The 72,089-nt window shown below is 37.9% G+C and overlaps 5 protein-coding genes across 6 annotated transcripts in view; 2 read left to right on the top strand and 3 right to left on the bottom strand.

Moving 5' to 3' along the window:
• LOC104239502 (putative pentatricopeptide repeat-containing protein At3g15130) overlaps positions 1 to 1,684 on the bottom strand; it is a 3,163-nt gene extending 1,479 nt beyond the window's left edge. The window contains exon 1 of the mRNA XM_009794150.2: positions 1 to 1,684. This exon is cut by the window's left edge and continues 1,479 nt beyond it. Coding sequence (XP_009792452.1) covers positions 1 to 1,343 — 1,343 coding nt within the window. The 5' untranslated portion in view covers positions 1,344 to 1,684.
• Positions 1,685 to 4,082: 2,398 nt separating this feature from the next.
• Positions 4,083 to 9,058, top strand: LOC104239509 (probable LRR receptor-like serine/threonine-protein kinase At1g56140). Of its 2 annotated transcripts, none has more exons than XM_070162857.1 (7): positions 4,083 to 4,364; positions 5,198 to 5,239; positions 5,319 to 5,449; positions 5,708 to 5,921; positions 6,409 to 6,640; positions 8,102 to 8,252; positions 8,340 to 9,058. In XM_070162857.1, the coding sequence occupies exons 1-7, from the start codon at positions 4,340 to 4,342 to the stop codon at positions 8,646 to 8,648; spliced, it is 1,104 nt and encodes a 367-aa protein (XP_070018958.1). In that variant the 5' UTR covers positions 4,083 to 4,339; the 3' UTR covers positions 8,649 to 9,058. The 2 variants fall into 2 exon arrangements, with proteins under 2 accessions (XP_070018958.1, XP_009792456.1); XM_009794154.2 differs by having other exon boundaries at positions 5,051 to 5,239.
• A 14,442-nt stretch (positions 9,059 to 23,500) lies between these two features.
• Positions 23,501 to 24,340, bottom strand: LOC138882206 (uncharacterized). The gene has a single exon (XM_070162683.1). The coding sequence runs from the start codon at positions 24,338 to 24,340 to the stop codon at positions 23,501 to 23,503; it is 840 nt and encodes a 279-aa protein (XP_070018784.1).
• Positions 24,341 to 39,161: 14,821 nt separating this feature from the next.
• Positions 39,162 to 41,157, top strand: LOC104240912 (uncharacterized). The gene is made up of 2 exons (XM_009795818.2): positions 39,162 to 39,669; positions 40,794 to 41,157. Exons 1-2 carry the CDS (start codon positions 39,480 to 39,482, stop codon positions 40,913 to 40,915), a joined length of 312 nt encoding a protein of 103 aa, XP_009794120.1. The 5' UTR covers positions 39,162 to 39,479; the 3' UTR covers positions 40,916 to 41,157.
• Positions 41,158 to 43,930: 2,773 nt separating this feature from the next.
• LOC104240913 (uncharacterized) lies at positions 43,931 to 49,400 on the bottom strand. The gene is made up of 4 exons (XM_009795819.2): positions 48,848 to 49,400; positions 48,435 to 48,532; positions 44,319 to 44,386; positions 43,931 to 44,236 (listed from the first exon to the last, which is right to left on the bottom strand). Exons 1-3 carry the CDS (start codon positions 49,140 to 49,142, stop codon positions 44,333 to 44,335), a joined length of 447 nt encoding a protein of 148 aa, XP_009794121.1. The 5' UTR covers positions 49,143 to 49,400; the 3' UTR covers positions 43,931 to 44,236; positions 44,319 to 44,332.
• Positions 49,401 to 72,089: the final 22,689 nt, after the last annotated feature.

The following is a 72,089-nucleotide window of genomic DNA, read 5'->3' as shown; positions in this document are numbered from 1 at the left end:
TTAGAATTGCATAGTTTTGAAAAGTATTCTTCACTTTCTTGAACTAGCCCTGAATGACTACAAGCTGTGAGCAGAGCTAAGTAGGAAACTTCATCAGGCTCAACATTATCCATATGCATTTTCTTGAATAATCCAACTGCTTCTAAGCCAAGACCATACTTCCCATACCCTGTAATCATAACTGTCCAGGAAATCACATTTTTATGTGGCATACCATCAAAAAGTGCTTCAGCTTCCTCTATTAAGCCACATTTGAGATACATATCAATGACTGAGTTCAATACTGATATGTCTAAACCTGCTGGTACTTTTACTGCACAGCAATGCAATTGTTTCCCAAGCTCAACAAGAGCAAAATCAGCAAAGATACCCATCATGCTTGACAGCACAAACCCATCGAATTCGATGCTACTTTCCCTGAGCTGCTTGAACAGGTCCATTGCTTCTGGTAGTTTGCCTTCTTGAGCATTTCCTACCATCAGCGTCGTCCATGATATTACACTTTTCTGTTCAAGTTGACTAAACACCTTCTGCGCTTCAAACAAGTTGCCTGATTTGACATACAAATCAATAAGCGCGCCGGCAATAACTTTCTGGCTAGAAACAAGGAATCCCCTTGTTATCAAAAAGCCATGAATTTGGCTTCCTTCACGGACTGCCTTAAAACCACTGCACGCCTTCAATGTGCTTGCAAACGTAAACTCATCTGGTATTTCTCCTTGTTCTTGCATTTGTTTGAACAGAAACAAAGACTTATCACCAAATCCTCCAGTCGCATACCCTGCTATCATTACATTCCAAGTTATAAGACTCCTTTCTGGCATTTCATGAAACATATTTTCAGCCTCACCAATTTTCCCACATCTTGAGTACATATCAATAATTGAATTGCCCACAACTGGATACTTTTCAAACCCACTTTTACCGCACAACCCATGAATCTGTCGTCCATTTTCCAGAGCACCAATAGAACCACACGCCTTTAAATTAGTCGATAAAGTAAATTCATTGGGTCTTACATTGGCACAAACCATACGAGAGAGAAGTAACAAGGATTCTTGAGCATTACCCCGTTGTAAATACCCACACATCAAAGCTGTCCAAGAAACCACATTTCTTTCAAGCATTTTGTCAAACACTGAGCGTGCCAATTTAATTCTGCTGCATTTCCCATACATGCCAATGAGATCATTGTTTATCATCAAATCAAATGCATAACCCATCCTCAATACAGCTCCATGAACTTGCTTTCCCACATCCAAAATCAAATTCTTAGAACAATTTCTTAGAAGTTCAGCCAACTTTTGCCTTTCCTTCATTACTACAATCGTACCTTGCTGCATATTCTTATCAGAGAGCTATAGCATTTTATTACTCAAATGACCAACATAAACCTTCAAATCTCCTTCGGGACGGCCCAGTCGGTTTGTAGCCTATTATATAGTGGCGGTTTACCCGGTGCACACTAAAAAAAAAGTCCAAATATTTGTCATCTCATTGGAAACTCAGGAAATTGTCATTCCAAGTTTAGCTATTCAATGAAATAGGAATCAAATACAGACTGTTCTAATTTCTTCGGCGACTTATAAATTTCGAACTTTTATTCTACTTTTCATTTAGTTGACAAATACAGACTGTTCAAATTTCTTCGGAGCATAAATCGCGTAGGAATGCGATAGGCAGAATGTTTATACTGTCGCAAATTTATATTTGTCAATTGCACGGATTTGTCGTACATTTGTAGCATTCACATATTGCGGTTTATAATTTAAATTCACGTAATAATGTTTTACATGTTGCATTCGTAGTCGCATTCATGATTGCGAGTTGTAAGTCACATGATTGAGATTTATAAGTCGTACTCGTTAAGTGCGATGTATAAGTCGCATTAATTGATTGAGTATAAATCGCATTCGTTGATTGCGATGTATAGGTCGTATTAACTGATTGTGATGTATAAGTCTGACTGCAATGTATAAGGCGCATTCATGCATAGCGTTCGCGTCATGCGATTTATAAATCACATTCTCCTATTGCTATTTATAATTCACATTCATCTATTGCGATAGGTTGGATTCATGTATTGTGATTTATAAATCGGATTTCATTTATAAGTCACGTATGGATTCCAATTTAGAATTCGCATTCATATATAGTGATTTATAAGGTGTATTTACGAAGTCTCATTTAATACGATTTATAAGTCGTATTTGGTAATTGCAATTTTATAAGTAGCATTTCGGTCCCGATTCACATTTCTAACTCCCGTAATAGTTACATACCGTAAATTTTCACTTCCAAATCCTAACTCTTCCGGATAAAGAAGTGTAACTTAACTACTTTGATGCATATGTGTACTCAGTAATGCTTTATCACCTGAATTTTTTTGGACTATAATAAATATATATCATGCTACATTAAAGAATAATTCATTGCTCTAAATAGAAAAAAAACCTTTATTTTTGGATAAATAAAAAAGAAAATTTATAAGTAACTAATAAGGAAATACAAAATGAAAATAAAAAATGGGGTAAAAACTGAGGAATGTTTTAAGAGAACATAAACCGCACTCAACAAATGCGGCTTATAAAATGCATTTTGCATATGCGACTTATTGCTTGTATTATTAATGACTTCTGTCTGATTTTTTCCATTATACTTTATCCTATAAAAGTATAAATGTGTTTTGTTCTAATTTTATTAGGAGCTCGTAGTCTTCCAACTTACATGACGCAAAAAGAAACTATAGTAGAACCTCTCTAAATTAATACTCGGTAAATTAATAAACTCTCTAAGACAATATTTTTTCTCATGTCCCAACTTGGGCCAGTGGAAAAAATTATCGATTTCAATAAAATAATAAGATAATATATTTGCCGAAGACCCCTGTATAAATATATAGTCCCATTAATATTATAAATTAATAATTCTTTAAATTACAAAAATATCTACGACAATTTAGTGAAACATGATTCTAGTATTTTGTTTTTTCTTAAAATTTAAATCTAGTTGAAGCTCATCTCTAACTTTTCTCATTGCATCCAAAAGTTTCGGTGTTGTCTTCTCGAACTGCACCAAAAAATTATGAAGAGTTCTAGACGCGATAAATGCTTCCCTACGCGTAACTGGTTCCAAAGGTATTTATTGTCTTCAACTTCATCATCAACATTGTTTTCTCCGATGGAATGAGTACTCACATAGTACTTTACGTATTTGATATGTTATTGTTGATTTTGTGACACCTTTTAGATGAGAAGCCATTGTTGGGTACGGTTTGAAGAAATTTTCTATGTTGCTTATATAGAAATTTTCTATGTTCCCCAGACCCCACTTGTGGGATCATACTGGGCCGTTGTTGTTGTTGCTTATATAGTTTATTCTCTCATCATCATACATTGAATGTTTTTAGTAAAAATACAATGAATAATATTTGATTATTATGAAACAATGAACATTACAATGAATCATTTAGTAAATAAAAAATATTACAATGAATCATAAATCATACATTGTACTTTATGTATAATTAATTTGTTTTGTATATTAATTCAATAAATCTGGTACATAAATTAGTAAGATGCCATGATTTTGATCTAATCAAAATTAACCTTCATTGAATATCGAAAATACGCTTTAAATTAATAAATATTAATTTATCGATTAAATAATACCTCTATGAAATAATAATATTTTATGGTCCGATAATATTAATTTAGAGAGGTTCTACAGTATTTTAAAATTTTAGTAGTATGATTTAATATTTCTCCACTAGTAATTAGATTAAATTATTACACAATGTTAATCCACTAATATGATCTTCCGACTCACATGATTTTAATTTTGATACACAATGTTATATGACAAAATAGTATTACATGGCACTTCATATTTTCTCCCGTTTTCAAATAATAGATAATTTCTCTGATAATAATATTTTACTAGTAAATGATTTGAACAAGTAAAATTTCAATCGTTTTAAACATAAAATAAAAATTTTAGTAGTAAGATATTTTATTAGAAAAACTGTCCATAGAACATTGGGCTAACTGCAGAAACAGCATTGGTGTAAGCGAATCACACTATCATTTTCTAATTCTGCCGTCCTCTGTAACCAAGACTCAAACAACAAGACAACTAATACTAGTAATTCTTTTTTGTCTTGATGTTGTGCTGGCAACTCTGGATTTTCCGACAGCACCAAGCTCTTCGATTCTTCCTATGTATCTTTCTTCTCTGTCAATATCTCCCTTCCTTAATCTTGGAAAAAGAAGAAACATTCTCAGAAACAGAAGAACAGCCCCAAAAGCTTTAACTGTTTCACAGATATATTGGTGGAGCTATGCCCCGTTTATCATATGTTGAAGGTTTGGGTTTCTGGCTTCTCTTTATTGAATGAAAAGTTGTCATGCTCACTTTTTTTTCTGCATTTGTTTTCATTTGGGTGCTAGATTTAGTGATACATATTTCCTGAGCCGAGGGTCTATCGGAAACAGCCTCTCTGACCCCATCTGCCCCATCGGGGTAGGGGTAAGGTCTGAGTACGTACTATACTCCTCAGACCCACTTTGTGGTATTTTACTGGATCGTTGTTGTTGTTGTTTTTTATGACGACGGTGGTATCCGAGCCAGCTTACGCTCAATTAATCTACCCGCCGAGGCTTAGGCAGTCAGATAGGAAAGGGATTTGAACCTGAAACCTTATAGTTCTCCTTCTACTTTGGTGGGAAGAAATCAATGTTATACTAATGTTTATTAATAAGAAGCACATCATAAAAATAGAATGCACATATTTTTAACTAAGAACCTAAGAATTACAATGTCAGGTGTTATATAACGAATATTTGTGTTTTCCAAATTTATATATTGCTTTCTACTTAAAAGGATTTTAGGAGTGCAGTTCAATTTAATAGACAGCATTCTTACAAGTGTCAGGTGTTAGAATCCTTATGTTTAGCTTGGCATAATATATGCAATTGCATTGTCTAGCTTTCTTAAGCTTTGACATATAATTCTATGCCGCTTAAGATTGAATTGTCCTTTGCGGATACAGTGATATCTCCATTACCATCAAGACGTCTGTTGCAGAACTCTGCATCGAAGCAGCCTTACTCGGGCTTGTTCTTTTTTCTTGGAAGCCTCGTTATTCTTATAATCCTGGTTGTTCTCATTCTCATCCTATGCAAGTTTTTCAAACCAGGAAAACTGCGAGCTTTGATTGGTCGCACAGCTAAGCCTCAAGGTTTCACTGATGCTCCTTTAATTTTATTATAGTTGTTCGGAATGAAATAGTACTAAATCCTTTTCTTCAAATGTTACAGGGACGAGTGATGCCCTTAGTGTACATCTTCGTACAATAAGCTACTTTAACTTCCATACATTGAAGAAGGCCACGAAGAATTTTCATTCAAATAACCTACTTGGAAGTGGTGGATTTGGTCCGGTTTTCTTGGTATTAGTTTTCTGCAGCCTTTTTTTGTGTTAAAGCTGATTACACTGTTTCTTACATGGATAAAGTTATAATTATGCATGAAAGACCCTTTAGGGCCTTGGCTCTGTTATGAGATCTTGAGATATGAGACAGCATCTAAGGTTAATGTGTCTAAACACTTTAAAAAATGAGTCTAAAATCCTAAAATGATAAGCTTACTGGGTGTTCAATACTATACCTATATACATGATAATCTAAATAAGGTACTGTTTTGCGTAGGGGAAGCTAGGAGATGGGCAGTTGATTGCTGTCAAGAAGCTGTCTGTTGACAAATCACAGCAAGGGGAACGGGAGTTCCTTGCAGAGGTGCGGCTAATAACAAGCATACAGCACAAGAATCTGGTCCGCCTTCTAGGCTGTTGCTCAGATGGGGCTCAGAGGCTGCTCGTCTATGAATACATGAAGAATAGGAGCTTGGACCAAATATTATATGGTACTCCATTGTGTTTCTCTTTCCTATTGAGCTTGTTATAAGTTATTGTTTTTTGAGTTGTGAACTCAGATAGCTTTCAGAAACAAAGGAGCCAAACGGATTGAGAAGTAGTGAATATAAGAAATCAGAATGTCATTGTTTTTTCACCTTTATGCATCTGTATCACTCTTGAAAACCATATGTTTGTAACCTTGAATGATATTGTCATATTATATTCATTGTTGTGTTGCTTCTCATGGAGTATTATTACATCTTATTTGGGTTCAAGATTGAATGATAGATTGTAGACCCTTGCTTTCATTTATGAAAAAAGTGAGTTCTGTGTGCTTTGACCTGAAAAGTTTTCACTACTTTTGTTTCTAGAGCCGAATCTTTTTTGCTAGTTGTCTCCTACACTTTTGAGGATTAATACTTCAACTTTGAGATACAAATTGTATATCTCTCGATATTGGGTACCATAACTTGTACTAGTTCTTGCTTTTCACAGGAAAGAGTGATATATTCCTTTACTGGAAAGCTCGGCACCAGATAATTTTAGGGATCGCACGAGGATTACAGTATCTTCATGAGGATTCACACATTAGAATTGTCCACAGGGACATCAAAGCCAGCAATATTCTGTTGGATGACAAATTCCAACCAAGAATTGGAGATTTTGGCTTAGCCAGGTTTTTCCCTGAAGATCAAGCATATCTCAGCACTGCATTTGCTGGAACCTTGTACGTGTTTCTTACTTCAATAGTCTATTATGCTATCTCAAAATAACACCTTTAACATAGAAGCTGTTTGGAAAGGGTGTGTTTGGCATGACTAAGGAACTTTCCTAATTTATCATTTCCTACTGCGTGGTCTTAGATGGTTAGATATTGTTCTCCTAGGAAAATATTGCATAGGGAAAAAGAATTATCGCTTATAATTATAGGCCTGGAAGTGATTGTCTTTTACCAGGATCTCAATTCTTACCATATACCACTTTTTTCCTACCAATATGTAAGCAATATTATCAGTTCCCCATCACCACCTTCTTGTCTTCTCTGCTACCATATGCTGCCTACAATGCCCATCTGAATACTGTGAAAATGAATTAAAGAATAGTTTTCCCAAGAAAAACATATTCTTTCGTGTAAATTTATCAACTACAATTTTTGTAAGACGGAAATGAGGTTGTTCTTCGCAATAGTATCGGTCAGGTGTTTAAGTCACAGCTCACGGGTTGACAGATTTACAATTGCAAGTTACATAGGCATTCTCTCTCTCTCTCTCTCTCTCTCTCTCTCTCTCTCTCTATCTATCTATCTATCTATCTATCTATCTATCTATCTATCTCTCCGCCCCAAAATAGGAGGAGAGGGCTTAATATACTGTATCTGATATGAGAAGTAATTGCATTGTCATATTTACACTTGGAATGCAATAATGATATATGTTAATAGTTGCTGGAATCGTTTAGAATTGAAGGCTGCTTGAAGTGAAATGATATATATGGAATCAACAAGACATTTTTATAACACACCTTCCATAAAAACTACTAAACTACTTCTTAGAACAGGGACAGAGACTAATGCAACTGTAGCATATTAAGATAGTGAGCGAATACAGGGAGGAGGGTGCAGCAAAAGGAGATAGCTTGATGACTTACGGATTTTATTTACAGAAAGCTGTATCCCTATGACGAAGTACTCTAATGAACCAACTTCATCTTATCAAAGTAGGTTCATGGGCTATTATCATGCTTTCTTCCACAAAATAAAGAAATCTGAAAACTTAATAAGTGTTTTGCACTCAAGGGTGTGGTCTAGTGGCCAGATATAAATCTCGTAGATTACTCCTCTAAATTCAACTCCTAGTTGCTCCATATCACAAATGATTATACTGTGCTGTTAATCAAGCGTCGCTTTTACATTTTGATCCTCTTCGATATGTTTTCTTTCAAGTCTTCGGAGAATTGAATTTAGCAGTTCCAGCTATAAGTATGATATTATTATACATGAAGAATGGAGAATTTATTTTGAGAAATCTTCTGATAAGGTTATGAATGTTGCTATATTACTATATTGTCCAGAGAATGGTACTTTTCATTTCATGAACTCTGTAAGCATAAATTTATAGACATGCATCAACAAATTTCGTTTAAGGATTGGGTGATTTTATGTCATCTTGGTATGTTTTTGCCTGTGCAGAGGCTATACAGCTCCTGAATATGCCATTAGAGGAGAACTGACTGAAAAGGCTGATATATACAGTTTTGGTGTTCTTGTCCTAGAAATTATCAGTTGCCGGAAGAATACAGATCTTTCTTTGCCTTCAGAAATGCAATATCTCCCCGAATATGTAGGCTGTCAAAATTTAACTTATGTTTCGTTATCTTTTGATGAAACAGAAAAGGTTGTGTGTTTGACATTGATTGTTCAAGTGCAGGCATGGAAGCTATACGAAAGGTCAAGATTAATTGATCTAGTTGATCCCAAGATGCGGGAAGATGGCATTGTGGAAAAGGATGTCATGCAAACAATATATGTGGCTTTCTTATGTCTTCAGCCGCATGCAAATTCAAGACCACCGATGTCTGAGATTGTTGCAATGTTGATACGCAATGTTGCAATAGTTGAAACACCAACTAGACCAGCTTTCTTAAATCGAAAGAGAAGGAACGACAAGAAGCTTTCTTGGGATACCATAACAGATGGTTTCCCTTCTCCTCTGCAGAGTGATTCATCTTCAAAGTAGGGTGTTGTACGTCTTCCACGGGAAGCTAAATCATTGAATATGGTTGATCCTGATTCTTTTTATCTTCTGTGTGTTGTCAATAGTATTTGTACATATATATGTAGAAAAGAATACAACCAAGGTTGCTTTTTCTAATTTTCTGCAGGGATGAGGAATTATAGTTTGAGTGTATTAGTTAACATGATTGCAAAGTGCTTTTGGTGATTGAAACTGCATCGTGAACGTAATTTCTTGATGAGGAAGTTGCACTTTGTTTCAGAAGAATAAGAGCAAGGAAAGGAATAACATCTAGTAAAATAAGGAGAGAAAGGGAAAAGGAATATCATTTTCCTATTTTTGGTTCAATCAAAATAGTAGAAGGAAACGAATAAGATGTCGTTTTACATAAATGACTATTGTTTGAAGGCTTATTGCTGGGCATAGCTATAATTTAGCTAACTACATTTCGTAGCTACTAATTGTTTGTCATGGGATGTATGTCGTTATATTCAATTCAGTTATATACACTGTATTCAATTCATATGTATTCGTTCTTATATATTTTACATTGTATTCAATTTCACTATATTGAATTCAGTTGTATTCAAACAAAAATCAAAAAATAAGGTGTATGCCGCTGTATTCAATTCGGTTGTATACACTGTATTCAATTCGATTATATTCATTCTTAATAATTTTACATTTTATTCAATTTTATTCTATTCAATTTGACTGTATTCAAACAACAAAAAATCAAAATTACAGTGATATTCGGCTATATTCTATTCACTGTATTCATTCATAGCTACTTTTACACTGTATTCAATTCAGTGTATTTCTCAAATTTGAGTTTATTTATATAAAATACAATGTATTTGTATTATTGTATGTGACTCAATAGCAAAGAAGAGAAGAAAGTTGGTCGTAGATGGAGTCTTGTGGCCAAGCCAAATATTATATACATTATATTGTATTAAAACTAAAAATGGAGACAGAACAAAAATTCAGCCAAATTGAGAATACACTGTCACATTGTATCTACCAAAATCTGGTCAGACGAATACACTCAAATGTGAGATACAAAGAAAGAAGAAGAACCCATGAATCCCGGCATCTCCGTTAGATCCAGATCTGGTGATGCCTCCGATCTTCCCATTCATTGTTTTCGCCTCTGATAATGAACCCATTGCGACTTCGTGATTTTCATATCCGGATCTGACAGTGGAGATGCGAGGAGAAAGAGAGAGAGAGAGAGAGAGGCGGATGTTTGGTTGGGCTCCGACATGCGACTTCGTGATTTTCATATCCGGATATGACGATGGAGATGAGAGGAGAGAGAGAGAGAGAGAGAGAGGCGGATGTTTGGTTGGGCTCCGACAGAGCTCCATCGGAGAAGGTGACCGACGACGACGGAGTTGGACGGCGGTCTTGCCAAGGACGAAGAGAGAGCAAAAAAGGACAGAAAGAGTTGAGGGAGAAGAGAGAGAGGGTTGAGGAAAAATATTGATATATGTTATAAATATATTATATTATGGATGTTCATTTAGTACTCCGTTGTAAATAATCTTCCTGAAGAAGTTTATCCATATGGGACTCCACCGTAAATATATTTATCTATTTAGTACTCTATTGGAAATAAGCTTCCTGAAGAAGCTTATCACTTCGGTACCCGGTTATGGATAAACATTACCCTAAGTAGAAGATTATCCATACCGGGTATAATGAGCTTATCCATTCAGTACTCCGTTATGGATAAACATTGCTCTCAGTAGAAGATTATCCCTATCTGGTATAGTAGCAGCTTACATAGCAGCTTGCAGTAGCAGCTTGCGTAGCAGCTCACACAACAGCTTGCAGTAGCAGCTTACACAGCAGCTTGCAGTAGCAGCTTACACATCATCTTCCTTTCTTCTATAAATAGAAGAGATTTTAGTTCATTATGTACATGAATTTGAAGTTGAATAATATATCAGTTTCTCTCTATACTTGTCTTTACTTTACAATCTTTATTTTATAACACGTTATCAGCACGAGACTCTGCCATCTTGAGCAAATACTTTGAAAGTATCAAAGGTACGAACTTTCTTTTTGTAAATAATGCCAAATCTTTCTAAACGTGAATTTGTAGTATTGGATATATCGGGAAAAAGCTACGTGTCTTGGGTGCTTGATGCTGGAATTCATCTTGATATGATGGGTCTAGCAGACACCATCAAAGATAAGTTATGCGTTTTACTTGCTATGTGTGCTACTGCCATTAAAATAAAATAAAAAAGGTACTTAGGAACCTAGTAAGTGAGCCATAATCATTGGACGAGATTCTGGAGCATTTTATGAATTTTAAAACACTATAATTTGTATATCTTTATGTTTCGTTTTTCACTTACTCGTTTTCGAATTAAGATTTTAATTTTACTCCAGAAGAGTAATATTGCATAGGAAACTATAAAGTGGATGACATTGTTAGATCCACTTATACTCCAGCAGAGTTTGCAAGAAATATACAACCACCAGAAGTGATTATATTTCGTATATCTCATTGTAATTATATTTTGTTAACTACCAGAAGTGGTATATGCCTATGATCACCAGAAGTGATAATTTAAGCTTTCTATGGTTACAATTGAAGATAAACTAGAGAAATATTCTCTATAGTACACACATGCCTCGATTTGCTCCTGAAGTAGCATTATCGCAAAAGAGCTTCTAAGACATCACACGATTTGGTGTGATTAATGCACGTTCAAATAATTATGTTCCGTTCCCTGAAGGATGAGAACTTTTGGTAAATATTAGCCCATTCCTGAAGTAAATGTGACAATATTAATAAAGGGCGTAAATAGGAACACGTTTTTGATGTGAATATATTACAATTCACCTCCAGAAGAAGTAATATGATTGAAGGAATATATACTCAATATTTCGTATTTTAAATTTGCTCCTGAAGAAGTAACACAATTGAAATTTTCTCCTGAAGCAGAAAATATTATGAAACTGTGTCTTTCTGTGCTTAAACAAAATAATAAGCTATTCAAAGTTATTTTTGAAGCACATTTTCATTCCCTCGAGTGAATGAAGAAATACCACAACTCACCTCCTGAAGAGGTAGAATAACAAAGGATATAAATTTTGTTTTTGTGGCATAAAGATCATTACCGCACGTACCCGTTGTACGTAAGATATCTTGAATAATTTTATTAAATATCATTCTAAGGCAAAAAGCATTCTTATAGAATGCTTTGTACTACAACCACATTAATATTTTATGGTTAGTTATCGAGTTCCCCGAAGGAAATAACAACTCATGTATCTTTCCCTGAAGGATGTAATGATTATGTGGTTGCCGCTTTGATATAAAATATTCAGATGTTAATGGCGTTTCTCCCTGAAGGAGATATTTGTCACAAAGTTGGTGGTAAAAATACTGAAAATTTTAATTTCTTACATTTATAAATTTATAATGTCTTTATAATGTTCATTTTATTAAGAATTTCTCTCATGATACCAGAAGTGTCTGAGCAATATTTGATAGTACAAAATGTATCAACAACTCCTGAAGAGCTAAATGTTTGCCTAAAGAATACATGACACCAGTAGTGCCAGATAAATATTAGATTGTGGATAATAAATGAAGGCTCTCGAAGAGCTTATATACAAATATGTCATTCATATTATATGATTATGGTCAAAACATATGTTGTAGTAAACCTGAAGTTTACTAATACAAATGGCTATCATATTGAGACTACAAATGATTGGAAGATTGATAATCTTCATGTTTCCACAATCATAGAGGGTAAAATAATATGTATGTGAGAAGTTACCCGCCTTATTCTTTAATTTGTACTATATCATGTATCACAGTAAACCAGAAGTTTACTAAAGCAAAAGTTTATGCCATAGTAAACCAGAAGTTTACTAAGAGATAGCACATGACATGATAAACTTGAAGTTTTCATTTGCCATTTTTAAATGAGCTATTTGAGAATTCAGATAAGCATATACTAAAGAACTAGAAGATTCTTCAGGAATTCTCATGTGTTGCTTGTTCTCATAATGAATTGATTATACCAGCTAAAGTTGGGACTAAGACCCCTGATTCTGAAATATATAAAAGGTGAATATGGGCCCGTTCACATATCATGTGAACCACTTATAGGTGCATATATGATATGGTTATATGTGTAATTATTGTCAATCTGCAGTTTGGCATTTGTAATTGCTTTTCTCGATTAAGAGCATAATTTTCAGATTATGAAATCAAGACAGTTCATCTTGATAATGCTGGTTTATATCCAAGCTGGTTTAGCATTGAATACCAATACTTTAATTTTTTATATTTGTATCCAATACTTTAATTTTATTTATTATTTATACATGCAAATTATGGAAAAAAATTGACGAAACGGTGTCACGTGGCACCGCTTCAAATAAGGTGCCTACGTCCCTGCGAAAGAGTTATGACTTATGCATGCCACTTTGTTGAAGACATAATTAAGTAAATAAAAGTATATCTTCTCTAATACCATAAACTTTTGTGACTTAGGTGAGATGGTCATGCCCTTCAACATGGTATTAGAGCAAGCTAAGGTCTTGAGTTCGAGTCTTACCGTCACCTAATACCAAAAAAAAAATCACGTGTTTGGCTCATAAAAAAGAATCAAGTCTACACGTGATGAAACAAGACATAATTAAGTAAATAAAAATATATTCTCCGTAGGGGCTTATAAAAATGATTTAAAATCTATTTGAAATTGAAACTAAGAGTTATAAACTTATAATGTACCACCAATAGAGGGAAACTAAAGCGTGTTTTAATCCAAAACGGAAAAACAAAAACATAAAAGGAAATAAAAGGAACATTGAGAGAGAGAGGGAGAGAGAGAAGAATGGAAGAATAGCTTTTTATTCTTTCAACGAGCAATTAATGGAGCTTAGACAAGAGAGGGTTGCTCTGATGGTAAGCAACCTCCACTTTCAATCAAGAGGTTGTGAGTTCGAGTCTCCCTAAGAGCAAGGTGGGAAGTTCTTGGAGGGAAGGATGCCGGGGTCTATTTCGAAACAGCCTCTCTACCCAGGGAAGGGGTATGGTCTGCGTACACACTACCCTCCCCAGACCCCACTAAGTGGGATTATACTGGGTTGTTGTTGTTGAGCAATTAATGGAGTTTAGTGAGGCTTCTGTTGTAAAGATGTTGATGTATCATTCTCTCCCTCCCTCCTCCTTCTTTTATAATCCAAATGACTATAAGCCTGGCAACGTGCAGCTTCAAATGTTTTCTCTCAATATAATTAACTGACTCTTCTTCTCCCCATTCCTTTTGCTCCCAAAGTATGTATTTCATATGTAAAGTCACTTTCACTTAAGCTCCATTTTAATTTCTTTCTATGATGAAAGCTCATCATCTGCTTTTCTTTGTGGTCCTTATTCTTTATCAAGCTTTGGCAAATATGGAGTACTCTAGAGTTATGGCAAGAGAAATATTTCTCAACAAAGTTAACCCAACTATGAGTTATGAAAGTAAACTCATAACTCATAATTTGATTAAAGTTCATTTCTCAAGGTACTTCTCCAATGGCAGCAGCTTGAAGAAAAACAAGAATTACATTGGCAATGGTGATGATAAAAGAATGGTTCCTACTGGACCTAATCCTTTGCATAACAGGTAACAGTGGGGTTTTTGTTGGAGGACCTTTTTTTTTTTTGCTTCTTGTTCTGTTGAAAACGAGAGAAGCTTTTGAGTTTTAGCGAAGGAAGATTGATCTAATATTGGGTACTTCTGAGTTCGTATGTTGAAAAGTCAGAATTTGTTATGAGACAATATATCTTGTATTCTAGCATGATCAGTTGATTGTAACTATATGTAGGAATATCTACCTTTTTGTTTTTTTTCCTTCTCTTTATGTATGTTTTGATCTCATCTTCAAATCCCTATTTTACTTCTTTTAGTGTGTACATTCCTTTAAAAAAAAAATAGTATTCGTATAAGATCAGGTTTTGTCTTCTATGTGTTACAGATAATTTTGACAATTAACAGTTAGGTTCATTAATTTTTTGGCAGATTATACCGTGTTTTTCTTTTTTATAGTAGTTAAATTCACAGTAAAAATAAACTCGTCGTTCAGGTATACAATGAATGCCAGGTAGTATACATATACACAAGAGAGTGGCTACATATGAATCATTTTAATCTCATTTTTTACCGATTTATCTACGATATGGTCACCAGTTAATTAGGTTTGGTCTCAATGTCTTTATATCAAGTCAAATTCAAGAACCAACAACAATGCAATATAGAATAAATCGCCTAAATGTTGCATCTGTTGATGATGCAACGAAATAGAAAGATTTGTAAAATAAATTCGCTAAGTAACTAATTATTAATCATGGACAGTTTTTATCTTTCAGCGTCTGAAATGAAGCATCAACTTCACCTATTCAAAGAAACTTCTTCGTTTCAAAAATAAACAGAGGAAACGATAAACTTCAAGAGTATCCACTAATATTGTTATTAGGAAAGCAAATTTTTTTGAGGAAATTTTCGACCGTACTAAATTGGAGAAACAAAAAGGAATGGCAAGTCTTCTTTTAATGAAAATATTTTCTCAATATGCAACTATCAGAATTTCTTTGTTACGTTAATTTTCATGCTTGTTGACTTCTGCTCTATTTGGCGGCTTATTGTCAACCACTTCCAACCGAGAGGTTGTGAGTTCGAGTCTCCCCAAGAGCAAGGTGGGAAGTTCTTGGAGGGAAGGATGCCGGGGATCTATTTGGAAACAGTCTCTCTATCCTAGGGTAGAGGTAAGGTCTGCGTACACACTACCCTCCTCAGACCCCACTAAGTGGGATTATACTGGGTTGTTGTTGTTGTTGTTGACTTCTGCTCTATTTTATTTTTCTGACATACGATATTTTCTAATTTCTGACATCCAAATTAGCAAGTCAAATTTCTTTAATTGTCAAATTATGTAACTATGTTTTTGAGAGAAACAAAAGTATATATAATCTTTGTCGAATAAATAATTTTCTTGAAAATTATAAAGCGAAGAGGAGCTCCTTTTGACGCATCGAATCTTGATCCCTTACAAATGCTTTGACAGGGATATGAATTCTCAACTGAGGAATCAGCATTCAATTTCTATTCTACAGATAAATCACAGCAACAAATAATAAATGTAACCATTTTTCTCCCAAAGTGATGAAAGCAAGAATTTAATGTTCTCTGCTGTACACCCACCGCCCATTAGGTCCATGCATGCATGCTCTCTCTGCAATTTCACCTCCCTTTTTACACAAAAAGTCTTTTTGCTATATAAATATTTCCTTGAGACTCGAGTTCACCTGTTCACAAGTCTAAATTAAATTGGAGAAAGAGAAAGAAACTCCAATGACTTTCTTATCTTTTAGTTCTAGTTGATAAGAAAGTATTAAGGTTGAGAGTTCTGAATTGGTCACCGAACTCATAGGTGGTCCATGCATCTTACAGGGTTCGTAAGTAATATTTATATAAATATTATGATTTTTTTATAAAAAATACAAGGTTTAAGTAATAGCAATTGAGTTTGTCCGAACCCATAGCTAATGCTCTCCTTCCGCCTCCGTCAAGGCTTTGTTCAAAGTTAATTATTCATTCTTAATTACTTTAGTTTTTAACCGATAAGACCAAATTACTTAATTTGGTATAAGCAACAACAACAACAACGGCTCAGTGTAATTCCACTTGTGGGGTCTGGGGAGGGTAGTATGTATGCAGATCTTACCTCTACCCTGAGGGGTAGAGAGGTTGTTTCCCGGAAACTCTCAGCTCAAGAAGACGACAAGAGACGATATATTAGTATTATCAATAGGATCATAATAGAATAACAGCGATATATAAAAAAAATACGAAATAGATGGAAAGTACACAATAACAAGTAGGTAAAGACCGGCATCAGTAGAAACCACTAACATTCTAAAACTAAAACCTAACTGGCAAGTCTCACTCTGATGCGCCGAAGAAATATTCACAACTACCTCATAACCTACAACTTTAATGCTCGACCTCCACAATTCTCTGTCAAGGACCATGTCATCAGTAATCCTAAGTCGTGCCATGTCCTGCCTGATCACCTCTCCCCAATACTTCTTGGGCCATCCTATACCTCTCCTCGTGCCCACCACAGCTAGTCGTTCACATCAACTCACCGGAGCATCAGTGTTCCTCCTCTAAATGTGTCCGAACCATCTGAGTCTTGCTTCGCTCATCTTTTCCTCCACGGGGCTACGCCCACATTCTCCCGAATAGCTTCATTCCTAATCTATCCATCTTATATGCCCGCACATCCACCTCAACATCCTCATCTCTGCTACTTTCATCTTTTGGATATGTGAGTTCTTAACCAGCCAACACTCGGTCCCGTACAACATGGCAGGCCTAACCACTGCTTTATAAAACTTACCTTTTAGTACTGGTGGCACTTTCTTGTCACACAGGACTCCCGACGCTAACCTCCACTTCATCCACCCCACCTTTATACAGTGTATGACATCCTCATCGATCTCCTCAATCCCCTGAATAACCGACCTAAGGTACTTGAAACTACTCCTCTTGGGAATGACTTGGGAGTCGAGCCTCATGTCCACCCCCGCTTCCGTCTGCTCGATGTTGAACTTGCACTCTAGGTATTCCGTCTTAGTCCTGCTCAACTTGAAACCCTTAGACTCAAGGGCCTGTCTTCAAACCTCTAGCCTCTCGTTGACGCCGCCTCGCGTCTCATCAATCAGAACTATGTCATCAGCAAATAGCATACATCATGGCACCTCCCCTTGAATATGATGAGTAAGTGCATCCATCACCAGGGCAAATAGGAACGGGCTGAGCGCAGACCCTTGGTGCAACCCCATAACAACCGAAAAATGCTCGGAATCGCCTCATACTGTCCTAACCCTAGTCTTAGCTCCATCATACATGTCTTTGATCACCTTAATGTAGGCAATCGGCACCCCTTTCGCCTCCAAGCAGCTCCATAGAACCTCCCTAGGAACCTTGTCGTACGCTTTCTCCAGATCAATAAATACCATGTGGAGATCTTTCTTCCTATCCCTGTACTGTTCCATTGTCCTCCTAATAAGGTGGATAACTTCTGTGGTAGAACGCCCCGGCATGAACCCGAACTGGTTGTCTGAAATAGACATCATCCTTCGCACTCTCATTTCTACCATTTTTTCCCAAACTTTCATGGTATGACTCAGTAATTTGATACCCCTATAATTATTACAACTCTAGACATTACCTTTGTTCTTGTACAACGGGACCATTGTACTCCACCTCCACTCATCTGACATCCTATTTGTCTTGAATATAACTTAATTTGGTATAAGCATTGCGTATAAATACATGTTTTCCGATACTTATGTACGATGTGTGTGACATAATATCTCCTATAGTAAGTTTGCTTTTATCAGTTCGGTGGTGAGAGAGAAGTTCGAATTTTTTTTATATTTCAATATCTATGGAAAATCTAGGTTATTTTGATCTATTTGTTTTATTGAAGAGTGTTTTCTTTTATGCGTAGAAAGTCCTGGTAAACGGCGAGTTGTTGAACTTTTTCCAATGCTTGATCACAGCGGCGGAGTCAGGATCTCCACGAAGGGGGTTCAAAAATTTTTTGTAGCTAATGGGCATTGAACCTATGACTCTATGAAGATTTTGAACACCCTTGACCACTAAACTACACTTTTGGGTTGTGTTAAGGGGGTTCAAAATTTAATATATAGAAATAAAAAAACAGATTTTGCCTTATATATACAGTGTAATTTTTCGGCGAAGGGGGTTCAGGCAACCCCCTTCCGCCCCTAAATCCGCCCCTGCTTGATCATTTAGTTAATACTAAGCTTCGTACAAACTTAGTACAAGTCAAAGCATTTTAAATGTAATCTACCTCCAGAATTTGAATTACTAAGCTATAATATATTCAGGCGAATTGGAATCAAGAAAAATTTGAACTGACTCTAATCTTAGTAAATCCAAGTTACGGATCTTGAGACTAGATCCATTGTTCATATTATGGAAGTGTACTACATTACGAATTTAATTATAAACTCTTTTAATTAGTGCTATCAAAATTCTCAAAACTTGCGGGGTACATACTGCAAACCAATATTATGTCCAATTCCAGGGTCCGAATTTTTTTATTGTAGCATACTACTACTGGACTTCAAAAATATGCACAGAACATTTTGTTGTTATTCTTATCATTTAATTTATTCCAAATTACAGAAACAGAGACTTTTTTCTTCACCAAAATATGTGCATGTTCTGTAGCAAGTGATATATACCAAAGGGGTAACAGGTGCTAAAAATATATACTATACTAATAAAGTTGAAAATGGGGACACCGGGGGGAAAGGGGGGGGGGTAACTTAATAGAGTCTACATGTATAGAGCCCTCATATACATAGAGCTAGCCTATCTGAAAAGGGAAAGACGTAGTAAATTTTTGGGAAACAGAATTACCAATATTACCTTTCAAATGCTAAAATTGTCGAGTTGCGTGTGATGTGTGAAAAATTCTTAATTTTGCTGCAGAATTTCCTTGGAAGGGAGGCCCAAGCAAGTGGAGTATCATTTATCATTAGGGTATCATTGTGTTTTCTTGACATGACCATAAGGAAGCTATACATTCCCAGCATGTAGGCTTAGGTTTGCATTAATCACCTTGAGGATTTATGAGAATTATAAAGAAGGGATTGGAACTCAGATTTAGAGTTTGGGGTACAATTTTCCTCCTTCGTTTTTTCCCAGATTGTAAAATGAAAATATTGGCATGGCTTCGTCAGGGGCCACTCAAGGACATGGGGGCCTAAAGCCGAAGTGTAATATAAGGCCTAAATTTTTACAAGAAAGTTATAACATATGTTTTTATTTGAAGTCTATTCTTCTAACCTTTTGAAATACAAAGTTGTTAATAATCTTTTTTATAATCGATTTTCTCTAATTATTCTTATTCAATTGATAATATAACTAACTCATTTAATATTTCTTGAGATATTGTTGATCTTAGATAAGATTTTATAGAGCAATAGAAGTATAGAATTATTGGAACTTTAGAAGTATTGTTGAACATTGGAACTAATGAAATCTTAGAAAAAGAAAGTGAGTAATGAAATATTGGAGAAAAAAGGTGAGTAAGAATATTAAAGAGAAGGACAAAAAATATGTTGGGGTTTCTGAAATATGAAGAGAATGGGGAAAAGAAAGATTGACTTGGACATATTAAGAAAGGAAGAATAAATTTTTTATACATTATCTAATGAAGGAGTAAAACTGAAACGTTGAGAAAACTATTGTTGCTCCCAAACGCACACGCAAGTATACGTGGTCGTACAAGTAATAAAATGATAAGTCGAGTGTCGAACCCAGAGTGACTTATATCAACTACACACTAACTCACCAATATTGTTACTCAGTCAAGCTAACTTCGAGTTCAAGAGTGTAATTATACTAAACTACAATTCTAAGTAATAACTAAATTATCAAGCAGTAAACTGATCATTATGTATTCAATAGACACAAATATTACAGGGTTGTGATTGATTTATCAATTCTATTGTCTTCTAGTTAACTCTCTCTCTCATACAATTCACTCATGGTTGCTAATTAATCGATAATTGCTCTCATAGCCTTCTCCCGAAGTACTACTCGCCTATTCAAAATAGATTAACGCCTATATTCCTATGAAATCAATCTATTAAGAACGCATTAAGATTACGATATTTAATTAAGCACGGTGACTAGGTATATTCCTATCCTAACCACAAATCCGCTCCCCCCCCACCAAGAGTTAAGATCATGCTCTCTTCAATTTTTCTCTAATCTAAACATGGCTTTCCCAAGCATAGCATAAATAGTAAATAGAACCTAACTACTGGCCAGACAATTAAGCAATTAATCACGGAATTGAAGAAACAACCATATATTAGTGAATTGTAATCATGTTTGAGTCAACGTTAAACAACAATATTCATTGCTAAATTACAACCCCAGAACAATGGGTTTTTAGCCACTCATGATACTAGCAAACAATTGCATAAGTTTTGAATAACTGAAAATACTAGAAAAGATGAAGAAATTTGAGATGTTCTTGCTCCCGGATGTTTCTCATGTGTATATTAGTGAATTGTAATCATGTTTGAGTCAACGTTAAACAACAATATTCATGGCTAAATCACAACCCCAGAACAATGAGTTTTTAGCCACTCGTGATACTTGCAAACAATTGCATAAGTTTTGAATAACTGAAAATACTAGAAAAGATGAAGAAATTTGAGATGTTCTTGCTCCCGAATGTTTCTCATGTGTATTCCCTCTCCAAAATGGCGTCTCTCTTTCACAAATAAGTTTAGTCTTGCTTTTATACGTGTTGGGTAGGTCTAGGGACGAAATAACCTTGTCCCGGGCGAAATTGGAGAAAATTCCTGTCACTGGTGCCCTGGCTAGCGCCAGACGCCCTCCACGGCGCTCCAATATTTTTGATTCTGTTTCTGGCGCCACAGGTAGGGCTAGGCGCCACCTGTGGTGCTGAAATATGCCCTTTCCCTGTTTTCGTCCGTTTTGGCTCTAATTTTGCACATTCTGCCCCCGATTGCTCTCGGATCATTCCTACACATGAAAACACATCAAATTAACATAAATTAACACATTTCAAATCCTAAATCCATGAAACAAAAGCAAGATATGAGGTGATATCCATATAAATATATATATACTTTAAGCACAACATCAACACCCCACACTTAGACTCTTGCTCGTCCTCGAGCAATGGGACTATCAAATAAACCCCCAACTACGTACGAGTCTCAATTATAGAGGAGCACTTTAACTTTTAACCACACACTATACTCTTGACTATGATCAATACCGGCACATAAGCATGAACACACAAAATTTCACATTCTTCCCGTTTAAGCATGCCCAAGTATAACCCTTCAATTCAATCAATTTCAACAACCTATTTGTCGCCACCCAACCTCAAAATCCGACTTGTAACCACTAAGCAACCTCAATTCACGTACTCACCCAACAAGAAAGTTTATAATATTACCAATCATTCATGAGATCATGTGCCCTCACCAACAAATAAAAAAGTGAATATAGATTAGTCCACACATTCAAATATGCTTTTGAATATAGATTAAGGACATCACACAATTAAACAAAATTCGCTCACTCTCACAAAAAATTCATATGCATCCCGTGGTCGTACCATAAGCTTGCCCGTAGTGTATATCTCTACTAATTTAAGCTAGCCAAATCTTAGATCAATTAGGACTTTAAGGTTGTAATGTAGGCTAAGGGATGAATATGACACATTTAGAAATAGTGACTAACCCTCCTAAGCACTTTAATACACTACATTCACAATTCAAGCACATATTCTTCTCAACCAATTCACTTGCCATATACAACGTAGCCCTCATTTCAATTAAGCACTTCTATCTTCCCACTAGCACAAATCAATAAGAATTGGATGTGTGTATTTTTTTTTACATACTTTCACTATCATTTTTTTCTTGCAATTTTTCTTTCTTTTTTTCTTTCTTCACACACTCTATACATTAAAGTTCATCGGCTAGTGACTTTTGATTTCAACTTTAGTGCACCAACGGCCCTTCCATGGTTCCACTCAAAAAACTATTCCCCAATATCTCACCTTACTTCTTTTAGCGACTAAGTGTCTTAGGAGGTAAAGGTTCAATCAATCTCAAACTAAGAACAAAATAGGGGTATGGCTTGTAATGTGGCTACCAAAGAAAAGGTCTATAGGCTCAAAGGGGCTAGCAACGGAAAATTTTATTTTTATGTGACATGCACATCTATGATCAAGCAAGAAAAAGCCTACGTCATTTCCTATATTAGCACAACTTACAATTTCGCTTCAATTAACACATGGGCAAGTTCTAGACTACACAAGATAGCACAGAAAATCACAAATCTTCTAACACATGTTGCACATGACTCAATCAAGATGGTTCTGTTCAACTCTCAAGTCAAGCAAGAACACATAATTGAGAAATTTAAGCAATATTGCACTATGTGGCATACAAGTCAAACAATTGAGACAAGGCATCACAAAATAGGCCATTTACTTTACTTAGGCTTCACAATTCAAACCAAATATACGGGAAAACAGAACGTATGTCATAGCCTAATGCGCCAGCATCAACCATGTCAATGAGTATCTCGGAGCGACTCAGTTTCTTCCTAAACTACTCCTAAAAAATAAAGTACCCAGTTCGAGCTACACCCTTGGAAAAGAACCGGCGCCCAAAGAAAAATCAAGGGATACTACCTAACTATCCTAAAAAAAAAATTTGGTATTTTTTAATCGGACTTTATCCCTCAAGAAAATTGTCCAAAAGATTCATCGTCGGGAAAAGGCCGAACTTTTTCTAAATTTTTTCCAATTTTTATTTTTTTACCTAGACTATGTCTACTATGAGTTCTAAAAGAAAAACTAAATAAAAAAAATAGTTTTATACAATTACACTTCAGAAAGTAGTTTCCCCACCCCACACTTATATTATGCAAAGTCCTCGATGCATGATCTTAGAGAAAAATATTAAAACAAAGGGTGAGAAATACTCTATGAGACCCTCTCGGTCCTAGTTAGGACATGATCCTCAATCTTAAGGGTCGGGACGACCCCATACTTAAGCTCAAACATGCTCCTCAGCTTCAACTTCGGGTACTCAGACTTCCCCTACTCTGCAAAATAAAAACAACACAAAACCTGACACTATATAAAAAAATTAAAAAATTAAAATACAGGCTGGGTTGCCTCCCAACAAGTGCCTTATTTATAGTCGTGGCACGACTTTGCTACTCTGCTTAGGCTGGGCGCTTTCTTTTCTTCTTTCTCCCATGAAGTCTAGCCTTTTTGCACGCTCTTAGAGGGTCTCCTCTTTCATCTCTGGCTCTTTTCTCAATTATCTTTACACACTCAGCTTGCAATACCACCTCCTCTAACTCAGTTGTCTCGTCTGGATCACTACAATTCACATAAGGACTCTGCTCTATCCCCTTTGATTCTACCACAGTAATCATGCACAAGTCCTCATAATGCTTAGGGAGCTTAAGTGCCTTGTACACATTAAAAGTGACTTCCTTTTCGTCAAATCTCATCTTTAACTTTCCTTCCCTCGCATCAATAATTGCTCCACCAGTAGCTAAGAATGGTCGCCCCAAAATAACGGGTACTTCCTCATCCGCCTCGTAATCGAGAACAATAAAATTAGCAGGAAGAATAAACTTTTCCACTCGAACTAACACATCCTCAATAATTCCTTCTAGCATAACTAGTGACCTATCTGCTAACGATACAGTGATTGTAGTAGGTCTAAGCACCCCCAATCCGAGTTGCTTGAACAAAGAGGATGGCATCAAATTTAGACTAGCCCCCAAATCACACAGGGCTCTACCTACTTCTTGTTTTCCAAGAGACAAAGGAATTATGAAACTCCCAGGATCCTTCAACTTAGGGGGAAGTTCACTCTGAACTCTGGCACTGCACACTTCAGTAAGTGCAACTGTTTCGAACTCTGTATGTCTTCGTTTATTTGCCACAATATCTCTGAGATACCTTGCATATTTAGGCACTTCCTGCAAAATTTCCACCAAAGGCAAATTCACACGCACTTGGCTCAAAATATCTAAGAATTTCTTGTACATAGCATTATCTTTTTGCTTTTGAAGTCTTTATGGAAACGGAAGTGGTGGCTGTGAGCACGTGATTTTTTGCCTCATACGAATTACTCCAAAAGAATTCCCAAAATTAGGTCTTTTCTTTAATTATGTGTTATTCTTTTAGGAATTATTGTGTGATTTCCCTGATTGTTTGCATATATTTGTGTGCATATTTAATTTTATTAATACATTAAAAATACAAAAATATAGCATTTGCATTTAAGATTTGATTTTTATATTTTTTGGAATTAATTAATAATTAGGTGTTTTACAAAATGAAAATTCAAAAAAATAATAACATGTTTTGTAATTTTAGTCAAATTGTTGTGATTTTCTTTTAATTTGGCATTTAATTATTTGTAATAATTATTAGTTGGAGTAAATTAGTATTTTTTAAGTTAATTCGGGTTTTAAAATTTAATTAGGATTTTAGTTTTAATTGTTGAAAAGGAAAGGAAAAGAAATTTGAAAAGGAAAAGAGAATAAGAAGAGGAAAATCTGGTTGGGCCAATTTGGCCAAGCCCAAAACCAAAACTCAGCCAAACCCGGCCAAAAAACCAGCCCATACCCGTCCCAACCCGATCCGTCTCCAGCCTCAACCAAATGACGTTGTTTCGAGCATCTCAATTTGGACCTTTGATTTGAAGAGATCAAACGGTCCAAAATCTTACCCACAATCCGAACCCGACCCAATCCCTGAACTGATCCAACCCCAGAACCAAAATGACCCCGTTCCGTGCCCATTTGATCACAACCGTTGGATTTCTATCATCTAACGGTTCATATTAATCACCCCATTTTAATAATACAAAAAACCCCAAACGACCCCTACTCCCCCCCCCAAATCAGAACCCCTCCCATTCGTCTCTCTCATCGATTCAGAGACGACCTTGTCTCACCACCGCCCTCCGCCCACCGGAAATTGCCCTACGGCAGTTTCGGTGGTCCAATCCCTCCCAAAAATACACCCCAGAACCCCCTCGATCTCCTCTCCCCAAATCCCCAAACCATTGCCTTCGAATCTTAGCCAAATCCCTCGAATTTCAGATCAGGGCCTTCGAATCTTCAATCAAAGATCGACCAAAACCCTAACTAATCCAATCGATTCTAGGCTACACCCAAGGTCCACCTGACTTCCCTCGTCCCTAAACCACCCCTAGTTCCCCTCGAATCAAACCGGAGTTTGTTGAATCTCAATTCGAATGAACGAATGCTGAGTTTTCAAATCAAGATCTTGTATTGAAGATTTGAGGCCGAAATAGGTTTTATTCGTGTGTTCTCGTTTGAGAACTCGCAATTAAGACCTATTCCGACCAAAATCAAAAGATGCCGGATTTTTTTCAAGCCGAGCTGGTCGTTCATTTTAGGTATTTCCCATTTCCATTTGGAGTTTGTCATTTAGCTTTCATTTTTCTCTTTTTTTTGTTTCATCTCATTTTTTAGACTTCATTCGATATGTGTCTTTTCGGATTAATTTCCTGTCACGTCAATTTGTTTTGGTTTGGTAATTGGTGTTGACTCGTTAATTTTAGTCAATTGTTGAAGCTAGTCAGTTGGTCGATTTGTTAGAACATTGCCGATTTTGCAATCGATAAATTAAGTTTGTCCGTTTGCTAAAATTAAGGATTAGTTCATCACAATGTTTGAATCGCTTAGTCGGTCATCACATTATTTTGAATTGCTTGGTCAGTTGAAATACTTTGAAAATACATGAACTGTTGTTTTGGTAGTCACCTGAACCTACTGTGTCATTCCCTATAAGGGTGTTCTGAATCATTAAAAGCCTTGGCCTTTATTTTGTTGCTATTTGATTCAACCTGGTTCAAGCTTAAGCTGTTGTTGAGTTTGATGAATTGAATCCTACTGTTTAGGGTCTGAAATGAATCTGACATTGGTCTGAATTTAGTATTGGTATGATAATGTTAATTAGATAGTAGTGAGTTATAAGGTTGCATTCAGAGCTTAAGAGAATTGGTTATAGCTGCAGTCATAAGGTCTTCAGGGGTATTTTGGGGGTTTAAAAGTTTGGCAAATGGTCTTGCTAAGTGGGCTGTCAGTAAAGTACTTAATTAACCATTAATCTAATGTGTTAGTAGGGAACAAAACATGATGGTATGGGGAGGCTTAAAAGGAATTGATTAAAATATGTTGCACATACCTGCTAGAACTTTAAATAAAGGAAAGACAAGGGTTAATGGGGAACAAAACATACTCTAGTGGAGTTCTAAAGAATATCATGGGCAGAATTAGTTTCTTAATTCTGCCTGAGTGCTCTTACGAGCTGGCAGGGTCAATGTTTGGGTATAAATGGAGGGACTTAGGACAGAGTTAGGGGATGAGAAAAGAGAGTTGGAGAGTTTAGGAGATTGAAAGGAAGAAAACTTTCTGAGAGAGATACCAACCTAAGAGATTGGAGAGCTGAAAGGATTTGAAGAAAGAAAAATCTACAAAAAATGAAAACGGCTGAAGTCCTTTTTTTCAAAAAATACTAGAATTGTTAAGTTTTCTGCTTGATTTCAAGTTTTAATCCCCTTGTGAGAAGTCAGATTTGAAAGGATTCAGCAGAAATGGTGTATTTGGATTTTTGAACATCAGAATTTGGGTTTGAAAATCTGAGGCTTGACTTGCTGATTCTGTTACTGTTTCATTGCTGGGCTAACTTGATTTCTGTTGCTACATGTTGCTGATTCTTCACCTCTTTTGTTTTCCTTGTTCATTACCAGGTATTACTTCAAATCATTGTCAACGAGTGACTAAGAACATGTACTTCGAGTTGAGGCCACATTGAATACAAGTTGTTTTGTTATTTTCCTTCATTCTCTTCTTCTACTTTTTTGAATGATCTGTAATAGATCTTATATTATACATGCTAGCCTAATTGCTGTACCGTAGAAATGAATATGTGCCCTTTAAAAGTTCCTCATTTGTATGATGTCTTAATAGCTTGATTCCCTGTGTCTTCTGCTTAATCTCTGATTTAGGCAGTCGAGTTTGTATGCCTATGTTTGATTTGGGACTGTTAGGGATAGTGCAACAGATGGTTTGTGTTGGTTATGCTATCAGTTTTTTTTATTTCTATTGAGAATCAGTGTGATGATTGCATATGGAATTTGCAAAATGACAAGTGTAATTTTCTATTTGAAGGGAATTGTGATGTGATCTAAGGTTTGCTTGTTAAGTGTTGATTGGAGAAAATGTCTGACTTGTGATATATAGATCCATGTTAAGAATAGTTTAATTTATCCATTAGTCTTGCTTAAAAGTTTCGGGCAGGAATCAATCTACTGTTTAATGTCCTGTGGAATGAGTGTTTGAATCTTGTAGTCTTGAAGTCTGTTTTATCGTAAGGAAAGAGTTCAGGGACATAGTGTGAGGGATTGCATATTATTCTGTATACACTTTCAAAATTGAGTAATCTCAGAGGTTGAATATTATTAGGTGTGGAGTAATGTATGCACTTGAAATTAACCATTTGTTTAAGGCTAGTTGGAACGAGATTTAGTTATTGGAAGGAGACGTTGTGTTTGTTTGTCAGAGTCTAAATGAATATGTTTGGGTTCTCATGACCTTAAAGAGTGCTGCCATCTTGGGAGGGATTTGAATATCAAAAACATGCTTTGTATTTGTCTACATTTGCAAAAGCCTGCCCCTAATGGTTTAATTCTAAGCTCTACGCATAATGGGTGATCTTGCTTGATTAATCATGTCGGAACGTGCATCTGGGCTCCATAGCATTGGCACAATGTTCTCTCTTGGCTTTCAAGTGCAGGCTTCACTCGAACCTATTTTCCCTTTTGGGTTCTCAACGACCATGCTCGTATAAATGCTAATTGGGCCTGTTGGTCGATCGAGTTTCTCGCATAAGCTAAATACGGGCTTCATTTTATTTTTCTAGCTAGCTTATACGTCTGTTTAGTTTAAATTCAAATCACGTTAAGCCTTAGCTAGTTAATTGAACTTTTGTTTAGACTTGAGGTGAGCCAGATTAGACAAGTTGTAATTTATGGCCCTCATAAGATAGTTTAGAAACCATTTGTTTAGAATCCGAGGCATGCCATTTAGCAAATTTTCCCTGGCCCTCGCAAAGTTAAAATGCGTAGTTGCTTTAGGCCCGTCATTTAATGATATTACCTTCCTAAAACTCGGGTGCACATTTATGTGACCCAAATCCATATCTCGACAATGTTAAAATATGTCGAGGACCACGGGTGCATTTATGTCACGTGGTTCAAGACTTGTTTTAATGACGTTGCGATTTTCTTTAAAAAATGAATAAAAGCGGTTAAGGTTAAAATTAGCACATAGGTTCATAATTGTTAAAATCAGATAATTTAAGCCAAATATAACGGTTGAGCGACCGTGCTAGAACCACGGAACTCGGGAATGCCTAACACCTTCTCCCGGGTTAACAAAATTCCTTACTCAGATTTCTGGTTCGCGTACTGTAATACAGAGTCAATCTTTTCCTCGACTCGGGATTCAACCGGTGACTTGGGACACCATAAATCTCCTGAGTGGCGACTCTAAATCTTTAATAATAAATCCCGTTTCGATTGTCCTTTAATTGGAAAAACTCCTTTATGCCCTTCCGTGGTGTAGGAAAAAAGGAGGTGTGACAGTGGCCTTGTCACAATTTCTAGCTTTTCTTTCTTATTCTCCTCAACGGGCTTAGGAACTAATTATCTTTTAGGTCTAGCTGTATACTTCTTTTTCTCTGGAACTTCTTCTAATTCTCTTCCATTTCTCAAGGTAATCGTATTGACTTGAGCCTTAGGATTAGGCTCAGTATCACTCGGGAGAGCTCCAGCAGGTCTAGTATTTTGATTTGCTGCTAACTGCCCCATTTTCCTCTCAAGATTTCTAAAATCGGTCATGAGTTGTTGATTGTCAAGCAACAACTTCTTCAGCAATTCATTCGTACTCTCTTCTGTTTGTTGGGGTGGGTTCTGAGGTTGATTGAAATTTCCTTGGGGTCTATAATGATTTTGATTCGGCTGATTTCCACCCCATGAGAAGTTGGGATAATTCTTCCAATTTGGATTGTACATGTTCCCATATTGTGCATGCTGATTGATTGGACCTCTGCTATGTTTCCCTATATAGTATATGGATTCAAGATTCGTAGGGCACATGTCACTCATATGATTTTCACCACATAGTTCGCAGCAAAGAGACATCTGTTGTACATATTGCATCTGTTGTGTTTGTTGCATTGTCATTCTATTCACCTGATTTGCCAGTTTTTCTATATCAACTTTCATGGCTGAGAAATCATCAAGCTCAATAAACCCGGCTGATTCTGTTTAATTGCCTTTCGTGAATTCCCATCTCCTTGCCAGTTATGATCATTAGCAGTGAAGTTATTTGGTAAGAGTTGAATTTCACTATACGGTTTCGCCATACAGCTACCCCAACAAGCTGAATCAAGATTCATCTTTGAGGCCTCATCTAGCCCGTCAACAAAAGTGTGTCCCAATACCTCATCAATCTAACAATGATGCAGGTAGTCTCTGAGTAGCTTCTTGTATCTTTCCCAAGCTTGACGAAGTGTCTCGCCATCCCGTTGTTCGAACTCAAGAATCTGACTCCTCAATGACTTTGTCTTCTTCGTAGGGAAAAACTTCATTAAGAATTTCCGCGCTAGATCATCCCAAGTGTGGATTGAGTTCGCGGGCTCTTTCTGCAACCATTCCTTAGCTTCCCCCAGTAGTGAAAAGGAAAAAAGTGTCAGCCTGACATAACCCTTGGAAATGTTCGAATAATTACAGGTATCCTTAATTTCCAAGAAATTTTGAATGTGCCTATGCGGATCTTCATGAAATAGACCCACATATTGCCCTGTGGACTGAATCAGTTGTACCATGTACTATTTGAGTTCAAAATGCCCTATGATCTCAGGCTTTACAATAGTCTGATTCATATTAGTAAGATTGGGCCTTGCAGCTTATATCACCGCACGTTCTGCATTACCTACCATCTCTATTAGATGTGGTTGAACTACGATGTCCAACTCTCTTTCTATTCTAGTTCTAGCTTCGACTTCCCTCCTCACTCTATGAAGTGTCCGTTCAATTTCAGGATCAAGAGGAAGGAGATTGTTTGCGCTTCTACTCCTCTGCATTCAAGAGAAGAGCCTGTGTTAACACGAACAAGGTAAACTGAAAATTAAAACTTGAACAAATAACTAATAAAAGCTTAAATCAGTCAAGTAGCTAATTTTTAAGTCCCCGGTAACGACGCCAAAAACTTATTTCTCCCAAACGCACACGCAAGTATACGTGGTCGTACAAGTAATAAAATCATAAGTCGAGTGTCGACCCCACAGATACTTATATCAAGTACCCACTAACTCACCAATATTGTTACTCAGTCAAGCTAATTTCAAGTTCAAGAGTGTAATTATACTAAACTACAATTCTAAGTAATAACTAAATTATCAAGCAGTAAACTGATTATTATGTATTCAATAGAGACAAATATTCTAGGGTTGTGATCGATTTACCAATTCTAGTGTTCTAGTTAACTCTCGCTCTCATACAATTCACTCATGGTTCCTAATTAATCAATAATTGCTCTCATAGCCTTCTCCCAAAGTACTACTCGCCTATTCAAAATAGATTAACGCCTATATTCCTATGAAATCAATCTATTAAGAAAGCATTAAGATTACGATATTTAATTAAGCACGGTGACTAGGTATATTCCTATCCTAACCACAAATCCTCCCCCCCTAAGAGTTAAGATCAAGCTCTCTTCAATTTTTCTCTAATCTAAACACGACTTTCCCAAGCATAGCATAGATAGTAAATAGAACCTAACTGTTGACCAGACAATTAAGTAATTGATCATAGAATTGAAGAAACAATCATATATTAGTGAATTGTAATCAAGTTTGAGTCAACGTTAAACAACAATATTCATGGCTAAATCACAACCCCAGAACAATGAGGTTTTAGCCACTCATGATACTAGCAAACAATTGCATAAGTTTTGAATAATTGAAAATACTAGAAAAATGAAGAAATCTGAGATGTTCTTGCTCCCGGATGTTTCTCGTGTGTATTCCCTCTCCAAAGTGGCGTCTCTCCTTCACAAATAAGTTTAGTTTTATTTTTATACGTGTTGGGTAGGTCTAGGGTCGAAATAACCTTGTCCCGGGCGAAATTGGAGAAAATTCACGTCACTGGCGTCGTGGCTAGCGCCAGGCGCCCTCCATGGCGCTCCAATATTTTTGATTCTGTTTCTGGCGCCACAGGTAGGGTCGGGCGCCACCTGTGGCGCTGAAATATGCCCTTTCCCTGTTTTCATCTGTTTTGGCTCTAATTTTGCACATTCCGTCCCTGATTGCTCCCGTATCATTCCTACACATGAAAACACATCAAATTAACATAAATTAACACATTTCACATCCTAAATCCACGAAACAAAAGCAAGTTATGAAGTGATATCCATACAAATATATATACTTTAAGCACAACATCAACTATTCATCTACCCATTTTTAAATATGGCAAATTATTACTTTATTTACATATCTAAAGAGCTCTATTTCCTTTTATATTAAAAACTCTACTTTTGTATTAAAAGTACAATTTTTTTTTTTTATAAATACCTATAAAAGTAGGTGTTAAAAATGGCCCCCCAAGTTTGGGGGCTAAGGCACAAGCCTTACCTTCTGTACTTTGACTGATGAATGGATGCGTGTTTCTTAGTTCTATTCAAGTCTAGCAATTTTATCAGTGACGGTCCATTGTTAGGTTTATTGTTGTCACAACGGGCACCCATAGTATGATTATGATGAATGCGTAATGTGATAGATGGCTAAATATGTCTTTTACATGCTATGATTTATTGGGATTATGCGTGGTTCATTACTTATTTTTGTGTAAATCTATATCTATATATCTATATTTATATTAAAAGCACGAAGGCCATTAGCGAAATGTCGTTCGTCTTTTATACCCTTTAAAATATACAATTCACATGGGACAATATAGTAATTTAAGTTATTCATTAATACTTAAAAATATTCATTTACTTAATTTTGTATTATTTTGGTATATTTTGCTAGAATTAATTGTTAGTAAATTTTGCCTTAATTATTTGGTATAACTTTTCTTCACGTTTCTCACAAAAGGAAAGTTAATAAATCAATTTTTCTTCAAGTTTCTTAAACAAGGAAAGTTAATAAATAAATAAAAAAATTCCTTAACTTTCGCTACTTGGTTTTTTTTTTTGAAAAAAAAAACGGAAAGATACACTTGGTTCACTTTCATTAAATAACCGTATGTCTATTGGAGTTGGTTAAATTCCCTTTATTCTTTGGAGTAGTAAATAATTGGTAATTTTCTTGTACACTAGAAAAGTTAATAACTTTTTTTCCTTAACTATTAGTGCTTCGTTCTAACCTCAACAAATGACATTATTTGTTAAATTATCTAAACTAGAAAATTTTGTAGTATTAGATTCTCCACGAGCATATTATTCCTTTCATGTGTCAAATTGTGTCTAGAAAAGAAGTTATATTGTCACAATTTAATCGTCAAACTTCGCCATATTCCAACATCGTGATTGCAGGTTTTGTTTCTTTTACTAATATCAACATCTTTTGCTACTTCGTATTTTGCAAGCACATTTACATGCATCAATTGTTAATGTTGCATCGAGAATTTATCTTTAGTGTTGCATGAAGAAATTTTTACTATATAATTTTTTGTTTCATGTTTTAGACGTGGCTAATTTCACCTCTCACGTAATTTACAAATTTAATACTGGTTATTGAATAATTGCAATTCATCGCAGAAATTGGTTAGACATTCGACCTAAGTTTTATTACTTAAATATTAGTAATTTTTTTCTTTGTTGTATAATTAATAATACTTATTGTTATGCAACCTCAAGTTGTTTGCTTTAAAAAAAAATTAAAAATTAGACTATCTCATTTAATTTTGTGTAATATTAATACAACATGATTTATAATTATGTTATTTGCAATTGCCATGCTTGATTCACTCAGGTTTCACCAATTACATCCGTTCAGGTAAATAATCTTCCTTATATCATTAAAAAAATCAATTATGGATTTAGTCACTTTGATAACTTATAAAACTCTTACGCATGCTTTATTTTAGGTACACCTGTCAGACCAATGTGTCCCAATTAATAGTGTAAGAGTATCTTCTTTATGTTGGGTAATACGAGTCTTAGTGTTTAGGAGTGGAATAGTAACAAAGTTCAACAATAAGACAAATCAAGGCACCCGAAAAAATTGTGACATTAGTTGATAAAGAGGTAAATATTATTTTATATAAGTAATTTATTTCATGTCTTTTGATATTAGTTTTAACCATCAGATTAAATTTAAAGTGGAACTTTTTACAGGGAACAAAAATTTACGCTACACTTTTTAGTGGTTATATTGAGAAGTGGAAAGAACATTTACACAAAACAAGATCGGTTACATCATAAACGGAGGCATTAATAGTGTTAATCCTAATTTTCAATCAGTGCACAAGGAGCTTGAGATTGGATTTAAGGAGAATACTTTTGTTGAAGAAAGCAACAATCGCTTTTCGACCATTGGTTTTTCAAATAATTTTATTTCATTCGATGAGGCATCAAACTGCACCAATGAAACAATTTTTGGTAAGTTCTTTAAATTTTATCCAGTAATCTTTCACTAAATATATAAATAATATTTTACTTCTATTCGCCTTATTAATTTTTTAGTAACATACATATATTTGTTTTAATATTCTTTTTAGATATAGTTGGAATTTTAGTGGATGTTAAACCCTCAATGGGAGAAGATGCAAAGAAACGAAGGGAGATAGTGCTTATCAACGAGATGTAAGTTAGAAGTTTTTGTTTAAAATGTTAAATATTTCTTCGTAATTAATATATTTAATTGTAAATTTCAGGGTTGATAGAAAGACTATAATAATATGTTAATATTTTCTTTTTTATGAAATCTCCTCAACTATACACAAATTAAGTATACATATTATATATGAATTTTACATATATTATAACTATATATTATATTTATTTTATAGATTCTGAACTGTTTCGCTGAATGCGTCGACAATACCATTTTATATTAGAGGTGCCTTCCTCTAGAGGTGCCTTCCTCTTACCAGTAACAATTAAAGCAACATTCTTCCTAGCGCACATCAACATTCTTCGACAAATGACAGAGGATAAGCAATAGTCCAGCTAATGGGTCCAGTAACATCACCACATCCAAGCTTCATTGTAACACTCAATTTAATATCTACATAACTTTTTTGCATCATCAATTGCTATTAAACTTAATTCATTCTTATTCAATTTCATATACACTATTTTGGCAGCTTACCATTTAAATGTTTGTTGTATCATCAATTACCTTTATACTTAATTCTTTCTTATTCTACCTATTAAAATGTGTTCTTTTGTGCATAACGCATAATACACGTGCAACACACGTACACTAATTCTAGTACTATATTAAAAGTACGAAAGCCCTTAATAAAATATCGTTCGTCTTTTTTATTTATCCTTTTAAAAATAGAGTTCACATTAGATAAAGTAATCATTTAATTATCTCCCTAAAATTTAAGACCTTTAAATCAATAAAACTTTGACTATTAAATATATTTCCTTATTTGAATTATGTAAGAATCTCTAATATTTTAGAATTTAAAAACAACAATTATACGTTGATTTAATTGTCTAGCGAAACTACATCCAAGTAACCATATTCTGTTTACCAGTTTCATATAACCATATTCTATTTACCAAACCACCGTACCTTTTAAGTTAAGATAATTGCTTTTGTTGTCTAAATAAAGATTATATTGTTTCTCTTTTAATTTTTATACAAAATTGGAAAGAACGGATTTTGTGTACCTAGGTTATAATTTCTTTTTCATTACCGTGTAAAAAAAGTAGACTTATAAATATTAAAGAAAAAATTAAGAACAAAACTCAACCCAATAAAAAAACTCAGAACATGTTTTTAAACTTTTAATTCTTCAGTTATAAAAAGTAGCTTTAATTTATTTCCTATACAAAATATTTATTTTAGAATCTTGAATAATTAAATCAGATTTATTTATTATTCTTCGTGGAAATGAAAAACTGATTGTACTTATAATTATAGTCATAATACATATTATTTATTTAACCTTCCTCTAAATTAGAAAAATAAATCTTTAAATATGTAATTCACTAACATATACCATGTGTTTTTTTTATGTCGAGCAAGTTTTTAAATTTTTAATCTCTTTTGTTATAAAAAGTAGCTTAGCTTCATTTTTCTACGTAGTTTGTTTTAGAATCTTGATGATCAATCAATTGTCAAAAAGTAACCATTAATTTTAAAGCTTCATTAGGAATGCACTAGATCTCCTTTACAAAACTTTAAATTATTGTTTAATTTTTCAAGCTTTTAACTTATTAAGAAAAATAATAACTATTTAATAATATGATTGGATAAAGATTTAGAATTTTTTTTAAAGAACAACTTCCTCAAGACCTACCTAATTCAGTGACTAGAGTTTTACGAAAAATGCATTATTTAAAAGATTAGAATTTCAAGAAATATATATTTGGGAATACAGAAACACATCTACAAGATAAACAATTAGGTAAAATATTTATATTTAGTAGTTAAGGTTTATATATTTTGATGAAATAATCATTATACAAATTCTGATATAATATAAATACTTATAGCCTATTTGGCCAAGCATCTTTCTTGCCATTGTTTTTTTTGGTAAAAGCATTTTAAGTTAAGGTGTGTGGCTAAGCTTCTAGAAGGAAAAAATATTTTTGAGTAGGAGCCGAAGAATATTTTGAGAAGTAGAAAAATAGCTTCTCCTTAAAAGTATTTTCAAAAAATATTTTTGAGAAAAACACACTTAAAACACTTTCTAAAAGCTTAGTCAAACACTAATTACGGCTCAAAACTGCTTTTAAAATTGATTAACATAACACAAGTTGCTTTTCATCAAAACAACTTTTAAAAAGTACTTTTGCGAAAAATATCTGTCAAAATAAGTTGATTTTAGATGTTTGGCCAAACAAGCTATTAGTGCCATTGGTCAATTGGTAGTCCAAATTTATATTACTTGTATTCTAAAGAAATATTAGGCGAAATACAATTACATAACATATTTATATCTCATAATATAATAAAATATTTATAGTTACAAATATTATATAACTAATTCAACTAAATTCAGCATCTTTTCACGTTGAGAAGATATTTAAATTTAGCTATTGTTTCAATGTATGCACCAATTTATTATTTTGTATATATTTTATACTGATTGACGCGAAAGACACGTGCAATTTAGGGAGACTAAGAATTCTCCCAAAAGTGATCATATGCAAGAATTCATGGATAATATGGTTATCCATATTATCTACCGGTTAATCCATTTTTATCCGTATTAAATATGGGCCGGGTCGAATAATTGATCCGTTTCTATTATCCGTTTTCGACCCGAATTATATTCGACCCGCCCCGCCCATTTGTCACTCCTATTTGCTAGTAAGCGTCACACTTGATTATGGGGAGAAATTCAAAAATAGCCAGATTTACAAGTGGTCATTCAAAAATAGCCACAGTTTCAAAAGTAATCGAAATTTAGTCACTTTTCATGTAAAGATAAATCTGAACGAAAATACTGTTCAAAATCCGGAATAATACTCCAGTATAATATACTAGAGTTCCAGTATAATATATCAGTCCAACATAATATACTGGAGATTGGAGCACTCATGCTCCAATCTCCAGTATATTATACTGGAACTTTCCGCGTGTTGGAGTTCTAGCATAATATGCTGGAAGTTCATACACAGGTGCACCGATCTTCAGTATATTATGCTGAAACTTTTCGTGTTGCAGCAAAATAGTGACTATATTTCAATGACTTTGCAAACGCTAGCTCTTTTTAAATGACTAGTCCGAAAATTGGTTAACCCGTGCTATTTTTACTCAGAGTCCATTCAACGCACTCTTGGATTCCAGTTGAGGTGAGCCAACCACATCTGTTCGTGGTGACAACTTTTCTTTGTGTACTTCCTTTTTATTTGATTCTTAGGCTGCGTCGTGACAATTTCATTCCAAACTTATCCAACCCATCCAGAAATTAATGGATTGGGCTACACACATTTTAGCTTATCGGTCAATTTGGGTTGAGTCCAAGTTAACTCATTAGTTGTTATAATTCATTCTGACCCATTAAGCAGCCCAAATACAACCCATGAAACTCACCCAAAATAAAGGGATTCTAACCCAACTTATCTAGAAATTTACTTCATTGCCCCAATTTTACTTTTTATTTATTTATTTTGTATTTTCAATTTTCTGTTCTTTTGTTTTTCTGCACCACCCTACACCCTACCTTCCCCCCTACGCGCAAACCCCCTCATTTTTTTTTTTACTTTTTTTTGTATAGTTAATTTTTTGTTTTTTATTATTTTTTGTTTTTCTGCACCACCCATCCACTCCAACCCCCACCCGTAAAATATTTTTCAACTTATACATTTTAAGGTACAAAGTTTTTTTATGCAAGATGAGCATTGTTCTAAAATATGAGTCAAGTTGGGAGGGTTGGGTTATGACCCATTATTTAGCCCATCTCGACCCAGCCCGTCTTAGCCCAAGTACACTTTAAGCTAGATTGGGCAATGACGATTTATTGACCTAACCCATCTTGACCTGTCCAAATTCAGCCCAACCTGCCGATTTGTCACCCCTAAGCTTTTGTAATCAATCATTGTATATGCTTCTTGATTATATTGGTGGTTTTTTTTTTTGCATTTGACTTATGTATGTACGTAATTCTCTAAACAAACATTGATGGATAATTTTTTATTTAACAAAAATCAACCTTCTTTGAAAGGTCAATATACAGTGATAGTATACAAATTAATCCTTCTAGAATAGAGGATAATGGACTGAGTTTGTTGAACTTCCACAATTGGGACAAAAACATGGAAATTCAGTGTGTCCTAAATCATCCGATGCATAGCGCCGTAGCCAAATGGTCAAGCAACCAAAACAAAGTCAACAACTATTGGCTCGATTTGTAATTTAATTATCTATTTATTTATTTATTTATTTATTTTTTATTTGAATATTTATTTGTTTAGCAATCATGCTATGCTTGATACTATAGTTATCTAGAGGCGATATATATACAAATATCGTACGTATATGTATAACTATAAATTTTAGAAAAATAATCCAAATCAGTCAAGTTGTCAAACAAGAATTGAGTAAAATCATCTAATAGCTTGTTCGGCTAAGCGTCTTTCATGCGAAAAGTATTTTTTCTCCAAAATTAAGGTGTTTGGTCAAACTTTTAGAAAGAAAAAAATTACTTTTGAGTAAAAGTATAAACAATTTTGGAGAAATAGAAAAACGTAATTTTTCCTCAAAATTATTATTTTGAAAAGTATTTTTCAAGAAAATACATTTAAAAGCATTTTTTAAGATGTTGATCAAACAGTAACTGATGCTCAAAAATACTTTTTAAATTAGGTAGTCAAATTTGACTACCTAATATAATTCCTGAACCGAGGGTATACTGGAAACAACCTCTCTATCCTCACAAGATAAGGGTAAGGTCAGCGTACACGCTACCTTCCCCAGACCTCACAATGTGGGATATTACTGAATATGTTATTATTGTTATAGTCAAATATAATTTTATTTTTATCAAAAATATTTTAAAAAAAAACATTTATCAAAATAAGTTTATTTTAGAAACTTAGCAGCTATAATAAATCAATGATTAAATTCCACAATCTTCGTTTTCTTGTTTTTCCTTCCCCGATATCTGTACAAGAAACTTTTTGGGGGAGAAAAATGAAGTCCAAAAAATTGAAAATGAAAATGTCCATGTTTGCTCACGGACCAAACTTTTGATTCTTTCTATGTTTCACCGCATCATCACGCTATCTATTCCTAAAAATAAACTCTCCTCCTGCTGAAAAGGTCTTCCCACTAACCCTTCTCTTCTTCTTCTCCTTCTTCGTCAAGCATAGCATATAGCTAATAGAATCAAGCCATCAACAGCTACAGCAAACCCTTTTAAGAAAAGAGTACCCTTTCAATTGTTTCAGAAAAATGGCGTACGTGGATCATGCTTTCTCGATTTCAGACGAGGATATGATGATGGACGGCTCTCACGCCGACAGCAATCGCGGACCGATGAAAGAGATAGCTCTTGCCGTTTCCCTTCTTGTCTTTGGTACCCTTGGTATTGTTCTCGGTATTTTCATGGCCATCAATAAGGTTGGCGGCGATACTGCTCATGGTATTTTTTTTTTCCGAGACTCTTTTTCCCCCTTATGACTATTCCTCCCTCTAATTTTCTTATGTTGATATGGTTACGTCTTTCCCTTTATTACTTTGAGCTGGATCCAGCTTCAGATACTGTTTCTCTGAAAAGTACAAGTATTGGAGCGTTGTGTACAACATATTTATGCCACCGTAGAGCTGTACTTGATCTGGTTGATAAAACCTAGAACGTGATGGGTTCCATGGATACTGAATAAAAAAAGAGGGCAATATTTTATCCTTAATTCCTTAATTATTTTTAGCTATCCAAGTTTATTTTACAAGTATAAAGACCCTAAATAGCTAGGAGTCTGAGGAAAACATGGATTAAGTGAAAATAAAGATATGCCCTTTTTTGTCCTATACCAGCCACCACCACAACAACAACAACCCAATCAAACTCTTCAAAATTGTTTCTGCTTTATCATTTCTCCTTGTTTCCCTAATTGAATATTCACCCTTCCAATCAAAATTTAATTTTTTTTTAAAAAAATTCTGTTTTGGCTTTTCTATTGATAGTCAGGTTTTGGAGCATAATCGTGAGCTGGTTGGGGATTAATTTAGTGGGGAGTGCTGTTGTCCTGTGTCCCTTTTCTTGCTTTATTTCGATCCTATCTTCATGTTTGCAGTTATTTTATTTCCTTGGTGATCTGTGTTAGTTTTAAATCTTAAATAAGCTAGGCTAAGATTAAGTAATTATTTGCTTGTGCAGATCTGTTTGTCGCAATTCTCAAATTCTAGGTACAACCTAAGGTTTTCAGAGAACTTCTTGGTTAGGTTTATGGATTATATGGTCCTGAACACTTATCTGTGGAATTTCCATGGGCATAAATCGTAATGTATGTAAGTGACATTGTTTTTGTGTTCACTTCTGGGAGGGTTTAGTTTACTATGATTGAATATGGTATGGAGTGTTAGGTCTCTTCCTAGGGATAAGCTATTATGAACCTTTAATGAGAGTGAAGGGCAGCGCTGGCACAGTTTTGGTTGTAGTTTGGGCATGTCAAGTAGCTACGGCAAGAAACGATTCCTTTTTATTTGAAGTGAATGTTCGTCTTGTCATTTGTCCTCTTTAACTTTCTACACATTGTTGTAATGCAGGGCTGTTTTTTGCTATACTAGGGGGAGTTCTGTTTATACCAGGGTTCTACTATACGCGGATTGCATACTATGCTTACAAGGGTTATAAAGGTTTCTCTTTCTCCAATATACCTCCCGTGTAGATTATGGATGGTGTTGATACATTGTACAGTTAGGTCATTACCCTGTTTCTACGTCATTTCCTGTTTTCTACACTTTTGCTACTCTTAGATAAGTGCTGTAAACAAAGTGAATCTCTTAAAATATACTGTTGTTTCTTTTAATGCTATTAGATTACCTGGGAATGAGAATGATGATATCCAGCCATCTGATTTGGACATGGAACCATTACTTGCTAAAGCTAAACTATGCACTCTTCGACTCAGCCACAGTGTGTATGATGTAGTACTATAAGTTGTTTGTTTTTTGGTATTTCTCAGTATGATCAATAACTTTTTCTTCCAATCCTTGGGCAGAGGGTTGTGCCTCTATTGTTTAGTGGACAGGACTATTTTGTTATCTAACTGATTGGTAGCATTTTAGTCAAATGACGAAAATTATGGTCTATCTGATATGCATCTACATGGACACTGGAAAGGTTTTTGCTTTGGTGTGTGGCAGAGGGATATTATTCCTATAGTTCAATATCCCCTTAGATAAGAAACAAAAGGATTTGAAAGGCATATCTGGAAATTTTTGTGTTATATGGGTAGTGTACAATCTTTAAAAGGGTGTGACATTGGTAAGGTGGTCATCTATTTGCTCCAATTCAGAAGCCAGTCATACAGTGATGAGATGGCTAAAGAATAGCCAATGTATATCAAGATCCTCATAGAAATGTCAATGTGTAGGCTATGATTGTGCTTAGGCTGTATTGTTTTGTGGCTCGCATATCTACAATTTCTTTTCAAATGTCAAGCCATTCAAGTGTAGCATTCTGTTGTTTCAACTATAACAAATTAAATGCTTCAGTCTTCAGATACTCCTCACTTCTCAGCTTTTCTGAGCACCTCCGGAGAGAATCTTTTGAACTCCTAACTATGAGAGTTCTGGATGTCTCTTTTTTTTTTTTCATTTGTTTTCTTGGTCTGTAAAACCATTCCTCTAGATTCCTAGGCATGTAACAAACCCAATCAATGAATGCAAAACATGTATTCTGCAAATACACCTTTGTTAACTATAACATGGTTTAGTGATGCATTCTCATTTTAATTTGTAGTTCTAAGGTTACATTGTTTGGTGTAAAGTGTAAAGAAACATTAAGGGTGTGTTTGGTACGAAGGAAAATATTTTCTAATTTTTCCATGTTTGGTTGGTCTAAATATTTTGAAAAACATTTTCCTCATGAACTTATTTTCCTCCAAAACTCCTTTTCAACCTTCCCCACCCTATTCCCCATCCTCACCAACCCCTACCAACCAACCCCCACACCCCGCCCCACCCCTACCTACCCACTCCACCCCCATCCTAAATAAAAATACTATTAATAGTACTTTCTTTTCATTTCATGTTATAGATATATATTTTTTCATTTCAACAAATAAGTATTTTTTTTCATGATATAAAAAAAATACTTTTTTCCTTTTGACAAAAAAATATGTTTTTTCATGTAGAAATAGTTTTTTTTCATTTCAATAAAAAAGTATTTTCTATTCATGATGTAAAAAGAGTATGTATTTTTTTTCATTTCAACTAAATGAGTATTTTCTTTTTATGATGTAGAAAAAGTATTTTCTTTTTATTTTAATAAAATTAGTACTTTATTTTCATGTTGTAGAAAGAATATTTTCTTTTTAGTTATGAAGTACAAATTTCAACGTTATTTTTGCGTAAAAAAGTAAAGCAGCACATTAGTTTTTTTGGATTTGTGTGATTTTTTAGAGACTGGGGGGAGCTGGGGGGGGGGGGGGGGAGGGTTGAGAAGAGTAGTATAAAAAATATTTTCTACTATCTAACCAAACACTAGAAAATTCCGGAAAATATTTTCCACTCCCAACCAAACAAGGAAAAATAAGTGATAAAATCACTTATTTTTCATGAAAAATATTTTCCTTCATACCAAACACACCCTAAGAGTACGATGAAATGTTAATATATTGGCATTATTAGCGCGGAGTGCTTGGTACCACAATATCCTGCAGGGTCTCTAATACAATCTACACAGCATGGGCGGAGCTAGGTACAGGCAAGGGATTTTCTAGGGGGTTCAGTTTAATCTCCTTTGGCGGAAACTATACAATGAGACCAGGCTAAAACGATTTTTTGGGTAGATAAAAATTGTTAAATCTCCTTTAACATGAGGAAAGATTTTAGTGTAGTACAAATTAATCTTGGCGTTGATCAACTTCAATTTCAACCAACACACTTCCTGCATGTTCTAAAAAACACAAAATGACATTCATCTTGTTCAAATACTACCATAGACAAAATGTCAATAATCAAGCACGTATAACATTAATCTAAATTCTCGCACAGATGTGTAACGTGAGTTCAATACCAAGTATAAAAAACCAAAGCTGTATTAACTACGCAAAATTTGATGCAAAAAACCGATGATCATATAAATTACACAGAATAGGTTGATAATGCTGCGCTTTGTATTGCAGAAATTTACATAAAACCTAAGATTTCCTTGTGTAATCAGTCAAACGGCACCATAGAGAGCATATAGATTGTGCTACCCCATGATTCTTTCGACAGAACTAATGGAATTTCTTTTTAATTTCTCAGCCGGCGTCCCTTCCCACTTTGAGAGCAGACCAAATCAGATTCACATAACCTTAACCAGATTTAGTTGCTTCCTCAATGATGGCTACTAATTCTGTATCCTAACAGTTCGTACCCAGGCACCAAGATAAAAAGGTAGCCCGGTGCACTAAGCATCCACTATACGTGGGGTCCGAACCACAAGGGTCTGTTGTATACAGCGTTACCCTGCATTTTTGCAAGAGGCCGTTTCCACGACTCAATCCCATGATCCCTGGTCACACGCCAACAACTTTACCAGCTACTTTACAAGTGCTTTATAAATGTTATGTACCAATTGCTCTCTTGTTGCTGCATCACTATGGTAGGGCAAACGTTTGCTCGCTATATTATTAGTTCTCTTTAGTGGATGGGAACACCAAAATGAGAACTAGCAACTGGAAATACCCTAGTTTGAGAGAAACTTTCTACAAGTTGAATATGATGTCCAGTTACAAATACATAGATAAATTGTAAAAGATAAAATAGAAAGCTTTAGCATATAATGAAAAACCTCAAAAAGACTACATGGGGCAAGGCCTACCAACACAACATCATTAGCTGCTGCACCATAGCAGCTAAAAATTTGAGACTAACATTCTGATACGTTCAGGAAAAGAAGCTTCCATGCACCAGTTCGTCTTTCTCTCTATCACACATAATATGTAGCATATGGGCAAATGCAGATTCTGCAGGCAACTTAAAGGCCAGAGACATTCCTGCAAAATGTTTTTGACGGTCAACAAAAAGCACTAGAAGCAATAAGAGAAGAAAAATAGCACATCCCTAACTATATTTTACCTTCTCCTTGCATATCATACATTCTCTAATTTGCTAGCTACAGCTTTCGCTTTTTCTTCGGTCTGGTTCTGTGCACAAAAATATTTAATAAGTATTCAACAACTAAACTAAAGGAAATTACACACCACATTAGCAATAAAGGTAAAATTAGCATGTAACTGTTACTGGAAAGGCCAAAAAGAAACAACAAAAAGTGATCTAATTGTAATATTTGCTTGAGAAAGGAAGTTTTTAAGACAAAACTCAAACACTACAGAAAACAAAAGCATGCCATATCCACTTCCAATTGCAGTATTTGCTTGAGAAAGGAAGTAGATTTTTAGCCCTAATATCTTCAATCTAGTATTTCATGCTCACTTCCCTGCTACCAATCTACCCATTGATTCACCGGTTGAGTATCAAATGTAGAAGGGAAATAGCCTTGAGAGTTTCAGAATCAATATTCTATATGATGCAATAATAGAATGTTTACTTTCTACGCATGATATTTTATTTTTATTTTTGTAAAGTAACCTACTTTCTACAAATAATACAATAATATAACTTACTTTCTCATCTGTGTATTAGACTTTGAGGCATCCAAGTTAAGACATTTCCAGTTTCACCACACCTGGTATGAATTTTACTAAGAGTCATCTTTAAACTTTAGCAATTGCTGGAAAATTGCCAAGCCTGCTTTACGTCTAACAGGGACAAAATAAGTATAAATATTCTTTACATTATCAAAATGCGAGGCCTAATACTAGTGGTCTTTAGAACATTCATTTGGATGTCTAGAATAAATGCCAGAACTGCTCCAATCAATTTTACGTTACATAGTTTTAATTGGCAAGGAGTATATAATGTGAATCTGAATTGTAAATATACTGGCAGTTGCTCAAGTAATATTAAAGTAGCTGAAAGTTGGAAAATGTCATATCAACGTTTAAATTTAAATTGTTAAATGCATTCGAAAATTTGAAAGCTGTGACAGTATGCTTACTTTTGTAAGAAAATGTATGTCAAACATTTGGTATCTCACAAAAATACAACTATGCTTCAATCTCAAGCTAGTTGGGGTCGGTTGTATTATCCTCAATATCATACATGATTTGTTTGGGTCAATACTCCGTACTTAAGGATTATCTAACATTAAAGGTTTTCTAATTACTCTAGTGGTTATATATCAAATATAGCACGACCTTCTATTATGCACTAGTCTTCTAGTTGGTATCACCTATACAGATTTTCAACTTCCATTGTTTTTTATTTTTTGCTAAATCTGCCTGGATTCCGAGATATTTTAAATCCTTTGAGATAATATTTTTTCATGTGGATTTGGGTCTACCTTTTTAATACCTTCAATCATTATGTTTTCACATCTAAAAGCCGGTGCATCTGGTGGCTTATGTAACACGCTGCCAAACCATCTCAAGCAACATTTTCTTATAATTTGGTGCCCGGACCAACTTTGCACGCACCTCAACTAATTCCACGGGATACCTGCTACCTATTACCAGCATAGGTACTATATAATTTTGTCTTTCAAGGCTTGAACAGATGGGAAGAAATCACCTAGTGATTTCCCTCCCTGGAATTTATGAAACCTCATGGTTTTAACCCACTTCATTGACCACTAGACTACACCCTTAGGGGCTGACCATCTCAAGCAACAATGTCTCATAAATTCTCTATATGCTCTACTTGTATCTTCTAATAGTGTGGAGGATGCGATCATTTATAATCTTATCCATTCTTGTATGACCCCACAATTATCTTAAGATTCACATATTTGCAACACTCATATTGTGGATATGTTAGGCAATAAGAGGCCCAACATTCACTTCCATACAACATTGTTGGCCTTACTGTCGCTCTTTAGAATTGTCTTTCACTTTGGTAGGTATCTCCCAAGCACATAACACTCATGTGGCACTCCTCTATTTCAATCATCCTACTTTAATCCTATGCGTGGTATCTTCATCTGGCATTCCATTCTCCTGAAATGTTGAGCCCACATATCTATATTGTATACAATTAGATACGTCAATTCCATCTAATCTCACAACAATTTCACTCCTATCTCGCTGGCTAATCATGCAGCGCACTCTGCTTCTATTTATCTTAAATCTCTTACCTTTTAAAATGCTTCTCCATAGCTCGGGCTTTTTATTGACACCTTCACTAGTTTCATCGATTAACACAATGATCTCCAATAAATGTACCATATACTTGGGGCAGAAGGATTTATATAATTCTATGGAAGAGAGAAACCTGGAGCCAGAGACTACTGTTTTTAACTTCTCAGCTTTTTTTCTCTCTAATCACCCCTAAAACATCCCATACACAAGAAACCGTTCTCCTGTCAGTTGCCCTTGTTAACCATTAGAAAACAGCTAACACAAAACAGCCTTGTTGATGTCCAAGCTCAAAATAAACTCATTCCTGTTGCTGCTTTATCTCACCTCATGATCTATGCAATAAAGCTTCAAACTAATATGCTACAAATTTCCAAAAACTGATGCACAAATGCTTGAGTATATGAGAACAAAGAATTTGGTAGAATTTGCTTCAAGCAGGCTAAATGGGACTAAAAATCTGTTTGCAGGTCTTTGACCTCTTGTAATGGATCACTTTTTCCTCACAGTCAAACCATTAACGCAAACTACCTCCATTCCATTTTATGTGGCACACCTTCGTTTTTCAATGTGTACCCAAAAAAATGGCAACTTTCTTTATTTAGGAACTTTTTAACTATAAACATCCCATTTTGCCCTTAACAATGACATGCTCTTATAGCCAAAGAAATGTCATGGCATGTTTAAGACCAAAAGTTCAAAAGCTACGGTTGGTAAATACGAAAAATCTCTCTTAAACTCCGTGCCACTGCTATATAAACTAAAATGGACGCAGTACAACATAAGAGGCATAACTTCTTCAATCTATGCTACATACTCGAACGCCCATGTAGATTCACCCCCCCCCCCCCAAAAAAAAAAAAAACCTCTAAACTCCCTAAAGACCATCATCATCATCCCCTCATCGCACACCTCAAAAGAAAAGGATATGAAGATCGAAGAGGTATGGGATCTTAATCATTTGGAATAAATTTCAGGTGCTGGCCTGTACATTTACCCAGAGCACAAGTCATTCTTCATGGAATACCTCAAGCAAATATTTCATTATCTCCCATTTTCTTCGTGAAGAAAGGGGATATAACAGAATGATCAAAGTTTGTGGTCTCCAGATGTTGGAATCCACTGTAACATAGGTCAGCTAGGAGCATGCACAACTGCATGGGAAGGTATCAACCATCTACTTAAACTTTCTACAGCTTTTCAGAAAACTTCTCCTACTAGGAAATAAATTATTTAGCCCAAAGGTATTTTTAGAAAAATTTATCTTTCCCCACCAATAAAACCCTCTTACCAAAAAGGAAAATGAAACCACAATCTAGAGGTTAAACTAAAATACGACTGGCTCTTTAAACGTAATACCAAAACATCAACATATCTACGAATCCAAGAATCACAATTGATTTTCAAGAAATTTACGTAGGGCAGTAACAGAAAGCAGCAGCAAGGACTTCATCCCGAATAAAAAATTTCTACTTGCAGCGAAACACTGCACCACCACATTCTATTGATTAGGACCTTTTTCGTGATGCCTGAGAACAAACTAAAATCTGAAATCATAACCTGAAAATAAATGCTCCTAGAAAGTAAATGACATGGAGCACAGTGTATAAAAAGGCGTCTAACCAAGACTCAGTTTATGTATACACATCCTTGACCCTAATCTTTAAGTCAGTCATTGCAATGATTAACACAATTTTCACCAAGTAGAAACAAAAAAAGAAGTTAAACTTAAAGGTCATAACTGAAAAAAGGATGCATCCCCAGTTAATAGCAAATAGATGTTTTCGAAGGCACAAACTGTGGAATACAAAACTTAACCCTAAAGCTCACTTAACCAGAAAGTGGAAATCAGAAAAATATCACTTAGAAGTCACATAAACATATAACTAGGGACATAGTATACACCCAAATCTTACCCCCACCAACACCAAACATTAAAATTTAGCTATAAACCCAAAAAGAAAACAAAATAAATATAAGAAAGAAACTTTAGACTTACAATTCCGTTGCTCTCATAGTAATTATCCAACGCCCACTGATACTTTGACTGATTCAACCCAAACCAGTATGCCACTTGTTCATCCAAACTCGCATGAGCTACAAAAATCCATTTAAAAAGTAGAATTAGTACATATTCACAGAAAATAATTCTTTAAAAAGAAAAGAACAAAAATTGGGTAACACAAAGCGGAAAAAGAATATCTTGCGCTGAAATATTTATGAATAAGCATTCATTTAATCAAGATCTGAAAAAGGAAATCAAAAATCTGGATAACGCAAAAATGCGCTAAAGTTACCATTTTTTCCCCTTTATATTAAAAAGATTATTTTTCCCCATAAAATGAAAGAATCAGATACTTTCTCTTTTAACCAAACAGAGCATTGAAAAGGAGGAGGAAAAAAAAAAGGTACCATTTTGAACTTTAGCCACAGCGTTCCAGAAAACCCCAAAAAACGAGTGAGATTTCGTAGAGGGTTTATCATACTGCATTGGGGGAGACCAAACCGGACATGACTTCTCGGCCGGAGCTGGCGGCACCTGAACCGGTTGCGGCTGAACTGGTAGTGGTGACAGCTTCGAGTCTACCGGGTTTTTTGGTGACTCGGCAGAACCGGAATTGGGTGTGGCCGGAGGGGTCATGAAAACTGTGTATGGACCGATCTTACCGATCCTCGGAGGAGGAGTAGATTCAGTGTTAATGGGCATTCTTCTTCCAACTCCCAAAAAGTTTCAAGAAATGGTGGATTTTTGGGAGAATTGTGACTTCTGGGTGTTACAAATAATGGGCGACCTATTGGATTTCAAGTAGTTTTGCGAAGAAATCTGGAGGCTGTGGTGGGTTTATTTAGTTGTTGGTAGTGTGAGAAGACTGTAATGTGGACAGGGAGATAGTAAAAGGAAAGTGAGGGGTTTGGGAGTTTCAACGCAAGGGGGGAGGGGGGTTGCCGGATTCGATGCTCGCGTATCTTTGTCCGATATCCCCCTTTTAACTTATACGATTTTTTCGATAAAAGACTAGTAATAGAATTAGGAAGGTAAGGTTTAGCTCGGTTTGTGTTGTCTTGGTCGTATGTCTTTAAAAAAATATTCACATGGTTATGAGATTATATGCCCTTGTGAGACTTTGCCGGCAGCTACACCATGAATCCTCTACATGAGGATGCCATCATAAGGCAATGTGAGGCGCAGATGAATGATTATATAGCCAAGGCATATGGGTAACAATACCGGTGCTATTATTTCCCTTATTTGTACTTTTTCGAATTGTTGTATTTTTCTTTTCTTTTATTAATGAAAAACTAGCCCTAAGCGCTTGCCTAGCGAATTGCCGAAAATAATAATAATTTAAATACCTACTTTTGGGCAATTATATTCTTATTGATTTATAAAATATATTTGCTCGTTTATGATGGATTTACAAATTTTAGGCGATTCGGGGATGGACGTCTAAATTCATGAAAATGGCGTAAATATTAGCATATAAAAAATCAAAAACCATGCTAAATTCCTTTTTATATCCTTATAATGCCCAAAAAACGAAGAACGGTCATGGCGAACAATAATTATGGTTCATTAGGTCGTTTCTGAAGGGCCCATAAAAATTTAGGCGATTCGGGGCTGGTCATCCGAATTCATGAAGATGTCGGGGACATTAGCATACAAAAAATCAAAAATCGTGTTGAACTCTTATTTTATGGCCCTAAAAAAAATTAAAAAACGAGGAATGATTATGGCAAGGCAACGAGTACGGTTCATTAGATGATTTTTTATGAGCCCGAAAATCATTTTGAATACTTATTTTATGATCCTAAAATGGCAAAAAAATAAGGATCGGTCATGGAGCGACAATGACTATGGTCCATTAGCTCGTTTATGATGGTCCCATAAAATTCTATGCGACTTAGGGTTGGTCACCAAATTCATGGTGTGGACTAGCACATGAAAAATAAAAAGTCGTGCTGAAATCCTTTTTATGCCCCTAAAAATGGTTTAAAAAACAAGGAATGGTCATGGCAAGGCAATGACTATGATTCATTAGGTCATTTCTGATGGGTTCACAAAATTTTAGGCGATCCGGGGCCTGTCGCCCAAATTCATGAAGATGGTGTGTACATTAGCACACAAAAAATCGAAAATCATGTTGAACTCCTTTTTTATGGCCCTAAAACATCAAAAAATGAGGAACAGTCATGGAGAGGCAATGAGTATGGTACATTAGGCTGTTTTTGATGGACCCACAAATTTTTAGGTCGTTTGGGGCAGATCGTCCAAATTCATGAAGATGGCGTGGACATTAGCACACGAAAAATCGGAAATTGTGCTTTATTTTATGTCCTTAAAAACGCCAAAAATAATGAACGATCATGGAGCGGCAATGACTATGGTTTATTAGCTTGTTTATAATGGTCCCACAAACTTTTATGCTATTCAAGGTCGGTTGCTGAATTCATGAAGATGTCGTGGACATTAGCACATGAAAAATCAGAAATCGTGTTGAATTCCACGTTTTATGGCCCTAAAATGCGAAAAATTGAGGAACAGTCATGGCAAGGTAATGACTATGGTTCAATAAGTTATTTTTGATGGGCCCATAATATTTTAGGTAATTTGGGACCGGTCATCCGAATTCTTGAAAATGGCATGGGCATTATTAGCACATAAAAACTCAAAAATCGTGTTGAATTTCTGTTTTATGGTCCTAAAATGTCAAAAAATAAGGAACATCCATGGCAAGGTAATGACTATGATTCATTAGGTTGTATTTGATGTTCCGAAAAAATATTTGAAATGAAGCAAATCTCATTAGTGATTAATATCTATATTCGTGATTAATATTTGCGGTACTGCGGATGTATATATCAATTTCACTGTATGAGTTTCAACTTCAAAAAATGAAGCAAATCCCAATCGTGATTAATATCTCTATTAAAAAGTGCATAAATAATATTAGGCGATCCGGATCTGGGGGCTCGGGCCCACGACAGATGGCGTGAGCTATAGAAATCGTGGAAAATTTCAGTTTTATTGCCGTAAAATGTCAAAAAATGTAATTTGGTCATGGCGGGGCGGTGACTATGGTTCCTTAGGTCATATTTGATGTCATGAAAAAATATTAGGCGATCCTGGTCCGGGAGCCCAGGCCCACGACGGAGGGTATGGGCTATAGCACACGAAAATATGGGAATCGAGCGAAATTCCAATTTTATTGCCTAAAAATGTAATTTGGTCATGGCGGAGCGGTGACTATGGTTCCTTAGTTCGTATTTGATGTCCTAAAAAAAACATTAGGCGATCCAGGTACGGGGACCCCAGCCCACGGCGGAAGGCGTGGGCTATAGCACACGCAAATATGGAAAGCTGGCGGAATTCCAGTTTTATGGTCGTAAAACACCAAAAAATATAATTTGGTCATAGCGGGGCGATGACTATGGTTCCTTAGGCCACATTTGATGTCCCAAAAAATATTAGGTGATCCGGGTCCGGGGAACTGGGCCCACGGCGGATGGTGTGAGTTATAGCACATGAAATTATGGGAATCGAGTGGAATTCCAGTTTTATGGCCGTAAAACGGCCAAAAATGTAATTTGGTCATGGTGCGGCGGTGACTATGGTTCCTTAGGTCATTTTTTGTTGTCCTAAAAAAATATTAGGCGATCCTGGTCCGGGGGCCCATGCCCACAGCGGAAGGCGTAGGCTATAACACACGAAAATATGAAAAATAAAGCGGAATTCAAGTTTTATTGCCTTAAAACACCAAAAAATATAATTTGATAGTGACAGGGAGGTGACTATGGTTTCTTAGGTAGTATTTGATGTCCCAAAAAATATTAGGCGATCTGGGTCTGGGGAACTTGGCCCACGGAGGAAAGCGTGGGCTATAACACACGAAAATATAGGAATCAAGCGGAATTCAAGTTTTATGGTCGTAAAACGCCAAAAAATATAATTTGGTCATGTTAGGGCGGTGTGTATGGTTCCTTAGGCCATCTTTAATGACCCAAAAAATATAAGGTAATCCAGCTCTGAGGGACCGGGCCCACGGCGGAAAGCGTGGGCTATATCACACGAAAATATGGGAATCGAGCAAAATTCCAGTTTTATTACCGTAAGATGCCAAAATTGTAATTTGGTCATGGAGAGGCGCTGACTATGGTTCCTTGGGTCGTAATTGATGTCTTGAAAAATATTAGGCGATCCGGGTCCGGGGAATCGAGCCCACAGCGGAAAGCGTGGGCAATATAGCACACAAATACTCATAAAATGCTAAAAATATAATTTGATCATGGAAGAGCGGTGATTATGGTTCCTTAGGTTGTATTTGATGTTCCGAAAAAATATTAGGCGATCAGGGTCCCAGGCCCACGGTGGAAGGCGTGGGCTATAACATATGAAAATATGGGAATCGGGCGGAATTCTAGTTTTATGTCTATAAAATGCCAAAAAACATAATTTGGTCATGGCAGGGCGGTGACTATAGTTCCTTAGGTTGTATTCGATGTCCCGAGAAAATATTAGCCGATCCTAGTCCGCGGCCGCGGGCCCACGGCGTAAGGCATGGGCTATAGCACACGAAAATATGAGAATAAAATGGAATTCCAATTTTATTGCTGTAAAACGCCAAAATATGTAATTTGGTCGTGGCGGGGCGATGACTATGGTTCCTTAGGTCGTATTTGATGATCCGAAAAAATATTAGATGATCCGGGTCTGGGGGCCTGGGCCCACAGTGGAAGGCATGGGCTATAGCACATGAAAATATAGGAATCGAGCGGAATTCTAGTTTTATGGCCATAAAACTCCAAAAAATGTATTTCGTGTCTTGAAAAACTATTAGGCGATCGTGGTTGTGACGACCTGGCCAGTCGTCCCATGAATTACCGCTCTGTTTCCCCCATTTCTGCTTCTTTATGCTTCGTTATTCGTGTTTTATGTGAGCGAGTTGGGTAGTTTGCGTTCGGAGTGGATTTGGTAAGAAATGAGACACTTAGTGTCTTTCAAGAAGGTTTACGTTGGAAAAGTCAACAGGATGTTGACTTATGTGTTAGAGGGCTCAGATGTGAGTTTCGATGGTTCGGTTAGCTTCGGGAGGTGATTTGTGACTTAGGAGTGTGATCGGAAGTGGTTTTGGAGGTCCGGTGTAGAATTAGGCTTGAATTGGCGAAGTTAGTATTTTGGCGATTTCCAATTGGTTGGTGAGATTTTTATCCGAGGGTCAGAATGGAATTCCGAGAGTTGTTGTAGCTTCGTTATGTCATTTGGGATGTGTGTGCGCAAAATTTTAGGTCATTCGGATGTGATTTGGTTGGGTTTTTGATCGAAAGCGTATTTCAGAAGTTTTTAGAAAACTTAGGCTTGAATTCGATGTGAATTGATGGATTTGGCATTGTTTGAGGTGTTTTGATGATTGAAACAGGTTTGAATGATGTATGGGTTGTGTTGGTGCTTTTGGTTGAGGTCTCGGGGGCCTCGGGGTGATTTCGGATGGCTAACGGAAAGTTTTGGAACTTGAAGGATGGCAGATTTTCTGCTGCTTCTGGTATTTTCGCACCTCCAGTTTAGGGACCGCAAGTGCGGTATCGCAGATGCGTGATTTGGGTCGCAGAAGCGGAAAGGCTGGGGAATGCCTGGAACCGCAGATGCGGAAGGGGTACCGCACCTGCGGAGCTGCAGAAACGGAGAGTGGACCGCAGATGTGTTGTTGGTCCGTTAAGTGAAGTTCTGAAGATGCGGATAAATAACGGCAGAAGCGGCTATTGGACCGCAGATGCGGTTATGTCAGGGCACTGGGTTTATTAAACATTTCATCCGCGATTTTGAGCCATTTTTTCCACCATAGCTAAGTATTTTGAGAGCTCTTTGAGGGAGATTGAAGAGGGATTCGAGGAGAAGTGATTGGAGGTAAGATTTATGAGCATAAAACCTGATTCTATTGTGAAATTAACCTAGAAATTCATGGAAATTTAGCTAAAAATGGAAGAACTAGGGCTTGAGATTTTGAACTTTTGAATTGGGATCTGAAGGACCATTTGTGGTCGGAATTGAGAACTTTTGGTATGTATGAACTCGTGGGATGATAAGGAATCTAAAGATGTAAAATTTTTTGAGTTTCGAGAAGTGGTCCCGGGGCTCGGGTTTTGCTAATTTCGGGATTTTTGATATTTTCGATTGTTTTCGCTTGGGCTTTGTTCCCTTAGCATATTGTGACGTATTCATTCTGATTTTGGATAGATTCGACGCGCGTGGAGACTGATTCGAGGGGCAAAGGTGTCGTGAGCTAGAGTGGTAGCCGGTTCGAGGCGAGTAATGATTGTAAATGATGTCCTGAGGGTTTGAAACCCCGGATTACACATCGTAGTGCTGTATTGAGGTGAGACACGCGTTGGGTAATGAGCGTGGGGTCTTTTACTACTGGGGATTGTGAATTGGTCCGTCTCGATCGATGATTTTACCGCGTATTTGACTGAAACTTATTTGTTATCATCATGATTTGGGCTGGTTGCCATATTTGGGCTTCGTGCCATATATTTGAATCCTTCGGGGATTTTTATCACTGTTTCCTCACTATTTTGACTTATTATTTGAACTCAGTCCTGTTGGCTTCTACTATTTTACGAACTCAGCTAGTTTTACTCAGATTTGAAACTTAAATGATATTTCTAAATGATGTTTTGGGCTGAGAACTACCGTTTTACTAATGCCCGAGGGGCTTGTAATGGTTTTCGGACTAAGTGAGGTCGAGGGCCATATGTGAGGATATACTGAATGATATGAGGCTGAGGGCCTGAGATACTTTATATGCCACGAGGTGGCTTGAGTGATGTGAGGCCGAGTGCCGAGAGATGATGCCACGAGGTGGCTTGATATAGTTTTTAGGCCGTAAGGGGCCCCTCCGGCTGCACACCCATAGTGAGCGCGGGTACCCATCATGATCTGAGAGTGAGCTCGAGGGGCTGATACTGTATTGAGAGTGACCCCGAGGGGCTGATATTGTACTGAGAGTGAGCACGAGAGGCTGGTAATGTACTGAGAGTGAGCCCGAGGGGCTGATACTATTCTGAGCGATTGTTACTGTGCTCGAGGGGCGGATTTCTACTTGTTATTTACCTACTAAATTACCTGTTTTACTTGGTTTAAATGAATTTCATTTGACTTCTTCATGGAATTACTACTTTAAGTGATTTTATTGCTTGATATAGAATTGCTTTATGCCTTTACGTGTTTTCGTGCTTTCAGCCATTATTTATATTTATTACTTACTGAGTCGAAGTACTCATATTACTCCCTGCACCTTGTGTGCAGATTCAGGCATCGCAGAGTTCGCTCCTGAGTGTTGATCCTCCCAGTCCAGGCAGTGTTTTTCGGAGACTACGAGGTAGCTGTTGGCGTCCGCAGCCCCCGTGCCTCCCTTATCTTACTATTCTCATGTTTTTGAACTTCTGTAACGCATTTCGTATCTAGTAGACTGGTATCCGGAACTATTAGTTGCTCATGACTTGTGACGCCCCGGTTTGGGCTGTGTCGGGATGGTTTCTACTGTTGTTATCGTTATTTTCGCAAATTATGTCTATTATATCATGTTCTAGAACTATTTATGGTATTTAACTGTTTAAATGAGGTGTTCTGCTTTGGTCTGACTGGCCTTGTCTTTACGAGAGGCGCCATCACGATCGTGTTCGTGGTTAGGGTCGTGACAAGTTGGTATCAGAGCCTAGGTTACATAGGTCTCACGAGTCATGTGCACGTTTAGTAGAGTCTCGCAGATCGGTACGGAGACATCTGTATTTATCCTCGAGAGGCTGCAGAACCTTTAGGATAACTTCATATTCTTGAAATTCTTGTCGTGCGAACTTGTTGGTCCGAGTACTAAACTTCTATTATCCCATTCTCTCACAGATGGTGAGGAAGCGAGCTACCAGATGAGGTGGAAGACCACCAGTGCTACCAGCTGAGACCACCAGAGGTCGTGGACGCAGTTGTGGCCGTGGAAGAGGCAGAGCAGTAAGGGCAGCACCTGTTGATCCACTAGCTACCCTAGCTCTGGATCAGGCTCCAACTATGGATGCTCTAGCAGCACCCGTTCAGGCACCAACTGTGCCCATTGTGATTCCGGGTCTTCAAGAGGCCTTGGCACAGATCTTATCAGTTTTTACTGGCTTGGCTCAGGCAGTTTCAGCCACTACAGCAACAACTACTTCACAGGTCGGGGGAGGCAATCAGACCCCCACTGCTCGTACCCCTAAGTAGGTAGTGCAGGGACTTCAGACACTAGGGGAACCTCTAGCTCAGCCGGTTGCACCAGCTCAGGAGTTTGTTGTGCCAGTTATGCCGGATTATGAGCAGCGCCATCTTGAGAGGTTTGGTATACTCCAGCATTCGTCATTCAGTGGTGCTGAGGGCGAGGATGCTTAGGGTTTCTAGATAAGTGTCAGCGGATGCTCCGTATAGTAGGGATTCTCGAGTCTAGTAGTGTGACATTTACCACCTTTCAATTTTCTAGGGTTACCTTCACTTGGTGGGAGGCGTATGAGAGGCGTAGGCTGGTTGGTGCAGCGCCCTTTACTTAGCTGGAGTTCTCCACCCTCTTCTTGGAGAAATATGTACCACAGTCCCGCAGAGAGGAGCTGTGTAGGCAGTTTGAATGGCTGAAGCAGGGGGATATGACTATGTCACAGTATGAGGCAAGATATTCTGAGTTGGCCCTTCATACCGTCTGGATGGTTCCAACAGATCGTGAGAGGATTAGGATATTTGTTGATGGCCTTAACTATCACCTCCGTATTCTTATGACCAAAGAGAGGGTGTTAGGTGCTACGTTCGAGGAGGTGGTTGATATCGTTCGCGAGATTGAGACGGTTGGCCGTCAGGATCGAGAGGAGAGGGAGGCCAAGAGGCCTCAAGGATCAGGCAGTTATAGTGGTGCTCCTTCGAGGGGCTAGTCCCAGCATGGTAGAGGTCGTTCTTTCAGGCCTGCTCAGTCGACCCGTACAGAGTATCGCGGGGCTTTTTTAGGTCATGGTTATCACTGGTCTCAGCAGGGCCAGCCTTCACCCAGTTGCCTCCCAGCTCAGAGTTCATCTCGTGCTCCATCGGCTCAGGGTTCTTCTATGCCAAGTGCATCGGCTAGTCACTCCGGTGCGAGGGGTTCCCTTTAGTCCCCTTCTCCAGCACCTGGGAATTGTTTTGAGTGTGGAGAGTTTGGGTATGTGTGGAGGCAGTGTTCTCATCGTGTCGCTAGTTCGTCCCAGCAGAGCGGTCAACCCTCAACTTCTGCTCCAGTTACTTCACCACCTGCCCAGCCAGCTAGGGGTGGAGGTCAGGCAGCCAGGGGTCGCCCTAGAGGGGGAGGTCGATCAGGGGGTGGTCAGGCCCATTTTTATGCGCTCCTAGGCAGATCCAACGCCATTGCTTCAGATGCTGTCATTACAGGTATTGTTTCAGTCTGCCACATAGATGCCTCTGTATTATTTGATCCCGGTTCCACATTTTCTTATGTGTCATCATACTTTGCTCGCTATTTGGTTACTGCCCGTGAGTTTCTTGTTTTACCTGTTCATGTATCTACCCCGGTGGGCGATACTATTGTTGTAGACCGTGTGTACTAGTCATATGTGGTGACTATTGGGGGTCTGGAGACCCGAGTGGATCTATTGCTATTGAGCATGGTGTATTTTAATGTCAGTTTGGGTATGGATTGGTTATCTCCATGTCGTGCTATTCTAGACTATCATGCTAAGACAATCACTTTGGATATGCCAGGTATGCTGCAGATCGAGTGGCGTGGTGTGACTGATTATGTTCCTAGTAGAGTGATCTCTTTCTTGAAGGCCCAAAATATGGTTGGGAAGGGTTGCTTGTCATATCTAGCATTTGTGAGAGATGTCGGAGCTGAGACTCCCAGTATTGATTCGGTCCCAATTGTGAGGGATTTTCCCGATGTGTTTCCTACAGACTTGTCGGGCATGCCACCGGATAGGAATATTGATTTTGGTATTGACCTGGTTCCGGGCACTTAGCCAATTTCTATTCCGCCGTATCTTATGGCACCAGCGGAGTTGAAGGAATTGAAATACCAACTTCAAGAACTCCTAGATAAGGGGTTCATTCGGCCTAGTGTGTCATCTTGGGGTGCGCCGGTTCTGTTTGTGAAGAAGAAGGATGGCACAATGAGAATATGCATTGATTATAGGCAATTGAACAAGGTAACAATTAATAACAAGTATCCTTTGCCTCACATTGATGATTTATTTGACCAGCTTCCGGGAGTGAGTGTGTTCTCCAAGATTGATCTTCGTTCAGGCTATCACCAATTGAAGATCAGGGATTCAGATATTTTGAAAACTGCTTTCAGGACCAGATATGGTTATTATGAGTTCCTTGTGATGTCTTTCGGGCTAACCAATGCCCTAGCAACGTTCATGCATTTGATGAATAACGTGTTCCGGCTTTATCTTGATTCGTTTGTTATAGTCTTCATTGATGGTATTTTGGTGTACTCTCATAGCCAGAAGAAGCACGCGGAGCATTTGAGAGTTGTGTTGCAAAAATTGAGGGAGGAGAAACTTTATGCAAAATTCTCCAAGTGTGAGTTTTGGCTCAGTTCAGTGGCTTTCTTGGGGCACGTGGTGTCCAGCGAGGGTATTCAGGTTGATCCAAACAATATTGAGGCGGTTCAGAGTTGGCCTAGACCGTCCTCAGCTATAGAGATTCGTAGCTTTCTTGGGTTGGCAGGCTATTATCGCCGGTTTGTTCAGGGATTCTTATATATCGCATCGCCCTTGACCAAGTTGACCCAGAAGGGTGTTCCATTTGCATGGTCGGATGAGTGTGAGGAGAGCTTTCAGAAGCTCAAGACAGCCTTGACCACATCTCCAGTATTGGTTTTACCATTAGCTTCAGGTTCATATATCGTGTATTGTGATGCTTCGAGAGTTGGGATTGGTTGTATATTGATGTAGGAGGGTAGAGTTATTGCTTATGCTTCTCGTCAGTTGAAGCCCCATGAGAAAAACTACCATGTTCATGACTTGGAGTTGGCTGCCATAGTTCATGCATTGAAGATTGGAGGCATTACTTGTATGGCGTATCTTGTGAGGTATTCACTGATCACCGCAGTCTTCAGCATTTGTTCAAGCAAAAGGATCTTAATTTGAGGCAGTGAAGATGGTTAGAGTTGCTTAAGGATTATGATATTACCATATTGTATCACCCGAGGAAGGCCAATGTGGTGGCCGATGCTTTGAACCGAAAGGCAGTGAGTATGGGGAGTTTGGCATATATTCCAGTTGGGGAGAGACCCCTTGCAGTTGATGTTCAGACCTTGGCCAATCGGTTTGTGAGATTAGATATTTCGGAGCCCAGCCGGGTGTTGGTTTGCGTGGTTTCTCGGTCTTCCTTATTTGATTGTATCAGAGAGCGCCAGTATGATGATACGCATTTGCTTGTCCTTAAGGACAGAGTGTAGCATGATAATGCTAGAGACGTGACCATTGGTGATGATGGTCTGTTAAGGATGCAGGGCCGGATTTGTATGCCCAATGTGGATGGGCTTGGGGAGTTGATTTTGGTGGAGTCCCATAGATCACGGTATTCTATTCATCCGGGTGCCGCAAAGATGTACCAGGATTTGAGGCAGCACTATTGGTGGAGAAGAATGAAGAAAGATATTGTTGGATTTGTAGCTCGGTGTCTCAATTGTCAATGGGTGAAATATGAGCATCAGAGACCAGGTGGCTTGCTTCAGCAGATAGTTATTCCCGAGTGGAAGTGGGAGAGGATTACTATGGACTTCGTTGTTGGACTTCCACGGACTTTGAAGATGTTCGATGCTTTTTGGGTTATTGTGGATCAGCTGACCAAGTTCGCGCACTTTATTCTTGTGTACTACTTATTCTTCAAAGCGGTTAGCAGAGATATATATCCGGGAGATTGTTCGGTTGCATGGTATTCCGATTTCCATCATCTCAGCAGTTTACTTCCCAGTTTTGGAAGTCTGTTCAGCGAGAGTTGGGTACTCAGGTGGAGTTGAGCACAACTTTTCATCCTCAGACGGACAGGTAGTCCGAGCGTACTATCCAGATATTGGAGGACATGTTACGTGCTTGTGTTATTGATTTCGAAGGTTTATGGGATAAGTTTCTACCTCTTGTAGAGTTTGCTCACAACAACAGTTATCAATCGAGTATTCAGATGGCTCCATATGAGGTATTGTATGGGAGGCAGTGTGGATCTCCAGTTGGTTGGTTTGAGCCCGGCGAGGCTAGGCTATTGGGGAAAGATTTGGTTTAGGATGCTTTAGAGAAGGTGAAGGTGATTCAGGAGAGGCTTCGTACAATGCAGTCATGAAAGAAGAGTTATGCGGACCGGAAGGTTCGAGATGTGTCCTACATGGTTGGCGAGAAGGTTCTACTGAAGGTTTCACCCATGAAGGGTGTTATGAGATTTGGGAAAAAAGGAAAATTGAGTCCTCGGTTCATTGGGCCTTTTGAGGTGCTTCGGAGGATTGGGGAAGTGGCTTATGAGCTTGCTTTGAAACCCAACTTGTTGAGTGTGCATCCGGTATTTCATGTTTTTATGCTCCGGAAGTATATTGGGGATCCATCTCATGTTTTGGACTTCAGCACGGTTTAGTTGGATGATGATTTGACCTTTGATGTGGAACCAGTAGCTATATTGGCACGTCAGGTTCGAAAGTTGAGGTCAAAGGATATAGCTTCAATGAAAGTACAGTGGAAAGGTCGGCCCGTGGAGGAGGCTACCTGAGAGACCTAGCGAGATATGCGGAGCAGATATCCTCACCTATTCGAGGCTTCAGGTATGTTTCTTGACTCATTCGAGGATGAACGTTTGTTTAAGTTGGGGAGGATGTGATGACCCAGCCAGTCATCCCATGAACTACCGCTTCGTTTCCCCCATTTCTGCTTCTTTATGCTTCGTTATTCGTGTTCTATGTGATCGAGTTGGGTAGTTTGCGTTCGGAGTGGATTTGGTAAGAAATGAGACACTTAGTCTCTTTTAAAAAGGTTTAAGTTGAAAAAGTCAACTGGATGTTGATTTATGTGTTAAAGGGCTCGGATGTGAGTTCCGATGGTTCGTCAAGCTTCGGGAGGTGATTTGTGACTTAGGAATGTGATCGGAAGTGGTTTTGGAGGTCCGATGTAGAATTAGGCTTGAATTGGCGAAGTTAGTATTTTGGCGATTTCCGGTTGGTTGGCGAGATTTTGATCCAAGGGTCAGAATGAAATTCCGAGAGTTTCTGTAGCTTCGTTATGTCATTTGAGATGTGTGTGCAAAATTTCAGGTCATTCGGACGTGGTTTGGTTGGGTTTTTGATCGAAAGCGTATTTCGGAAGTTTTTAGAAAACTTAGGCTTGAATTCGATGTGAATTGATGGATTTGGCATTGTTTGAGGTGTTTTGATGATTGAAACAGGTTTGAATGATGTATGGGTTGTGTTGGTGCTTTTGGTTGAGGTTCCGGGGGCCTCGGGGTGATTTCGGATGGCTAACGGGAAGTTTTGGAACTTGAAGGATGGCAGATTTTCTGCTGCTTCTGGTATTTTCGCACCTTCAGTTTAGGGACCGCAAGTGCGGTATCGCAGATGCGTGATTTGGGTCGCAGAAGCGGAAAGGCTGGGGAATGCCTGGAACCGCAGATGCGGAAGGGGTACCGCACCTGCGGAGCTGCAGAAACGGAGAGTGGACCGCAGATGTGTTGTTGGTCCGTTAAGTGAAGTTCTGAAGATGCGGATAAATAACGGCAGAAGCGGCTATTGGACCGCAGATGCGGTTATGTCTGGGCACTGGGTTTATTAAACATTTCATCCGCGATTTTGAGCCATTTTTTCCACCATAGCTAAGTATTTTGAGAGCTCTTTGAGGGAGATTGAAGAGGGATTCGAGGAGAAGTGATTGGAGGTAAGATTTATGAGCATAAAACCTGATTCTATTGTGAAATTAACCTAGAAATTCATGGAAATTTAGCTAAAAATGGAAGAACTAGGGCTTGGGATTTTGAACTTTTGAATTGGGATTTGAAGGACCATTTGTGGTCGGAATTGAGAACTTTTGGTATGTATGAACTCGTGGGATGATAAGGAATCTAAAAATGTAAAATTTTTTGAGTTTCGAGAAGTGGTCCCGGGGCTCGGGTTTTGCTAATTTCGGGATTTTTGATATTTTTCGATTGTTTTCGCTTAGCATTTTGTGACATATTCGTTCTGATTTTAGATAGATTCGACGCGCATGAAGGCTGATTCGATGGGAAAAGGCGTCGTGAGCTAGAGTAGTAGCTGGTTCGAGGTGAGTAATGATTGTAAATGATGTCTTGAGGGTTTGAAGCCCTATATTGCACATTATAGTGTTGTATTGAGGTGATACACGCACTGGGTGATGAGCGTGGGGTCTTTTACTACTGGGGATTGTGACTTGGTCCATCGCGATCGATGATTTTACCGCGTATTTGACTGAAACTTATTTGTTATTATCATGATTTGGGCTGGTTGCCATATTTGGGCTTCGTGCCAACTATTTGAATCCTTCGGGGATTTTTATCATTGTTTCCTCACTGTTTTGACTTATTATTTGAACTCAGTCCTGTTGGCTTCTACTATTTTATGAACTCAGCCACTTTTACTAAGATTTGAAACTTAAATGATATTTCTAAATGTGGTTTTGGGAGAACTACCGTTTTACTAATGCCGGAGGGGCTTGTAATGGTTTTCGGACTGAGTGAGGCCGAGGGCCATATATGAAGATATATTGAGTGATATGAGGCCGAGGGCCTGAGATACTTTATATGCCACGAGGTGGCTTGAGTGATGTGAGGCCGAGTGCCGAGAGATGATGCCACGAGGTGGCTTGATATAGTGCTTGGGCCGTAAGGGGCCCCTCCGGAGTCTGCACACCCACAGTGAGCGCGGGTACCCATCATGATCTAAGAGTGAGCCCGAGGGGCTGATACTGTATTGAGAGTGAGCCCGAGGGACTTATATTGTACTGAGAGTGAGCCCGAGGGGCTGGTACTATACTGAGAGTGAGCCCGAGGGGCTGATACTGTTCTGAGCGATTGTTACTGTGCCCGAGGGGCGGATTTCTACTTGTTATTTACCTGCTAAATTACTTGTTTTACTTGGTTTAAAGGAATTTCATTTGACTTCTTCATGGATTTACTGCTTTAAGTGATTTTACTACTTGATATAGAATTGCTTTGTGCCTTTACGTGTTTGCTTGCTTTCAGCCATTATTTATATTTATTACTTACTGAGTCAGAGTACTCACATTACTCCCTGCACCGTGTGTGCAGATTTAGGCATCGCAGAGTCCGCTCCTGAGTGCTGATTGTCCCAGTCCAGGCAGTGTTTTTCGCATACTACGAGGTAGCTGTTGGTGTCCGCAGCCCCCGTGCCTCCCTTATCTTACTATTTTCATGTTCTTGAACTTCTGTAACGGATTTCGTATCTAGTAGACTGGTATCCGTAACTATTAGTTGCTCATGGCTTGTGACACCCCAGTTTGGATTGTGTCGGGATGGTTTCTACTGTTGTTATGGTTATTTCCGCAAATTATGGTTATTATATCATGTTCTAGAACTATTTATAGTATTTAACTGTTTAAATGAGGTGTTCTGCTTTGGTCTGGCTGGCCTTGTCTTCACGAGAGGCGCCATCACGATCGGGTTCAGGGTTAGGGTCATGACAGTGGTTGGGGGCCCGGACCCACGGCGGAAGGCGTTGGATATAGCACACGAAAATATGGAAATTGAGAGGAATTACAGTTTTATTGCCGTAAAATGCCAAAAAATATAATTTGGTCATGGACGGATGGTGACTATGTTTCCTTAGGTCATATTTGAGGTCTCGAAAAAATATTAGGCAATTCGGGTCTGGGGGACAGGCCCACGACGGAAGGCGTGGGTTGTAACACACGAAAATATGGGAATCGGGCGAAATTACAGTTTTATGGCCGTAAAACACTAAAAAATGTATTTTTGTCATGGTAGAGAGGTGACTATTATTCCTTAGGTCATAATTAATGTCCCAAAAAAATATTAGGCGATTTGGGTTCGGAGGCCCGGGCCCACGACGTAAGGCGTGGGTTATATAGTACACGAACATATGGGAATCAGGCAAAATTCCAGTTTTAATGCCATAAAAACGCCAAATGATATAATTTGGTCATGGAGGGGCGATGACTATGGTTCCTTAGGTCGTATTTGATGCTTCAAAAAATTATGAGGCGATCCGGTTCCGAGAGCTTGGGCCCACGGCGCAAAGCGTGGGCTATATAGCACACGAAATTTTATGGCCATAAAATGCCTAAACATAAGATTTGGTCATGGCAGGGTGGTGATTATGGTTCCTTAGGTCGTATTTTATGTTTCAAAAAAATATTAGGCGATCCGGGTCTGGGGGCCCAGGCCCACGATGGAAGGTGTGGGCGGCACACAAAAATATGGGAATCGAGTGGAATTCCTGTTTTATAGTCGTAAAATGCCAAAAAATATAATTTGGTCATGACGAGGCGGTGACTATGGTTCCTTAGGTCGTCTTTGATGACCCGAAAAAATATTAGGTGATCCGGGTTAGGGGGACCAGACCCACAGCGGAAGGCGTGGGTTATAGCACACGAAAATATGGGAATCAGGCGGAATTCCAGTTTTATTGCCGTAAAATGCCAAAAAATATAGTTTGGTCGTGACGGGGCGGTAAATATGGTTCATTAGATAGTATTTAATTTCCTGAAAAATATTAGGAGATCCGGGTCTGGGGGCCCTGGCCCACGGCGGAAGGAGCGGGCTATTGCACACGAAAATATGGGAATAAAGCGGAATTCCAATTTTATGGTCATAAAATGCTAAAAAAACGTAATTTGGTCATGGAGAGGCGGTGACTATGGTTCCTTAGGTCGTATTTCATATCCTGAAAAAATATTAGGCGATCCTGGTCCGGGGGCCCAGGCCTACAGCGGAAGGCACATGCTATAACGCACTAAAATATGGGAATCGGACGGAATTCAAGTTTTATTGCCTTAAAACACCAAAAAATGTAACTTGTTCATGGCGGGACAGTGACTATGGTTCCTTAGGTAGTATTTGATATGCTGAAAAAATATTACTCAATCTAGGTTTGGGGGCCCAGGCCCACGGCGGAAGGCGTGGGCTATAGCACACGAAAGTATGAGAATCAGGCGGAATTTCAGTTTTATGACCGTAAAATGCCAACAAATGTAATTTGGTCATGGCGGGGCAGTGACTATGGTTCCTTAGGTAGTCTTTGATGACACAAAAAAATATTAGGTGATTCAGGTCTGGGGGACCGGACCCACGGCGGAAGGCGTGATCTATAGCACACGAAAATATGAAAATCGAGCGAAATTCCAGTTTTATTGCCGTAAAACGCAAAAATTGTAATTTGTTCATGGCGTGGCAGTGACTAAGGTTCCTTAGATCGTAATTGATGTCCTGGAAATATATTAGGGAATCCGGGTCCGGGAGCCCGGGCCCACAGCAGATGGCGGTTGTTATATAGCACACGAAAATATGGAAATCGGGGGGAATTCCAGTTTTATTGCCGTAAAACACCAAAAAATATAATTTCGTCATAGCGGGGTGGTGACTATAGTTCCTTAGGTCGTATTTGATGTTTCGAAAAAATATTAGGCGATTTCGGTCCAGGGGCACGGGCCCACGGCGGAAGGCATGGACTATAGTATACGAAAGGTTTGGAATTAGGCAAACTTTTAGTTTTATGGCCATAAAACGCTAAAAAATGTAATTTGGTTATGGAGGGCGGTGACTATGGTTCCTTAGGTCGTATTTGATATCCTAAAAAATTATTAGGCGATCTTGGTCCGGGTGCCCGGACCCACAGCGTAACGCGTGCGCTATCGCACACGAAAATATGGTAATCGGGTATATTTCCAATTTTATGGCCGTAAAACTCCAAAAAATGTAATTTGGTCATGCTGGGGAGGTGACTATGGTTCCTTAGGTCGTAATTGATGTCCCAAAAAAATATTAGGTGATCCGGGTTCTAGGTCTCGGGCCCATGGCGTAAGGCGTGAGTTATATAGCACAAGAAAATATGGGAATCGGGCGGAATTGCAGTTTTAGTGCCGTAAAACATCAAAAAATATAATTTGGTCATAGCGGGGCGGTAAATATAGTTCCTTAGATCGTATTTGATATTAAAAAAAATTATGAGGTTATCGGGGTTCGGGAGTCAGGACCCATGGCGGAAAGCGGGGGCTAAATAGCACACAAAAATATGGAAATCGGGCGGAATTGAGGTTTTATGGCTGTAAAATGCCTAAAATAAGATTTGGTCATGGAGGGGCGATAACTATGGTTACTTAGGTAGTATTTTATGTTCCAGAAAAATATTAGGCGATCCGGGTCCGAGGGCCCGGGCCCACGGCATAAGGCGTGGGTTGTAGCACAAGAAAATATGAGAATGAGACGAAATTCTAATTTTATGACCATAAAACGCAAAAGAATGTAATTTGGTCATAGCAGGGTGGTGACTATGGTTCCTTAGGTCGTATTTGATGTCCTGTAAAAATAATAGGCGATCCTGGTGTGGGGGCCCGGGCCCACAGCGGAAGGCGTGGGTTATAACACAAGAAAATATGGGAATCCAGTGAACTTCCAGTTTTACTGATGTAAAACATCAAAAAATGTAATTTGGTCGTGGTGGGGCGGTGACTATGGTTCCTTAGGTAGTATTTGATGTCCCAAAAAAATATTAGGTGATCCTGTACTGGGGACCCGGGCCCATGGCGGAAGGCGTGGGCTATATAGCACACGAAAATATGGGAATCGGGCAGAATTTTAGTTTTATTGCCGTAAAACGGAAAAAAATATATTTGGTCATGGCAGGGTGGTGACTATGATTCCTTAGGTCGTGTATAATGTTCCGAAAAAATATTAGGCGATTTGGGTTCAGGGGCTTGGGCCCACGGCAGAAGGCGTAGGCATAGCACACAAAAATATGGGAAACGGGTGGAATTCTAGTTTTATGGCCGTAAAATGCCAAAAAATGTAATTTGGTCATGGCCGGATGGTGACTATGGTTCCTTAGGTCATATTTGAGGTCTCGAAAAAATATTAGGCAATTCGGGTCTGGGGGACAGGCCCACGACGGAAGGCGTGGGTTGTAACACACGAAAATATGGGAATCGGGCGAAATTACAGTTTTATGGCCGTAAAACACTAAAAAATGTATTTTTGTCATGGTAGAGAGGTGACTATTATTCCTTAGGTCATAATTAATGTCCCAAAAAAATATTAGGCGATTTGGGTTCGGAGGCCCGGGCCCACGACGTAAGGCGTGGGTTATATAGTACACGAACATATGGGAATCAGGCAAAATTCCAGTTTTAATGCCATAAAAACGCCAAATGATATAATTTGGTCATGGAGGGGCGATGACTATGGTTCCTTAGGTCGTATTTGATGCTTCAAAAAATTATGAGGCGATCCGGTTCCGAGAGCTTGGGCCCACGGCGCAAAGCGTGGGCTATATAGCACACGAAATTTTATGGCCATAAAATGCCTAAACATAAGATTTGGTCATGGCAGGGTGGTGATTATGGTTCCTTAGGTCGTATTTTATGTTTCAAAAAAATATTAGGCGATCCGGGTCTGGGGGCCCAGGCCCACGATGGAAGGTGTGGGCGGCACACAAAAATATGGGAATCGAGTGGAATTCCTGTTTTATAGTCGTAAAATGCCAAAAAATATAATTTGGTCATGACGAGGCGGTGACTATGGTTCCTTAGGTCGTCTTTGATGACCCGAAAAAATATTAGGTGATCCGGGTTAGGGGGACCAGACCCACAGCGGAAGGCGTGGGTTATAGCACACGAAAATATGGGAATCAGGCGGAATTCCAGTTTTATTGCCGTAAAATGCCAAAAAATATAGTTTGGTCGTGACGGGGCGGTAAATATGGTTCATTAGATAGTATTTAATTTCCTGAAAAATATTAGGAGATCCGGGTCTGGGGGCCCTGGCCCACGGCGGAAGGAGCGGGCTATTGCACACGAAAATATGGGAATTAGGCGGAATTCCAATTTTATGGTCATAAAATGCTAAAAAAACGTAATTTGGTCATGAAGAGGCGGTGACTATGGTTCCTTAGGTCGTATTTCATATCCTGAAAAAATATTAGGCGATCCTGGTCCGGGGGCCCAGGCCTACAGCGGAAGGCACATGCTATAACGCACTAAAATATGGGAATCGGACGGAATTCAAGTTTTATTGCCTTAAAACACCAAAAAATGTAACTTGTTCATGGCGGGACAGTGACTATGGTTCCTTAGGTAGTATTTGATATGCTGAAAAAATATTACTCAATCTAGGTTTGGGGGCCCAGGCCCACGGCGGAAGGCGTGGGCTATAGCACACGAAAGTATGAGAATCAGGCGGAATTTCAGTTTTATGACCGTAAAATGCCAACAAATGTAATTTGGTCATGGCGGGGCAGTGACTATGGTTCCTTAGGTCGTCTTTGATGACACAAAAAAATATTAGGTGATTCAGGTCTGGGGGACCGGACCCACGGCGGAAGGCGTGATCTATAGCACACGAAAATATGAAAATCGAGCGAAATTCCAGTTTTATTGCCGTAAAACGCAAAAATTGTAATTTGTTCATGGCGTGGCAGTGACTAAGGTTCCTTAGATCGTAATTGATGTCCTGGAAATATATTAGGGAATCCGGGTCTGGGAGCCCGGGCCCACAGCAGATGGCGGTTGTTATATAGCACACGAAAATATGGAAATCGGGGGGAATTCCAGTTTTATTGCCGTAAAACACCAAAAAATATAATTTCGTCATAGCGGGGCGGTGACTATAGTTCCTTAGGTCGTATTTGATGTTTCGAAAAAATATTAGGCGATTTCGGTCCAGGGGCACGGGCCCACGGCGGAAGGCATGGACTATAGTATACGAAAGGTTTGGAATTAGGCAAACTTTTAGTTTTATGGCCATAAAACGCTAAAAAATGTAATTTGGTTATGGAGGGCGGTGACTATGGTTCCTTAGGTCGTATTTGATATCCTAAAAAATTATTAGGCGATCTTGGTCCGGGTGCCCGGACCCACAGCGTAACGCGTGCGCTATCGCACACGAAAATATGGTAATCGGGTATATTTCCAATTTTATGGCCGTAAAACTCCAAAAAATGTAATTTGGTCATGCTGGGGAGGTGACTATGGTTCCTTAGGTCGTAATTGATGTCCCAAAAAAATATTAGGTGATCCGGGTTCTAGGTCTCGGGCCCATGGCGTAAGGCGTGAGTTATATAGCACACGAAAATATGGGAATCGGGCGGAATTGCAGTTTTAGTGCCGTAAAACATCAAAAAATATAATTTGGTCATAGCGAGGCGGTAAATATAGTTCCTTAGATCGTATTTGATATTAAAAAAAATTATGAGGTTATCGGGGTTCGGGAGTCAGGACCCATGGCGGAAAGCGGGGGCTAAATAGCACACAAAAATATGGAAATCGGGCGGAATTGAGGTTTTATGGCTGTAAAATGCCTAAAATAAGATTTGGTCATGGAGGGGCGATAACTATGGTTACTTAGGTAGTATTTTATGTTCCAGAAAAATATTAGGCGATCCGGGTCCGAGGGCCCGGGCCCACGGCATAAGGCGTGGGTTGTAGCACAAGAAAATATGATAATGAGACGAAATTCTAATTTTATGACCATAAAACGCAAAAGAATGTAATTTGGTCATAGCAGGGTGGTGACTATGGTTCCTTAGGTCGTATTTGATGTCCTGTAAAAATAATAGGCGATCCTGGTGTGGGGGCCCGGGCCCACAGCGGAAGGCGTGGGTTATAACACAAGAAAATATGGGAATCCAATGAACTTCCAGTTTTACTGATGTAAAACATCAAAAAATGTAATTTGGTCATGGTGGGGCGGTGACTATGATTCCTTAGGTAGTATTTGATGTCCCAAAAAAATATTAGGTGATCCTGTACTGGGGACCCGGGCCCATGGCGGAAGGCGTGGGCTATATAGCACACGAAAATATGGGAATCAGGCAGAATTTTAGTTTTATTGCCGTAAAACGGAAAAAAATATATTTGGTCATGGCAGGGTGGTGACTATGATTCCTTAGGTCGTGTATAATGTTCCGAAAAAATATTAGGCGATTTGGGTTCAGGGGCTTGGGCCCACGGCAGAAGGCGTAGGCATAGCACACAGAAATATGGGAAACGGGTGGAATTCTAGTTTTATGGCCGTAAAATGCCAAAAAATGTAATTTGGTCATGGCCGGATGGTGACTATGGTTCCTTAGGTCGTATTTGATTTTCAAAAAAATATTATGCGATACTGTTCCGGGGGCGCGGGCCCACAGCGTAAGGCGTGGGCTATAGCATACGAAAATATGGGAATCGAGCGGAATTCCAGTTTTATTGTCGCAAAATGCCGAAAAATATAATTTGGTCATGGTGGGGCGGTGACTATGGTTCGTTAGGTCATATTTGATGTCCCGAAAAAATATTAGGCGATCCTGGTCCGGGGGCCTGGGCCCCCGGTGGAAGGCATGGGTTATAACATACGAAAATATGGGAATCTGGCGGAATTCCAGTTTTATGGCCGTAAAACACCAAAAAATATAATTTGGTCATGGAGGGGCGGTGACTATGGTTCCTAAGGTCGTCTTTGATTACCCAAAAAAATATTAGGCGATCGGGGTCCGGGGGCCCGGGCCCATGGCGGAAGGCGTGGGCTATATAGCACATGAAAATATAGGAATCAAGCGAAATTCCGATTTTAATGTTGTAAAACGCCAAAAAATATAGTTTGGTCATGGCAGGGCAGTGACTATGGTTCCTTAGGTTGTATTTGATGTTCCGGAAAATTATGACGCAATCTGGGGCTGGGTGCCCGGGCCCACGACAGAAAGCATGATAGTACACAAAAATATGGGAATCGGGTGGATTTCCAGGTTTATGGCGTAAAACGCCTAAAAATAAGATTGGGTCATGACAACTCGGTGACTATGGTTCTCTAGGTCATATTTCATGTTCTAGAAATATATTAGACGATCCTGGTCCTAAGGCCCAGGCCCACGGCGGAAGGCGTGGGCTATATCACATGAAAAAATGAGAATCAGGCGTAATTCTAATTTTATGGCCGTAAAACGACAAACAATGTAATTTGGTCATGGAAGGGCGGTGATTATGGTTCTTTAGGTTATATTTGATATCCTAAAAATATATTAGGTGATCCTGGTCCGGGGGCTTGGGCCCACAACAGAAGGCGTGGGCTATGGCACACGAAAATAGGGGAATTGAGCGGTACTCTAGATTTATTGTCGTAAAACGCCAAAATATTTAATTTGGTCGTGGTGGGGCGGTGACTATGTTTCCTTAGGTCATATTTGATGTCCCGAAAAATATTAGGTGATCCAGGTCCGGGGGTCCTGGCCCACAGCGGAAGGCGCGGTCTATAACACACGAAAATATAGGAATCGGGAGGAATTCCTGCTTTATGGCCGTAAAATGCCAAAAAGGTAATTTGGTCATGGACGGGGGGTGACTATGGTTCCTTAGGTCGTATTTGATTTCTTAAAAAAAAATAGTAGGCGATACTAGTTCGGGGGCGTGGACCCACAGCGTAAGGCGTGGGCGC

Source organism: Nicotiana sylvestris, chromosome 11, assembly GCF_000393655.2.
Source record: "Nicotiana sylvestris chromosome 11, ASM39365v2, whole genome shotgun sequence".
Classification (NCBI taxonomy): domain Eukaryota; kingdom Viridiplantae; phylum Streptophyta; class Magnoliopsida; order Solanales; family Solanaceae; genus Nicotiana; species Nicotiana sylvestris.
This window is presented reverse-complemented; position numbering and strand designations above follow the sequence as displayed.

What these genes read in the sequence shown, in the direction of transcription:
- LOC104240913 (XM_009795819.2), bottom strand. Translation starts at nt 49,142, where the DNA reads ATGCCCATTAACACTGAATCTACTCCTCCTCCGAGGATCGGTAAGATC. An exon ending in TGTGGCTAAAGTTCAAAATG is followed by an intron (nt 48,533 to 48,847) that starts GTACCTTTTTTT and finishes GGATTTTTGTAG; the next exon opens with CTCATGCGAGTTTGGATGAA. An exon ending in ACTATGAGAGCAACGGAATT is followed by an intron (nt 44,387 to 48,434) that starts GTAAGTCTAAAG and finishes TTTTGTGCACAG; the next exon opens with AACCAGACCGAAGAAAAAGC.
- LOC104239509 (XM_009794154.2), top strand. Translation starts at nt 4,340, where the DNA reads ATGCCCCGTTTATCATATGTTGAAG. An exon ending in CCGTTTATCATATGTTGAAG is followed by an intron (nt 4,365 to 5,050) that starts GTTTGGGTTTCT and finishes TTGCGGATACAG; the next exon opens with TGATATCTCCATTACCATCA. An exon ending in ACTGCATTTGCTGGAACCTT is followed by an intron (nt 6,641 to 8,101) that starts GTACGTGTTTCT and finishes TTGCCTGTGCAG; the next exon opens with AGGCTATACAGCTCCTGAAT.
- LOC138882206 (XM_070162683.1), bottom strand. Translation starts at nt 24,340, where the DNA reads ATGTACAAGAAATTCTTAGATATTTTGAGCCAAGTGCGTGTGAATTTG.
- LOC104240912 (XM_009795818.2), top strand. Translation starts at nt 39,480, where the DNA reads ATGGCGTACGTGGATCATGCTTTCTCGATTTCAGACGAGGATATGATG. An exon ending in TGGCGGCGATACTGCTCATG is followed by an intron (nt 39,670 to 40,793) that starts GTATTTTTTTTT and finishes GTTGTAATGCAG; the next exon opens with GGCTGTTTTTTGCTATACTA.